Here is a 72,089-nt window from a genome sequence, read left to right on the forward strand (position 1 = left end):
TAAATTAGATATTTTTTTTATACAACTTAGAATGGCAAACAAGCTGACGGCCCACCTGATGGAAAGTGGTAACCGTCGCCTATAGACATGAGCAGTACCATGGACATAACAGAGTATACTGTTTCGCCCTTGATATTCCCCATGTGTTGCCATTCGTGAGACCTCAGGTATTATTAAATTCACTGCCATATCCCACCCTTCAAACCGAAACACATCCATGCAAACACAACTGCTTCACGGTTAAAACATGAATGGGACAGGTACCGAAGCAAACGACTTTTGTACAAAGTCTCCCGTATATCTAAGTTTATGAAATTCCGTCTTCAGCCTTTATAATAAAATTTATTAGTCAAACAAAGAATCAACTCCTCTCGTAGATTTACAATAGTATTGTTGTGTTGTGGGTATATTAATATAAAATTGTATGTTTATTATATATATATATATATATATATATATATATATATATATATATATATATATATATATATATATATATATATATATATATTTGTCATACGATCGTCGTTTCAATAACACCTATAACATGGTGTCAGGTGTATATTTAAAATTACTGGATAGTGTCTAAGATATTTATATTATTATTAATAGTGTAATACTCGTGCATAGACAATGACGAGTGAAAAGATGGGAACAAGACGCGAGGACGCTGTATTTACGGCGATACAACAACCGGCACCGATGCAACAAGATGGCAATATGGCTACCAATTGGCGAGAATGGAAAATAGCTTTCGATTGTTTTTTAATTGCCTCTGAAAAAGAATCGGCATCATCAAAGGAAAAATGTGCTCTCTTTATGCATGTTATTGAAACGAGTTATAAAATTAAATAACAATACAATTCATTAATCAATCAATTAATTGTTTCCAAGGATGCAATTAAGCAATTCATGAGAGGCGCCATTGGCAGGTACGTGGTTAATAAAAAGTTATTTAAAAAAATTCTATATCTCATGTTGAATTTTATTTCTTGAATCCTGTTAATATTATAAATACAATTTTTTTTAAATGTGGGTGAATAGCCGCCATTGTACAAAAGTCGATTGCTTGCGTACTTCTGTCCATTCGTGTTTCAACCGTGAAGCAGTTGTGTTTACGTTCCGGTTTGAAGGGTGGGATATGGCGTGAATTTACTAAGTACTGAGGAATAACACCTGAATCCTCAGGAATGGTAACGTATGGAAGGTATCATGGGCGAAACAGTATACTCTGTTATGTCCATGGTACTGCTCATGTTTATAGGCGACGGTTACCACTTTCCATCAGGTGGGCCGTCAGTTTGTTTACAATTCTAAGTTGTATAAAAAAAAATGCATTATAACCCATTAAAAAAAAACTATATTAGCAACATTTCATTAAAATCACTTGAAAAGTTTGAGCAATATTAGGATTTTCGAGGTATTTATTATTTAATCATTAATATAAAATTCGCACTTAATTGTGAGTTGTAAATGTACAGCTTATTGGTGGATTAATAAAGCCTATTAGCGTAATAAATGCGAAAGTTTGTTACGACGGATGGGTAGAGGTTAGTTAGTCTTTCATGCAAAAATTATGAAACTGGTTTGAATGAAATTTGGTAGTGAGATAGGTTATATCCTGACTTAGTAAGTAGGTGACGAGAAAAGTCACGGGATAGAGATATTAAATAAACTGTAGTTATCCTAAAAAAAAAATAACATTGATTTGCATAGTTATGTGACACTTGGGAATCATGAATTGATACTCCTCACGTCAGGGTTAAATTGAAAAACCCTCCCGTCTCAAGAGGTATATAAGGGATCGATCGATAATATTAAAATATTTATTACACTTACCCATTCCTTGTACAGTTGGTTTAACAGTCTTGGCAAAATCAAATTTACATCAGAAAATTACAACGCCGGTGACAATGTAACGAACTTGTGAACTTTCTTTGATCTTTTTAAAATTGAATTATACAGGGTGTGGCGGAAAGGGTAATTGCATCTGTGAACAATTCGAAGATACACTTCGTCATCTAATGTAATGTATAAAACAAGAAGAAAGATAATTATTTTTAATGAGATTTAATATAAACTTTGGCGTTGCATAATCTATAGTTTATAAGAGACTCAATTAATAATATACAGACAGAAATTGGATAATGTATGACAATTAGTGGGTAGAGAAAATACTTCTTAGAGAAGTGAAATATGACCTATAAACGACATTTTGATTTAATCACATTATTTATTATTAAAAACTCTAATTCCAGTGCATAGTATTATCAAAAAAGTATAAAAAATAAATAAAAATAAATAAATAAATATTAAAGAAATAAGTAAATTCAAGAAATAAAATATTATTTTATTTCTTAAGTAGTTTGGTCTTTGAAATTCTCGTAAATGTTTATAATTATTTTTTTTTACATTTTTTAAACAAAATGTTTTCGTTATTTTAATACAATCAATACATTGAGCACAAATTTGACAATCATCAAATTTGCGAGGAGCCTTTACTTCACTTTGCCCTAATTGGTCCTTGCTTGCCAGAGTAGGTATTACCAGAGAGAGGGAGACTTTGTACAAAAGTCGATTGCTTGGGTACCTCTGTCCCAATCGTGTTTCAAACGTAAAGCAGTTGTGTTTGCATGGCTGTGTTTCGGTTTGAAGGGTGGGATATGGCGTGAATTTACTGGGTACGGAGGAATAACACCTGAGTCCTCAGGAATGGCAACGCATGGGGAGTATCATGGGTGAAACAGTATACTTTGTTATGTCCATGGTACTGCTCATGTCTATAGGTGATGATTACCACTTTCCATCAGGTAGACCGTCAGGTTGTTTGCCATTCTAAATTGTATATAAAGAAAAAAGGTATCGTGCTTCAAAAATCAAATAGTATTTCCAATACCGAAAAGATTGTGCCGAAGAACATAGTTAGATCCTTTATAATTAAGAAGAAATTAACTGAACTAAAAAATATTCGGGCGTCCCTGAATTTAAAACATGAGTAAAAGTGACGTCATCGTCATATCAGCCTTTAACTGTCCACTGCTGAACATAAGCCAGGGAGGTTTAGGGGTTTTGCCTGTAGTTGCCATGCTTAGCAGGTAAATTAGCAATTGCAGTTAGGTTTTCGAGATGTTTTAAGAGGGACGCTGCTGCCCATCCCTCGCCCTCCCTTAGTCGCCTCTTACAACACTCACGGAAAGGAAGGGGTGGCCTATTCTATGCTATGACTATACGAAATACATATATCGTCATAGTCGTAGAATACCGACGGATCTGACAAACATTACATGTAAAGATCCGTCAGTATTCTACGACTATGACGATATGACATAAAGAATGACAATATTATTATTCAGCAATTTATTTCTGAGAAATTACAGCTGCATTTGTGCATAATTTAAACATTTAATATTTATAATTGCTGTGTAATACATATAAATATAAATATATTTATATTTATTTATTTATATTTATTTATAATACATATTATTAACGCGTTGAAACCGGCATACGCTTTATTGAGCGAACTCAATCAGTAATACGAATTCAGCCGGATGGTAAATTTGCAGAATTAAAAATATGGGCTGCATCGTACCATTCTGTTTCATGTGTTGAGTTTAAAACTGGCCTTTGTAATTTTCGTGTGAATTTTGCAAAAGAGATCGTAAAATTAATTACGAAGATTAACTGAAACAAAAGCCTTTCAAATTATTATTTTTTTATACTATATTTTATTTTATTTTTATTATGAAAAATAAAATAAAAAAACTGTCCTATGTAATAATTTAGTAAAGACCATAGTTTTGAAAGCTATTAGGATTTAGATACATAACTTGGAGCTTAATATCTGGGAAAAAGCGTGCTCAATAGGGGGAGCCACTTTATAAAAAAAAATTAAATGTGACGCTGTTGGTTTCTAATAAATAAATAAATAGTTTATAATTATTAATTATACTATTGTAGAAGTAATTAATAAATAGTTTAATAATAAAATTTCCATCTTATCTAAGATTAAAATAAAATATGTGTGTACGCAATTTTTAACAATATATTTTTTTTACAACACAGTGGGCAAACGAGCATATGGCTCACCTGATGGTAAGTGATTACCGCCGCCCATGGATCACCCACAACACCAGCGGCATTGCAGGTGTGCTGCCGGCCTTTTAAAAAGGAATATGCTCTTTTCTTGAAGGTTATGATGTCGTATCGGTTAAATGTACAATATTCGCAGTATTACTGTGCTCAATTAATTCTCTTGGCTCTTTATCGTTTCATTCTTTTGACAGTCATATTTTTATCGCAGCCGACCTCCTCGGTGGGGAATTAATGAACGGTTTTTTTTTTGCGTTTCTCGCAACTCCTTAAGGCATTTCGTAATTACTTTAATTGCAGCCGTGACTGTTAAAGCCCCTTTTTTGTGATTAATTTCAAAAACATTTTACACAGTAGAGGTCGTTAAAATATTTAATTTTTTTACTAAGATGTATCAGTATACAAAGTATGATATATGTTAATTTAGATTTTTTTTAAACAACTTAGAATGGCAAACAAGCTGACAGCCCACCTAATGGAAAGTGGTAACCGTCGCCTATAGACATGAGCAGTACCATGGACATAACAGAGTATACTGTTTCGCCCATGATACTTCTTTACCATTCCTGAGGACTCAAGTGTTATTCCTCTGTACCCAGTAAATTCACGCCATATCCCATCCTTCAAATCGAAACACAGCCATGCAAACACAACTTCTTCACGGTTGAAACACGAATGCGACAGAGGTACCCAAGCAATCGACATTTGTACAAAGCCTCTCTCTGGTAAATACATAATATTAAGTTTCATAGTGATTGGTTAAGCTGCTGAAGATCTGTAAAGTTACAAACAAATTCACTTTCCTATTTGTAATATTAGTAAGGGCTTTTATTTGTTCATATTTTATTAATTACTCTCATGTTAGTACTACATCGTTTACTTGATCCTAGTTCTTATCCGTCTATCCAATCCATGCTATATACCTTCCTAATCCCTGGAGGTATAAAATGTTTACGAATTCGACGAAAGTTGGTAAATTACCTAAAGAAGGTATTAAAATGGCTGGTAAAAAAGGAAAGGTGAACTATCAAGAACATTTTTTTTCTAAGAGTTGCGTTCATAAATTGTGTGGCCATGCTGAAAAAAAAATACAAAAAATTTACATAATTTAATTTCACAAAACATTTTTTGACGATAACCCGCCATTGATTAAGAGGCTACTATGGTTGTAAGAAATATCTTGACAATTGGTTAACCCATTAAGCCACCAAATGGTAACAAATAAGTAATTTCACATTTACAATAATAATAATAATAATCTATATTATTATTTACCAGAAGGAGATTTTGTACAAAAGTCGTTTGCTTGGGTACCTCTGTCCCATTCGTGTTTCTACCGTGAAGCAGTTGTGTTTGCATGGCTGTGTTTCGATTTGAAGGGTGGGATATGGCAGTGAATTTACAGGGTATAGAGGAATAACACCTGAGTCCTCAGGAATGGCAACGCATGGGGAGTATCTTGGACGAAACAGTATTTTTTTTTTTTTTTTTTTTTTTTTTTTTTTTTTTTTTTTTTACAACACAGGGGGCAAACGAGCTGCGGCTCACCTGATGGTAAGTGACTACCGCCGATACCTGTGCATGGTATTGCTCTTTTCTTGAAGGTTATGTTGTCTCATGTCTATACTCTGATATGTGCATGGTATTGCTCATGTCTATAGGTGACGGTTACCACTTCCCATAAAATAAAAATCGGTAAAAAAACTTTTAAGTTAAACGGTTTTATTTTATGTGCACTGAAAACTACAAAATAAATAAATAGTTACTTACCTATCAACCTACGTAGGTGATCTCGGTCATTAATATCTCTGATGGTAGTGGTTGTCATAACATGAACCATATTAGACTAAAATAAAAACGTGGGGCCCATTAACTATTTCTGTATTACTTTCTACTATACTAAGTGTGGATTGCATCGACTTATTATAATCGTCATCATCATCATCCTAGCAGTATCAATTTATCCCGGTCGCATCCGAAACCTCATAGCTCCGGAGTCCAGGGTCCGCTGAATCGACTTACTATAATCGTAACTGGAGGTTTTGACCATCAAAAACCAGCCGTTACGACTTCACCAGCGAACGCCGAACTCATGATCTACCAAAGTATAAGATATGCTCTGCTATAGGTATGATTTCAGAGGGGCCCCACGTTTTTATTTTAGTCTAATATGCCTAAAAGCTATTCTGCCTAGTACTAAAATATTTCTGAACTAGAAGGTCAAAATACCTACTTGTTATAGTGTGGACTGCTTAGTTTACCTACCAAGCAAACCCTGGTGTTAGTGTTCTCTCATGAACTGCCTTTCGGCCACTGACATGGTTCATGTTATGACAACCACTACCATCAGAGATATTAATGACCGAGATCACCTACGTAGGTTGATAGGTAAGTAACTATTTATTTATTTTGTAGTTTTCAGTGCACATAAAATAAAACCGTTTAACTTAAAAGTTTTTTTACCGATTTTTATTTAGTTTTACGACCGGCCACCTGCCTGACGAACTCAGCAATATAACCGTAAATATTTGTAAATATGCCTATTTGTATAAATATTATTTCTATTCCCTTCACAGCATGTTGTTTTACAGTAGACATCAACAAAACAGCAATGCATAGCCAGTGACTAAATATTAAACGAAGATCCCATTGTTTTTACATTATAAAACAACATCAGTAATTATTTAAAAGTATTAAAACGGTGAAAATAGATTTGTACTGAATTAAGGCGTCTTAATTAAAATTTCAAGATTTCGAAGTGGGAATTTCTCATTCGTACACTTTGTACGGTTGTTTGTGAGTGTAACGCAAACTGCCAAATTGTTTGTCTTTGGAATTGGATAAAACAGAAATTTTATTGTTAAAATTATACTCAAATGTAATAACTGAATCTTACTCGTTGTGTTCTACAGGATACGTTTTGGAGCGTACGTTCAAGTACGTATATTATGCAACTTAGAATGGCAAACAAACTGACGGCTCACCTGATGGAAAGTGGTAATTGTCACCTATAGATATGAGCAGTACCATGCACATAACAGAGCATACTGTTCCACCCATGATAACCGCCATGCGTTGCCATTCCTGAGAACTATGGTGTTATGCGTCTGTACCCTATAAATTGACAGCCATATTCCACCCTTTAAACTGAAACACAGCTATACAAACACAACAGTTTCACAGTAGAGACACTAATGGGATAATGGTATTCAAGCAAACGACTTTTGTACAAAGGCTCCCTTTGGTAAATCATTCGGCATCGGACGACCACATGGGAGGAGAGCCTCCATCCTTACCTCTTAGACATACTATTTATAGGCGCAAAGTACTTTATGTCTTCTTTCATTATGCGTACGGCCAAGGAGTGAAACTCTCTCGCTGTTTATGTTTTTCTATCCAAATATTTTTATTATTTCAGCCGCTAACTGTCCACTGCTGAAAATAAGCCATCCCCGTAAGGGGAGTTTTGTCAGTGTTCACATTTGCTTTAAATTGGTGCAGATTATATTTGGATGGAAATCGCTGTTGGGTCCCGACATTAAATAGGCCACCCCTTCCTTTTTTGATGTCGTACGAGTCGACTAAGGGAGGGCGAGGGATGGCCAGTAGCGTCTATATTAAAACATCTCTAAAAGCCTATCTGCGGTTGCCAATCCATCTGCTAAGCATGGCAACTATTGGTAAAACTCTCCTTATAGGTAAGGCTCAGCATTCGGCAGTTAACGGCTGAAATGATGAAACTACATTATCAGATGGTACGGTAGTTTGTCTTTAATAAAAAAAAAAAATATGAATCCGCCGAGGCGGATTGATAGCGTCACATAAATACATATTTATATACAATGTGAAACAGAAATCGTTATTTTTAGACGTGGGGAGTATTTTAAAAATAATAGCAAACATATTTCTCAAAGATAATGATCGATTGACAGAACCAAATTCGTCCAGGCTAATTTTTCAGATCAAATTTTTTTTTTCAATAAAATATCTTCCATAATATAAGCTGATAATATAACGGTTTAAGAGTATAAGAATTAATTTGAGAAAAATAATTTTAGAAAAACAAAAATCAAATCTTTCCCCTTTCTAATATTTTTGCATTTCATAATGTGGTTGATTCTAGTTATGGGTCCTATTGAGCACAGTAACTATATTGCTGGCAATGGGATCTAAAACCCCATTGCTAGCAATATAGCTTATCAGATCAACCCCCACGCGGTACCCCCTGGAAATCATTATGGTTAATGCTTGTGAAATTCATCACGATGGGCTAATTGACTTGCCTTTTCATCCGCACCTATCACCCCTCACTGGTGTCCCGCCAGCGTATACCGATAGCGTAGTCGGGGTTACCATTCCAAAAATAGTTTATTACAATATTATTCAATAATTGAAATTGTTTCATGATAGGTACCTACTAATTTTCTGTATTTATTATTATATTATTTTCTGTGTTTATTATTAATATGTATTAAATTTTATTTTCATTAATCATTATATTTATATCCATTATTTATGGCTGTTTGTATCGTTAAAATAAACAGAATAAGTATTATTGTAATTTATATATGTATCGTTCCACGTATCTCACTTCATTAAACTTTCAGTTTTATATCTAACGTAATAAGAACGTATAGGTTGTACGCCGAGCCGTGCCGAGCCATTGCGAGCCATTCTGAGCCACTCCGAGCCATTTTATTGGTCGTCTCGTTTGAATTACTGCGTCCGATCACGCATGTACTCGTACGTAAATTTTGTGCTCCTTCACGCGTTGTAATTTAATAGGAATATTAAATTACTTCGGAACGTTTTGGATCCAGTGGCGTTGTACGCTGATATGCTTTCACTATTGTTTCCTCTTTGTTCATAATATTAATATGGAATACAGATGCGATGTGTATTTGTGGTTGTTTTATACGAGCATATATTCGTACATTATATAGAAGCGCGAATACGAAATGTACGAGATAATAATTTGCAAACAGTATTTGTGTTTGGCTGAAATTGACATTATTGTAGAACTTCAAATGAGCTGCGTTTCAGTGCTGAAGGTATATTCACAATACTGGCTGTATGATGAATTATCTATATATTAATATGCAAAGCAAAAACTTTGTTTACCGTTTTAGGAAAATTGCGCGGATAGAGGAGTATGAAATTTGGCACACTTGTAGTTTATAGATTAGATTAGATTAGATTTCTTTATTTGCGAGAATATATAAAGACATTATATAAAGAAAAAGTGCAGAATGCTAATTTTTATTTTTTAATTATGCATAAAAAATACTTAAAATCAATAAAAAACAAAACATTATACACACTACTATGTATTTGACACACACACACGCATATATACTTTTGTTTATTGTTTCTGCGGTCAAATTGAGAAAAAATATTGTTTGCCTTTAATATTATTTGTCTATAGTCCTACTGAATGTCAAACATAACCGTAATGAATTAATTTATTACAATATATGTTATAGTCGAATTTCGACCACTGGGCGACCACCAGTTTATATAAATACTTAATCACGCTAAAGGTTGATTTTGTATAAAACCATTTACACGATGACCTCTGTCCCATTCGTATTTTTGCTATTCTAAATTTAAATTTAAAATGTAGAAGATCTACGACACTTTATGTCAGTAGGGAAGGTGTCTATAAAGTATTTTGTTTATCGAAATGTAAGGGTTTATGAATGAAGTCAATTTTTTACAGAGTAATATATTCTTTAGTCGTATGGTCTTGGCATAGAGTAGTCCACCCTCTTTCTTACCCGAAGGTGTCATAAGAAGCGACCAAGGACTTGAGATTGTAGGAATGATTTTCAAAATCCACCTGCAAAGCGTTTAGAACCTCTCTGGTTATTTAATTAACGGTTATATAAAGCATGAAACGAACAAAGCTTGTTGTGGCCCCTTTCTTATATCGAGTTACCACTCGTGCATGACCCCATAGCGACATTTTCATATTTCACGCCAACAAAGTCGTGATAAGTCTCAAATGTTCCCGATACAATTGATATTATTGTCGCTGCAACATTTTGTCCGTCGCGATACTTGCCAAAACAATAAGGAAATAGTTGCGATTGTTCATAAACGTCGTAATGTGAACGTTTAATATAATTTTATTGCGTTTAATGTATTACAATAATACGTTCGCGGAAATTGTTTTTTTTTTTTTGTAAAATAAGCGAGAAAATTGCTGAGAATTATATAAAAGAATTGCGACGTATCGAATCGTTTTCGACAACACATCATTTTATATATTTATTTTTATTGAGAAAAACATTAAAGATGTACAAATGTCGTTTTTTTGTCCCATTCGACCGTGAAGCTGTGTTTGCATGGCTGTGTTTTGATTTGAAGGGTAGTGTATAACAATAAATATGCACTAACAATAGAGAAAAAGAGTAAAGAGAAATGTTCAAATACAAAAATCCGATTGTACAGATGAGATCAACTTTTTTGATCCCTTGATAAAATCGTTGCCTTGTTTTCCATTCTAAGTTGTATAAAAAAAAATACTAATTTTCCTTGCATTATCCGTTTGCAATTACAATCAGAATGCTGTACTTCAGCGCTTCTCGTGACCAGTAACAAGCCGTCAAAATGTAAGCCCGCCACAATCGGAAAATGCCACGTCGTTATACTCAGCAACTCTCGTCTACATTTGGTTTGAGATACCAGATCAGTAACAGCTAGATAGAGCATATTTTAAAAAACGCTTCGATATCAAGCACATTCTGATCCGCAAAATGTTACTTCAATCTAGATAAAGTAGGTCGATAACCGCCAAAACTTTACGTGGATACATTCTGTTAAAAATATTTCAATTTAGAATGCAAAACCATGAGACTACATGCAGATTTTCAATCATAATAGATTTTTGCTATTGTTAAAAATGAAGTTTATAGGATTAATACGGAAGTGAACTCAATTGATTGTAGGAATGATTTTCAAAATCAGTTTAGAACTGGTTATTTAATTACGTTATATAGCGACAAAAACAAATTGATTCTCTTTTTGGTAGTATCTTAAAAATAAATAAACTTTTTATAAATGGCGTGCTTTACGGAGGTATAAAACCTTTAAGCCAGCCTTAAAACCATCATTTTATATATTTATTTTTATTACATTAAAATTAATTTTTTTTTGAGATCTTTGCATAATATAACAAAACAATACATCAGTGAAAAGTTCATTGACCTTTTTTAGAGACAATTTCAACATTCGACGCTATCTAGATGTGTATGATCCAAGGTTTCACTGTGTCTAGTGTTGAAATCCCAGTTTCGCTGTTCCAGAAGCGAAAGCTTTTCGAGCTAGTAAATTGGTATTATGGATTACGTGCGACAGATCTAGATACCATTTCACCCTCCGAGCTTTCGTTCGTGATGCTTTGTTCTAATGTCTAACTTTTTAACTATGTTTAAAAACGAAGCTTTTTTTTTAAGGAAAGTATAAAAGGTTGTCTGTAAGAGATTGCCCTAGCGATAAGACCGCCTTTTGTACCTTTATATGTATATTTTAATCTTCTGTTGCGGGTTGTATTGAGACGACGAGGTTTGTGGAAATGTATATTTCCAATGGCTCGGTTGTAACTGACAAAATTAAGAAATAAAAATGATCTTATAAATACAAATATATGAAATTAATACAACTAGTACGTGCAATGTTAAATTAACAATTAGGTATTAAATTTCTTAGTAAACCAACAATTTTATTGCACTGCACGCATCAACATAGATATGGTTCCATGTCTTCCTATAGAAATCCCCTTCTCCGTGGTTTACGAGTACTTTGAAAATCATGTATGAAAATCGTGCTGAATTCCTGGTGTATTCATCACGATTGGCTAACTGGCCTACATTTTAATTCCCACCTCATCCCTTGCTGGTACCCTGGCAGCGTATTAGCTAGATTGCTTTAAAAATTTGTATAAAATATAATAATAATAAAGGAGTTAGTTAACTATCTACTGAGATACAGGTTACGCCTAGTTCGGTGGCTAGTAAATCTAACTAAATGTAGATAGATAGATACTCTTTATTGTTTCCTACAAAAGATTACAACAGTAAACTTATTCTAAATATAAACAATTACAAAAAATAATCACAGTGAGAAAACAATGGGCGACCTTATCGCTAAAAGCGATCTCTTCCAGGCAACCTTTGGATGGAGAGGAGTAATTATAAACTAACTAAATGTATGTAATTTATAATTCAATAAAAACAGTTATTTTTGGTAATAATAAATGAATAGATATTATTTGAGTTTACCAGAGGGAGACTTTGTACAAAAGTCGATTGCTTGGGTACCTCTGTTCCATTCGTGTTTCAACCGTGAAGCAGTTGTGTTTGCATGGCTGTGTTTCGGTTTGAAGGGTGGGATATGGCGTGAATTTACTGGGTACAGAGGAATAACACCTGAGTCCTCAGGAATGGCAACGCATGGGGGGTATCATGGGCGAAACAGTATACTCTGTTATGTCCATGTTACTGCTCATGTCTATAGGCGACGGTTACCACTTTCCATCAGGTGGGCCGTCAGCTTGTTTGCCATTCTAAGATGTATAAAAAAAATTGAGTTTACGTCATCATTTAATATCTGTGATCACTGAAATATTAAAATCAAATATAAAAAAAAGTATTGAATTTTACTATCAAATTAATTTATTAATATTTTTGCTAGCTAAACATGGAATTAACATGGCCAGGATTAATACTAGTAGCATTAATTAATGGTTGTACAATCTTATTTCAATTTGCAAATGAAGTGTTCCCGTTATCGGGCTCGGCCACACGGCTCTGTCGGTTTATCTCGCTATTCCCCGTACATTTTGTGTAGTGATGTGAAACGTTAAGAGTTAATTAGTTCAAATTCAAATTTCGAACACGAAAGAACTGATTAAGATTTTGCTTATCAGACATTGTCTCTTGTTGAACATAAGCATCTCATGAGGGGGATTTTTCCAGTAGTTACCAAGCTTGGCAGGCGAGTTGGCAATCGCAGTTAGGCTTTTTTTTTAAGGGTGAAAATGTAATGGTAACCTCGCCTGCGCTAACGGGATACGCTGGCGCAGCACCAGTGAAGGGTGATAGATGAGAATGAAAACAGGCCAGTTAGCCCATCATGATGAATTCAACAGAAATTACCCATAATAGATTCCAGAGGCAATCGCGAGCAGGTCGACCTGGTCCCATTGCTAGCAATAGGATTCTCAGTCACCATTACTAATAATCCCTTTCCCCCCGCAGTTAGGCTTTAGTGATATTTTAATAGGGACAATGCAGCTCATCTCTTGACTATTAAGTTCCCTTAGTCGCCTTATACGACACCCACGGGAAAGGAAGGGGTAGCGTATTCTATACCGAGACCATATGGCAATAAATATATAGAAATAAGAAATAGTGGCATCAGAAAAAGTCGATTTTTATGAATGAATGAATGAGTATACTTTATTTGCATTATACAATATAGGAAATAAGCAAGGCAATTAATAAATGTAACGATACAGTTGTATAAGTACAGTAAGGCGGTCTTATTGCTGAAAGCAATCTTTTCAAGGTAACCTTAGGGGTTTTATCTTACAGGTGTGAAGTTAGCATGGGGATAAAGCTGTCATCCGGTAGAGTATGTTACATCAGAGGATCTTTGTTTATAATGAAATTAGCTTGGAAATGATTGATATTAAAGAGTTATAATATGGGATTACAGATAGAAATAATTTCCGTCAAAAATAAATTGTATATAGATTTTGAAGGCGAAAATATTGCATAAAATATACAAGGAATAATTCAGACGAATTGAAAACCTCTATTTATTTAAATTTAATTGAAAAATAATAAAATATTACAAATTAGTTACTTTACATCAAAATATAATAAATATGGATTCAATATGAATAAAAATCTTACATATATTTGCTCTTTTGAGGGCAAAACAATAAATTGAGTTGTGACCATTTTGTGTTACTATGGTACACGCATGAAAGAAAATTTGTTGCATGTTTTATATATTTTGTTTTTTTTTTCTTCTGTGTATATGCATTATTTTATTTCTTTTTACTGTGTATATCTGTTATTATATATATGCTGTAAGAAATGCAAATAAATTATCTATCTCTATTGCAAAAATATTTTCAAAAATCCATAATAATCTCTTATCGTATAATATCTAAATTATAATACTGTGGAATCCAATAAAGATATGAAATTGAATTAAAATTAGTTGGTGAAAATAGAACGTAATATGCACAACAAAAACGTAGACCAATTTGGAAAGTTTTTATTTAAGTCCTTTAATAGTTTTAAAAAATTGAATAATTCTTAACTGTGCCAGACTGAAGTTAAAAAAAAAACTTAAGAACTTAAGAGAATAATGTAACAATCAAGCATTTAAATTATTTTAATAGGTAAAAAAAATGCGATTGTTAGAAATTTATATATTTTTTTTTTTGTATTAAACAAACTTCATTTAAACTGGACGCGATATTAATGGTACTATACTTAAAAACACTTGTGTATGTGTGAGTGTGTGTGTGTGTGTGTGCATGTGCTTAGGTTATGGTGTGGTTAGGTTAGGTTAGGTATACATTACACCTTTTTTTTTTTAAATTGGAACACTTTATACTAGTTTATATTTCATAGTATTCCTGTTAGTATTCCATTTATTTTAATAACTTTATTGACCAAAAAAAATATTGTAAAAGGCGGACTTAATTCTAGTAGCATTCTCTACCTGTCTACCTTTAGGATGAACAGTGAATTTTAAACTAATTTCAGTGTGAAGCTTTTTTTTCACCAAGTTAAAATAGAACGGGGCTCTGAGTTTGACTATTTCTTTGTATACACAATGTCTTCGTATTGTAAACTGATATCCGGGATCACTTTTTAATCGAAGGAATCTACTCACATGTCTCATACTAATCTAGTTTGAATTGAAGGCTGTATTTATTTCTCGGAAAAAATAACGAAATTAGAGAGACTAGAGGGAGATTTTGTACAAAAGTCGTTTGCTTCGGCATCTCTGTCCCATTCGTGTGTCTACCATGAAGCAGTTGTGTTTCGTTTTGAAGGGTAGGATATGGCAGTGAATTTACAGGGTACAGAGGAATAACACCTGAGTTCACAGGAATGGCAACGCATGGGGGGTATCATGGGCGAAACAGTATCCTCTGTTATGTCCATGGTACTGCTCATGTCTATAGGCGTTTGTTATCACTTTCTATCAAGTGGGTCGTTAGCTTGTTTGCCATTCTAAGTGGTATAAAAAAAAGAGAATAATAAATTCATCATGTTTGGAATCTCTACAAATGACACGTATTATTCAATTCTGAGCTACTGAACTATATCAACATAATTATTCGGTCAGTTCTCAACCCTAATTTAGCCCCATCTCGGGGTTATTACTGCACACACTCGCTCGAATAATCGTATTAACCGCCTTTTAATTTAATGTTAACGGTTACAACCCCTCGTTAGGGTTGAAACAATAATGGTAATAAGGTAAACTGTTTATCATAGAATTACATATCAGTTTTTCGGTTTGAAGGGTGAGATGTGACAGTGAAATTATAAGGTATGTATGTATAAGGTACATCCCTTAGGAGTGACAACGCATGAGGAGTATCATGACGTCATAGCATATTATTTAACGTTCATGTCACTATTAATACACACACATATTCACAAACACACACGCATACATTTTTATCACAATTTCACTGAACCCATAAACTATCGTTTCTCTAAAATTATGGGCTCCCTTGTAATTTTTGTTTTCGTATTTGTTACTTCTTTGTTTCATATTGTATTGTTTCACTAAACATGTAAAACAACAACATATGGAAGAAGGCACTAACTCCTGAAACACAGGTTTTTTCATACCTACCTCGGGAGTTAGGGACTTCAAACTATATTGTATCAAAGAGTGAAATAAAGATTATTTATATATTTATTTATTTATATATCATTTGTTTTATAGGTGATAGTTAACATAACCACTTTACATGTGCCATTAGCTAATTTGCCATTAAATTTTTTTTTAACAACACACGGGACAAACTAGCATGCGGCTTACTTGATGGTACATGACTATCGCCGCCCATGATCACTCACAACACCAACAGCATTGCAGGTGTGCTGCCGGCCTTTTAAAAAGGACAATGCTCTTTTCTTGAAGGTTACGATGTCATATCGATTCATGAGAGAAATACTGCTGTATTTTACAAGTAGGTATTTTGACCTTCTAGTTGAAATATTTTATTGCAGAATAGCTTTTGTATCTAAAATAAAAACGTGGGGCCCATTAACTATTTCTGTATTCCTACTATACTAAGTGTGGATTGCATCGACTTATTATAATCGTCATATCATCATCCTAGCGGTTTATCCCGGTCGCATCCGAAACCTCATAGGAGTCCAGGGTCCGCTGAATCGACTTACTATAATCGTAACTGGAGGTTTTGACCATCAATAACCAGCCGTTACGGCTTCACCAGCGAACGCCGACATCTACCAAAGTATAAGATATGCTCTGCTATAGGTATGATTTGCCCCACGTTTTTATTTTAGGCCTAAAAGCTATTCTGCCTAGTACTAAAATATTTCTGAACTAGAAGGTCAAAATACCTACTTGTTATAGTGTGGGCTGCTTAGTTTACCTACCAAGCAAACCCTGGTGTTAGTGTTCTCTCATGAACTGCCTTTCGGCCGCTGACATGGTTCATGTTATGACAACCACTACCATCAGAGATATTAATGACCGAGATCACCTACGTAGGTTGATAGGTAAGTAACTATTTATTTATTTTGTAGTTTTCAGTGCACATAAAATAAAACCGTTTAACTTAAAAGTTTTTTTACCGATTTTTATTTTCTTGTTTTTAGTATTTAGTGAAATTGTTTACCGAATATTCCTCATTCTATTTAATTCATTCAGTGCAGCATTATTACATGGTTTCTTACCTGATAATTTAATACAATCTAATTCCTCAATACATAGCCCTTCCAGAGACTTGACTCGACTTAGAGCCACGTATGCTTGTCCTTCCTCAAACCATTTTGAGCCCAAATATACTACTGCATGGTCGACGGTACATGCATTTTATGGACGGTGAATGCCCATGACAAAACTAAGGGCAACATCCTTTTTTCAGCCGTACCATAATTGAATTTTGCTGGAAACTGTATGGCTTTAGGGTAAATAACGTGCATGCCGTCTGTGCCAAAGTCAATTAAAACTGATGATATATCTGTTTCGTACATTTGGGTTCGACGGAACTGAGGCCAAAAAATTTCTGTAATGTGGCCTATAGCGTCATTTACCAATCCTTTTGTAACGTCAATATTGGACCGCAACAACTTTTGCACCTACAAATATTTCAAGTACTGATGGTAAGCCTCCAGTCTTATTTATATTTGTTGGTATTTTTTGTTTATTGTTACCATGTTGTTCCCACGATTAAGGGGCATTTTGACGGTCGACGCCCCCCCCCCCCCGCAGTCCAGTAAAGGGGCAAGACTTAATATACAACAAGATGCGCCCAATCTTGAGGGGGAAGCGCTTACGACATTACATTTTTATCCACCCTAATGCCATACATCTTGCTTGCTTAAATTCCAATTTCTAATTTTGACCCAAATAAATAAATACCGTACAGGTCGAGCTAAATAAAACCGTGTAATAATAAAACCGTTTAAAAAAAAAAATCACAACTAATTTAAAGCAATTGTGAATACTATTTTTTATTCTAAGACCACATCATCACCATCCATCTGGTGAGATGTGTGTCTAGTGTCTGAGTGTCTTGTGTCTGAGTGTCTAGTGTTTAGTGTCTGAGTGTCGAGTGTCGAGTGTTGAGTGTCCGAGTGTCTAGTGTCTGGGTGTCTGAGAGTCTAGTGTCTGAGTGTCTTGTATCCGAGTGTCTAGTGCCTGTTTGTCTAGTGTCTGGGTGTCTGATTGTCTAGTGTCTGAGTGAGTGTCTGAGTGTCTAGTGTCTGAGTGTCTGAGTGTCTGAATGTCTGAGTGTCTAGTGTAGTGTCTGAGTGTCTATGAAGAAAGTGTTGTAGTGTCTAAGTGTCGAGTGTCAGTGTCGAGTGAAAAGTGTCGAGTGTAGTCGAGTGTTAAGTGTCGAGTGTATGTCGAGTGTGATTAAGTCTCATGTCTAACGTCTTGTCTGAGATTCAAATGTCTGAGAGTCTAGTGTCTGAGTGTCTTGTTCCATTCGTCTATTTCTGTCTGGGTGTCTGAGTGCAAAGTGTCGAGTGTCGAGTGTGTCGAGTGTCGAGTGTCGAGTGTTGTCGAGTGTCGAGTGTCGAGTGTCAAGTATCGACAGAAGACTGAAGAGAATACACAGTGAAGTCTCTGAGTGTCACGTGTCTGGGTGTCAGAGTGTCAAGTGTCTAAGTGTCTGAGTGTCTTATATCTGAGTGTCGGAGTGTCTAGTGTCTAGTGTTTAGGAATGGTCAGTGTCGAGTGCCTAGTGTCTGAGTGTCGAGGGAGTGTCTAGTGTCTATGGGTCGAGTGTCAGTAGTGTAGTGTCGAGTGTCGAGTGTCGAGTGTGTGTAGTGTCGAGTGTCATCGTGATACTGTCTGGTGTTTAGTGTCTGAGTGTCGAGTGTCAAGTGTCGAGTGTCAAGTGTCGAGTGTCTAGTGTCTGAGTGTCTAGTGTTCGAGTGTCTAGTGTCTGAGTGTCTTGTATTCGAGTGTCTAGTGTCTGTGTGTCTAGGGTCTGGGTGTCTGAGTGTCTAGTGTCTGAGGGTCTAGCGTCTGAGTGTCTAGTGTCAGAGTGTCTAGTGTCTGGGTGGCTATTATTTGACCCATATTGTGGTGGTTGTGGAAAAACCTAGTCCGCCATATTGGAACGGCGTCCATCTTGAATTTTAAATTTTGACATAATCATCGTGTTTTTGATACCCATATTGCGGGGGTTAGGGAAAAATATGTAATCCGCCATTTTGTATCGGCGGCCATCTTAGATTTATAATGTTATTGATTTTATTATATTGTATTGTCATCTAAATTAAATGTGTGTACCAAATTTCAGATCTCTCTGTGACCCAAATAAATAAATACCGTACAGGTTGAGCTAAATAAAACCGTTTAATAAAACCGTTTAATAAAACCGTTTAAAAAGGACAATGCTCTTTTCTTGAAGGTTACGATGTCATATCGATTCGGAAATACTGCTGTATTTTACTGCTGTATTGCATTGTATCAGCCATTACTGTCCACTGCTGAACACAGCCTTCCCCATAAGAGGGGGGGGGGGGGGGAGGGAGATTTCAGTAGTCGACACACTTATCAGGTGAGTTGGCAACCACAATTTGGCTTTTTGGTGATGTCTTAAGAGGGACACTTCTGCCCATCCCTCGATACTTGAGTTTTCTTAATCGCCTCTTACGACACCCACGGGAAAGGAAGGGGTGGCCTATTCCAGGAACTACATGTCGGGCACACATTTCATATAAATTGTGTCATTACGCAAATGTGAAAACGATTCATGGCTTAACATAGATATAAATTTGATTATGTATTGACTGTAATTCACCTGTATGTTTCCCAAAAAATAAATAAATAAAAAATATAAATCACATAGTGTAGCACATTTTTATTCTGTTTTACATAATGATGTTTATGAAATGATGTTTTATGTTGTTTTATCGAACCAAACTAGCTGTGAGAGTTTTAGTTTCCTCCCATGGGAATAAGAAAGTTTTACATAGTGAAAAGTATAGTTTATGTTGATTAAGATATTAAGTTTACTTGGGCACTTCTGTTCCATTCGTATTTCTACCGCAAAGAAGTTGTGTTCGTATAGCTGTTTTTCGGTTTAAAGGGTGGGATATGGCAGTGAATTTAAAGGGTACAGAGGAATAACACCTGAGTCCTCAGGAACGGCAACGCATGGAGGGTATCATGGGCGAAACAGTATACTCTGTTATGTCCATGGTACTGCTAATGTCTATAGGCGACGGTTACCACTTTCCATCAGGTGTTTGTGTCTGACTTACGCCATCTACCTTTCTCTCTGTACTATTTACGCCAGGTTCTCTGTAAGCGATCGCTTTTAGCGATGAGGCCGCCTTTTGTATATGCATATTCTGTATAAATACTCCTTGTATACATCTCTATTGTGCGCAATAAAGAGTTTATTATTATTACTATTGTCAACAAAATTCACGCCTTCCCTTTACATCTCCATATTTAGAAGTAATAGGATCTTCATCATGTCTCCGAGCAAACTGTTTATAATTACTCCTCTCCACCCAAAGGTTGCCTGGAAGAGATCGCTTTTAGCGATAAGGTCGCCCATTGTTTTCTCACGGTGATTATTTCTTGTAATTGTTTATATTTATAAAAAGTTTACTATTGTAATCTTATGAAGAAAACAATAGTGTTGGCAATCGAAATACCGCGTGCCGATAGCAGAACAAGAAACAACGGCGGCCCTGTTGTTGGATCCATAAGTTGGGCTCCGATAATGGCGAGATGTTTAAACTACAGAAGCAATGACACGTAGTGTTCCTTCTACGTATTTCTTACGATTCGTTTGTTTATAATAATTACGTCCCGTGTGAAATTTGTGATCATTGTAGCTCCTTTGTTTTAGAGATTTAGGTCATTCCTTGATTGAACCGTGTAATGAACACTCGTGCTTATCGGAGTGATTATGAAATATAGAATTGTAATTCAATTAAGGACTAAATCATCTAATTCAGTGTTTTAATCATGTAGAATTGTTATTTAGTTAATAAATTACTTTTTAAAAGACTCTTATATCTATTAATAGAGTATCTATCTATTTCAATTATTATTATAATAATCGTTTCATTCCGGTCACAGAGTATATCCCGGTCACGAGTCACGACAAAGTCACGGGCACAGCTTGTACTATACAAAAACACGTATCTTCAGTCTTGTCCCTTACGTGTTCACTTAACTTTTGTCACAAACACTAAAACGGATAAATCTTAGCCAACTTTCATCTAGATATGTATTTTTGCTAAACTCATAGATAATATTTCATAGTTACATGACAGTTCGGTTGTTATTGGGCTTGTTCGATACTGATAAAATAGAGTTATTGTAAAACTAATTTGCACACGTATATTGGATTAAAAAGTATCATCATCATCATCATCATATCAGCCTTTAGCTGTCCACTGCTGAACATAAGGCTCCCTCTAGGGGTATTTTGTCAGTAGTTGCGGATTGGTAACCACAGTTAGGTTTTAGAGATGTTTAAGAGGGGCGTTGCTGTCCATCTCTCGCCCTCTCTTAGTTGCCTCTTACGACAACCACGGGAAAGGATTTGATGACCTATTCTATGCCGGGACAACACGGCCAATTAAAAATATGCTATATATTAATTCGGGAAATAGCCTATTCATATTATTGTATAGAGGCAACAATAAGATAGCACGTCCGTCCAAAATCCAAAGATTTAAAAATGTGTGAGTAAAAATATTTACAAGGTTTCGACCAAGGAATATTATACTCCTCTGGCCGGACCACTACTGAAAACGTCTCCTCACGAACACAAACAGAGTAGCACGTCTGTTTCTGATCACATACACTGAAGTGAAAATTTGAAGGGACGTGCCATGTTAACGTCGACAATCTGTACCCATTTTAATTCCAGTAAATATTCAGACATTGAGGAAGAATGTTATTCCAAGGCGTAGTGGAGGCCCCCCACTATGGAGGGAGTAAAGCAGACTATTAGTCCCACGTGGTCTCTCTTGGAAACCGTCGTGCTGAGTTCCAGGTGTCTTCATCACGATGGGCTAACTGGCTACGCCTTCATCCTCACTTATCACCCCTCACTGTTGCCTCGCCAGTGTATACCGGCGCAGGAGGGGTTACCATTCCATTATCATCCATTAAAAAAGTCCCCTTCTCACTAGATAGAGTGATGACCTCAAATGCATTGCAGGGAGTCAGTGGATGCAGGTGGCTCAGGGTCATTCCTATGAAACTGGAGATGAAGGTCTTTGTTCAGCAGTGGACTATAAGGCTTGAATGGCTTATAAGGTGATAATGATGATATTCAGGCATTGAAGGTGAACAAATGGCCTGTAACGCCCATACACCTCTCATGCATTGCCATTTCTATTTACTTCATGCTTTGTTCATAACTTGGTTTGTAGTTCAATTCTGAAATACCATACAATATTATTCAACTGTGAAGCAGTTGTTTGCATGGCTGTGTTTTGGTTTGAAGGGTGGGATATGGCGTGAATTTATAGGGTACAGAGGAATAACACCTGAGTCCTCAGGAATGGCAATATATGAGGGGTATCATGGGCGAAACAGTATACTCTGTTATGTCCATGGTACTGCTCATGTCTATAGGCGATGGTTACCACTTTCTATCAGGTGGGCCGTCAGCTTGTTTGCCATTCTAAGTTGTATAAAAAAAAATTTTATTATGTATAGAAACCTCGATTTATGAGTCCAACTTGCACTCGACCAGCGGGTCCACCATGAAATGAAATTCCGAAATTTCGGACTTAATTTCGTGTTTTTGTTCATATCAAAATCTGCCCAGTAAATGGAACTTAAAATTTAGTTTGTCATAAGTCCTACTGTAATAGTCCGAAGCAACGATGTTTTAACATTTTTAATATTTCGAAACAGTATATATTTTGTAATTTTAACATCAAATTTGTGTTTCGTTCGATCCCGAATTTTCGGAAAATAATTCATGGTAGACCTTCAGGTTTTTTTCCTTTGTTGACAATTGGTTACAATACATAGTTGTTAAAATGAACATAGAAAGTACATTTGCTTACTTGCATTAACTACATTTTTAGATTAAAAAACCTATTGTAACTTATAAATTTAATTAATGAATTTCTATGTTTAATTAAATTCATTAACACATTTTGATGTTTTAAATCAAAATTACTTAGTGCTAATTAAGGAATACCTTAAAAAATCCTTTAAAAAGGATGCCGTCGTCTAACGTTTGGAGATAGTACCAATTCTTTTTCACTTTCATATCAAATTAATTTATGTACGTTGAATTTGACATAAAAGATCTCCAATATTTGAAAAAAAAACCTTTAATGTATTCACAAAAGGTCCTAATTTTGTTTGAAAACGTCTGAATAAACAGGCCGATTTAAATTCCTGTGATGTGCAATACGAATAAAAACGTTTACTAATTTATAGCTGAGACCGTTATTCTTCAATAACGAAAACATGAATAATACTAGCTCTGTCATGCAGGTTCGCTCGTGGTTGTATCATACTCTTGAAAAGCCTTCAATAAATGACCTATCTATCATCACATATATTTTTATTTTCGTTTCTGTAGAATGACTCCTTTCCCACTAGATGGAGTGACGACTTCAAATGCATTGCACGGAGTCAGTGGTTGCAGGTGGCTCAGGACCGTTCCTTATGGCGGTCTATGGGGGAGGCGAAAGAAGAAAGCTTCCATTATTCCCATAGGTGTCGTAAGAGGCGACTAAGGGAGGGCGAGGGATGAGCAGCAGCGTCCCTCTTAAAACATCTCTAGACTCTAACTGCGGTTGCCAATCCGCCTGCCAAACTACTGGCAAAACTCCCCTAGAGGGAGGCTTATGTTCAGCAGTGGACAGTAAGAGGCTGATATTATGATGACGTTGACAGTGATGATGATGATGAATGAACCCACCACTGTGTCCTAGTAGTCGACAATTAGCGACAACTTTTTTTTATTAGTTTTAAATGTTTTAAGGGTTTTACCTTCTTTAGGTTTACCAACCCTTTTTTGTACGTCAGGAAAAATGCATCATGCAGACCCACACAGCTTAGGGACCGTGTGGGTACTGCCGGACTCCTACCGGCTAAATAACCTGACGATATACCTCCCATCTCATAATAGCGACGGTGCCGCGGGTTCCCGCTTTGAAGTCTATCGGGACACCGCCAGAGACCCATCGAAGGGTGACTCCCTATAGGCGCGCAGGGTACATGCTCTCCCACTCTTGGTCTCCATTCCTCCCGTGATGGGCTTTAGATGTAGGTTTACCAACCCTAATGCTAAGTCCATTATTATACAGTAAATTAACAAAGACATTCAAATCTAGTAATAGACTTTACAAAAATACTGCAAATGAAGTAGGCCACATAAGTTCGTTAGTTTATCTCACGGCGGCATCCAGTGCCCACCTGTGTTCAGACATAAGTGCTTTTGTATTGGAGTATTTTTGTTTTAATCCCCAGCTCACAGTAGGGTTGTCAATATTGAATTTTGTAACCAACAACTCGAAACTTTATAATTTTTTATGAGCGTATCTTTAATTAAAATAAATCATAAATAACAGAAACAATGGACTACTTAATTTATCTATTAACGCACAATATGTTTTGTACAGAGATGTCTTAATAAAATCTATTATGTAATATAATTTTCAGAATTAGGAAAGGATTTCTCGAAATACTCGGTAAGAAATTAATGGGCGAAATCGCGGATAATAGCTAACGTGAAGGATTCGTTGGATAGAACAATAAAATAGAAAATACTGAATAAATATATATTATATATTCCCTAGTACAATAATAGTGATATTTAAAAGTGACGTTCTCCAATAACAAAATATTCATTGACAGAAAAAAAAAACTATTTTTAAAAGTAATATAAATAAAAACTCAACAACTGAAGATATTAATGGATAATTGTGATTTATACTCTACTTTATTTTATTTATACAACTTAGAATGGCAAACAAGCTGACGGCCCACCTGATGGAGAGTGGTAACCGTCGCCTAAAGACATGAGCAGTACCATAGACTTAACAGAGTATACTGTTTCGCCCATGATACCCCCCAATCGTTTCCATTCCTGAAAACTCAGGTGTTATTCCTTTGTACTAATTCACGCCATTCCCTTCAAACCGAAACACAGCCATGCAAACAACTGCTTCACGGTAGAAACACGAATAGGACAGAGGTACCCAAGCAATCGACTTTTGTACAAAGTCTGCCTCTGGTAAAATAACTCATAGTTGTTAGTATGTACATATCACTTCCCTCCAAGAATAAAATAGTGAAAATACGACATATCACCTTCATCCATTCATGTCTTCATCAGTTAAATTACAAAAGAAACAATAGGAATGGAAGATAAAAAATACTAATGCGTGAATTCTCTGAAAACAAATGAGTTCAAGTTGATATCGTACCCAAAGTTTGAGCTGATGTATTGCCTGTCAGTTGACTTGATAGTAAAGAAAAAAAAAAACAAAATATCGAAAGTTTTTTTCTAAATATCAGTGTAGACGGATAAATAGATACTGTTGTTAAATAAATATGTGTAAACATATCTATATTGGGCTATCAGTTTTTTTTTATAAGTTTGTTTTGAAAAGTATTTAAAGAGATCCACTTCTTTATGTACTTTTTATTATAACACATTGTGATAAATAATTAAAAATGAATTTGACATATGTATATAATATTACTATGAAATTGACACTGTTTATTGCAGAATTTATTTATTATAATTTATTGTTATTATTACAGTTTGGGTGGTTGTAATATTCAAGTTAATGTAATGATTTTTGTATGTTTATCCCTTAATTCAGACACAATGTACATTGTTTTTTTGAATAAATGACTAATGACTAATGCCTAATGTTAATCTTTGTCGGGTGCCCACGCTACAGGTTCGCCTAGTGTGGGACCCATTAAATAATAATAAAAGTCAAATAAATATTTCTAAAAAAAAAAAACTAAATTACATACAAATTATTTCAATGAGTCGCTACGACACAATGGTGAATTAAGAAATAAGAAATTATAACAAAAGTAAATTAACTTATTAAAACTATCTAGGCCACATGTGAGCTTAAAAGTATTTGTTGAAAAAAAAAAAAATTGGCAACCCTATCTTGCTATAATATCGCGAGTGTATCGTCCATTAGCGTAACAAGGTGTACAGACATCTTCATTTAATTGCCGCTTAAATAAAATAAGCTACTTACAGTTTATTGAGGACTATTATAATAAGGTCTATGTCAAGCAATGGATAACGACTGGTATGACGACAAAATATTTATTAAATTTATAAATTGTTTTTGCTAAATAAATTTTTCACGCACCACTATTTGCTCTCTCTTTGTTTAGCGTAACGGTTGACTGGTAGAGAATGCTGTCAGGCATTAAGTCCGCCCTGTACACACCCCCCATGCGTTGCCATTACTGAGGACTCAGGTGTTATTCCTCTGTACCCAGTGGTACAATAAAAAGTAAACATATAAATAAAATCTAATAATTCATTAAAAAAAAATCTTCTTTTTTAATGAATTTCACAACATACGTCATCAAAAAATGTTTTATTACGTCATGAATTTATTAAAGTTTAATTATTAATTCTAGAAGAAAGATTTCCTATTTTCTTATTTCGCAACTTAAAATAAGTGGAAAAAAGAAAGAATCTGTTATGACGTGATTTTTATTAAAATGTAATCATTAACACTACAAGGCCATTATATTTAATAAGAAAGGAAATAAAGTCCTTAATTCCAGCAGATCGTTAAAAGACTATAAATAAGATGTAAACTGCTGTATCGCGAACAAACGGACATAATAGCAGCTACAACATTTGGTTGGAATAGGGCGGCCGTAATTACAGAAGATAATGTGAAATGAAATGTAGCCGGGGAATTGTTTTAAATAGCTCCCGCGTCGCAATATTGCTTATGTTTTTATTAAGGTTCACTTATTTAGGTGAAATAGCTGTTGATAATTCATTATAATATTTATTTATTTATTTAACTCTTTATTGCACCATAAACAAAAATACACAATGACAATTGAACAATTCAAGTAAAATACAGTAACATAAATACAGATTGAAATATACACATAAAGGTACAAAAGGCGGTCTTGTCGCTAGGGCAATCTCTTACAGACAACCTTTGGTAAAAGGAGAACAGATAGAAGTGGGTAGGTGGCGCAAGAGTGAATTAATATTTTTTTATTTTTAAACGGTTTTATTTTATTATTAAGCATGACCTGCATGATTGTAAGCGTTTACCGCAATAATATTGGGGTAAATGTGTACATTTTTATATGAGTTAAAAAAATATGGCATTCTTATTTCGCCATTATTTTTACCAGTTTTCAACTTACATGTTTTTGTATATGAGTTTATTTAAGTTAAATTTGTAAGCTGCATTAGAACTCTTTCCTTCTAATCAATTTGGCATACACCTTTAGTTCTGGTAACAATGCAATATTCAATAATATTAAAAATTAATAATATACATACATACATATCTGTCACGCCTGTCTCCAATTAGGGTAGGCAGAAACAATAGAACGCCAAATGCTTCGATTCAAACAAACCTCTTTTGCTTTTTCCACATTTATTAATCTTTTCATACACGCTCGTCGGTTACGGGTACTTTTAATTTGGCCTTTCTTCAGCACGTCGCCTATTTATCTTATATTTGCTTCTATCTTATATTTCTTTTGTGTTTCCCCCTGCCTTATATCATCAGTTCATAGATCCTATGTGTTACTCTAACGATATCCCGCGGTTTAAGATATCTGTAGTCCCCTGTCTCTGGATAAGCCGTTCCCAGTAGACTTATACGCATGCTTGCCAACGAATCGCAGTTGCACATCAAGTGTTCCATGGATTCCGATTTCTCACCGCACAGTCTGCACAGTGTGTCCAAAGATCGCCTATTTGGTCGACATATATCCATCTAGAGCGACCTATAATTATATTATTAACAATTATATACATACATACATACATATCTGTCACGCCTGTCTCCCATTAGGGTAGGCAGAAACAATGGAACGCCAAATGCATTATATTAATAATATAAATATTGTTTATTCAAATAAATTTAATTGCAGGTATACTTGAATAGTAATTCTTTATAATTCTACCGTCCTATCGAAACTTAAATATATTTACCAACAGCCGCTATCTCGAGATGGCAGATGGTGTATATTTTCTCCACCCCATAATTAATTATGGGTATCAAATGAAAGAGCTTTAAAGTAGGTAACGACAATATAAATGACATCTTTTAAAAATGGCCGTATCCACAAGATGGCGGTTCATATTACAAAATTTGGTTTTTATTTTTTTTTTTTTTATTTAAGTTGACGCGTAATACGTGATAATGTTTTCTCGGATCTAGTCAAATTTTTTAATCGAAAAATTATTATTTCATGTTGGTTTCATACTGATTACTAGAGGGAGATTTTGTACAAAAGTCGTTTGCTTAGAGGTACCCACATCTGTCCCATTCTTGTTTCAACCGTGAAGCAGTTGTGTTTGCATGACTGTGTTTCGGTTTGAAGGGTGGGATATGGCAGTGAATTTACAGGGTACAGAGGAATAACACCTGAGTCCTCAGGAATGGTAGCATGGGGTTATCATGGGCGAAACAGTATACTCTGTTATGTCCACGGTATTGCTCATGTCTATATGCAACGGTTATCACTTTCCATCAGGTGGGCCGTCAGTTTGTTTGCCATTCTAAGTTGTATAAAAAAAAACCTGCCTTCAACTGTCCACTGCTGAACATAAGCCTTCCCCTTGGGGGGTTTTTGCCAATAGTTGCCACCATGGCAGGTGTGTTGGCAACCACAGTCTGGCTTTAGAGATGTTTTAAGAAGGACGCTGCTGCCCATCCCTCGCCATTCCTTAGTCGCTTCTTACGAATACAACACGAAAAGAAGGGGTAGTCTTTTCTATGCCGGGTCCTACACGATCATGATATAACAGTAAAATTACAGGGTACGGAGGCACAACACCAAAAGCTACATCAGTAATGATAACGCGTGAGGAGTGCCTTCGACATCATAGTGTGTTTTGTGACGTGATACTGTTCATATAATATTTATAGGCGACAGTTGCCATTTTCTAACAGGTGGGTCGTCAAATTATTGCTATATCTATGTTCCATAAAAACTCCTAGTTAATTTCGTAAATAAAAAACGTGCAAATGTGAGCCGAGGCAAAGCCTAGGCACACACACGTGAGTCCATCAATGCCTAGTTGTGGCCAAGGCTTGTATAGTACTTTTCTCAAACAATGCGCGGAAATCAAAAACGCAATTTTATTTTTTATGTTCAATGACGAATAACGAACAATAATAATTTTTCACGCGCCATAATATTCTTTTTTTTTTTTCAATAATCAGTTTTTTGTTTGCAAGCCAGTTCGAAATTTAAATAAAACATATTATTAGTTACCTCCTTGGTAGCCATGCTTCGAAGTAAAAGACGATTCCATTTTTTAATTACAGGACAGATATGAGTTTTACATAGTAATTTATCTGGCCGCAAAACACGACAGATATGGATTTTCATACAACTTTTGCCGGCCGCTGCCCGCAGGTATCTGGACAGTACGGCATTTTTGATTTATCTCTAAGAAGATTGTTAAAATAATGTTCACATTTCTAAGCACGTTTGAGAAAAATAAATAAAAACAAAAGGTTGGAAACATTCTAAACAGCTCTAGACGTTAGTTAGTTAAGCATTTTTTCTTCGAAACTAGATTAAACTGATTGACTTCTTTATTATTCGACAAACTTTTAGAGTCTGGAATTTTGAGAAATTAAAAAACTTTAACAATAAATCACCTCAGCACAATTATCTAGTTGAATTACTTAATTCAACGAAGCAAGACTTATAAGAATTAAAATGAGCTGGATGGAGTGAAACAGTGATTCCCAAAGTGTTCGCAAAGCTCTCTCGTACGCGTTAGAGATCTACAGGGAGGCGGTAAATAGTACAGAGAAAATGGGGAGTTAGTTAAAGTTTTGTTACTAGTGATTACCCGAGATTTCGTTCACGTGATCGGAATATATTTCTTTATAAGGTAGAGGTAAGGTAAGCAAGAGGTAACAAATAAAAAAATAAACGTACTTTTACATTTATAATATTTTTAGAATAAAATTGTACATAGATCCTTTCTCTATTATGAATCTTAAAGGATAAATTTAAACTTAAACACTGATTTAAAGTTAAAACGCAATATTTAAAGTTTCGCCATATGATCCCGGCATAGAATAGGCCATCTCTTTCATCCCCGTGGGTGTCGTAAGAGTCGACTAAGGTAGGGCAAGGGATGGGCATCAGCGTTTCTCTTAAAACACTACCAAAAGCCTAACTGCGGTTGCCAATCCGTCTGCCAAGCATGACAAATACTGGAAAAACTTCCCTTATGGGGAAGGCTTATGTTCAACAGTGGACAGTTAACGGCCGAAATAATAAGTTAAAGTTTCTAATAATGATATGGCGAATTATGATTTTTAAGATAAATTTGAAGATAAAATAGTAGACATGACCTTAATTTTTATTTTTTATACAACTTAGAATGGCAAATAAGCTGACAGTCCACCCGATGGAAAGTGGTAACCGTCGCCTATAGACATGAGCAGTACCATGGACATAACAGAGTATACTGTTTCGCCCATGATTAATAATGATCTATTTTCAAAGTGGGCGGCACACGATACAAGTTTGAGAAGCTCTGAAGTGGAATAAGGCAAGTTAGATTAACAAACTCACTATAATCAAGACAAGTTATAATTTAATATACGTAAATGAATGTTCGCATGTGGCGTACTACATAAACTTCGAGAGCAGATAATGAAAGGTGCCGGTACGAGTGGATCATAATTGAGCATGGTGATGTAACTTAGTTTGTAGATGGTGAGAGGGAGACACCGTTATAACGGGGTAAGGTTGCAAATTTATTGAAATTTCCACCGAAAAGCTATCTATAACACAGTATATATATATATATATATATATATATATATATATATATATATATATATATATATATATATATATACCACCTCTTCCTCTCCGTAAGTAAGAGGTAAATGTCGTAAGAGGCGGTTAAAAGAGGGCGAGGAATGGACAGCAACGTCCCTCTTAAAACATCTGTAAATCTTGTTGGCAGGTTGGCATCTGTGGTTACCAACCCGCCTGCCAAGCGTGGCAACAATTGGCAAAACTCTCCTTAAGGGGAAGGCTTATGTTCAGTCCTATTTCTTTAATACCTCTCTCTCTTAATTTAAGAGTTTCGTCTTGTACATGTAACTAATTCATAGATTTGTTCCAGCCAGCGCTATCCCAGGCCATACCTTTGACCTTCCTACACGACATGACACGTAGTGTTTTCTTTATCCTATCCCATGTAGTTATTCCTCGGTCTTTTTCTTCTTTTTTTGCCCTTTATTTTTTCTCCTTAAAAAGTCATCATGTATAAGATGGCCCAGCATTTTGCCTCTTCTATTCTCTATTGTTTTATTAACGTTCTTTTCTCATTTATCCTTTTTAGTACTTCCTCATTTGTTACTTTTTCCAGCTTATCTTGTCCAGCTTATCTTTTCCATTCCCCTCCATGTCCATGTTCATCATCAATCATCATTAAATTAACCTTTCCCTCTAGTGAGGAGGGGAGGGGTTGCCAGTAGTTGCCAAGCTTGAAAGGCGAATTAGCAACTGAAATTAGGTTTTAGAGATATTTTAAGAGGAACGTTAATGCTCATACATCGTCCTCTCTTAGTCGCCTCTTATGACGTCCACTGGAAAAGAAGGAGTGGCTTATTCTATGCCGGGACCACACGGATGTATAATTAAGACCAATATTGTTACAACATGTAATAGCAATAAATAAATGATTGATTGATTGATTGATTGATTCTTAAATCATATAAAATAACTGAATGGACTGAAGACTCCCATACCCTTAATATTCAGTCATCTCATAATCTCCTCCTCATCACCCCGTCACATCATTCCGGATTTATGTTCAATTCTTTTACTGTCACCGCTATCAGCCTTTGGAATAAAACCTCTGTAGATCTACGCAGAACATCAAGTAAAGATATTTTTAAAAGAAGACTTTTTAATTATTTGTTGAGTCAACAAAACCAGCTCTAGTTACAGGTCACTCAATAGTTATTATATCTCATAATGCTTATCGTTGTTTTAATTTATGTATATGTATGTATATATATATATTTCATATGTATTAGTTTATCCATATATATTAAAAGTAATGTTTATGTATTATATGTGCATTTCTTATGTGTATATTATATTTATATTGTGTATTGCCTTAATGTGTTACTATAATTGTCACGTATTTTTCACCACATCTGCCCTTCATACGCTATCTGTTTATACCCAATGGTTAGCTGGTAGAGAATACCATATGGCATTAAGCTCGCCATTTGTACAAAATTTTACTGTGCAATAAAGAATAAGTAAATAAATAAATAAATGGACGGCTGACTTCATACACAAATAAATAAACTACAAGTTTATTTTCTGTTATTCCAAAACTAGATGTGTGAATAAAAATAGCCAATTAACTAAAAATCCTCGATGCCCATAGTGCTGTTTTCCCTATTTTTACATAAACCACAAAAACGCCTGAAGCTCTACTCAGGTCTGTGGTTGAAATCCATGACTTATATTTTTTTTCTTTTCGTGTAACAATACAAACTTTCACGGCAAAATCAGTGTTTTGTAAGTCTCTAACAACTAGTGAATTTGTTTCACAAAGGAATATAAAGCAGTTATTGTAATAATATTTTCATATACATTTATTTTCCCTAGATATAGTAAAAATATATAAGTTTGCTAGATTTTTGTACAAGTTTTGTATATTATGATAAAACCATCGAATTTATAATTGACTCAACAATTGAAAAGATTTATGGAGTCTATGAGATTGCTATAGAATCGATTTTTATATTTACTTCAATCAATTTATTTTCTTTCTGAATTATCTAAATTAATTAATAATTAAATTAATAAAATGTCCTTAGAGGAGGAGAATTTCTTCAGAGTCGGCAACGCGCACGTGACTCTCCTAGTGTTGCAGGCGTCCATAGGCTACAGTGATGTTTTACCATCAGACGGGCTGTATGTGTATTTGCCACTGTCATGGTATAAAAAAAAAGCAATCAGATTTTTATTTGTATTTTTATATGACACAGAATGGCAAAACGTTTTTACTTTCATTTTTATATTTCATCGCTCGGATGTAAATAGTAAATATCTTCATCGTGTTTCTAATCAAACTGTTTATAATTACTCCTCTCCATCCAAAGGTTGCCTGGAAGAGATCGCTTTTAGCGATAAGGTCGCCCATTGTTTTTGTCATTGTGATTATTTCTTGTAATTGTTTATATTTATAATAGGTTTACTATTGTAATCTTTTGGAGGAAACAATAAAGAGCATCTATCTATATATCTATAAATACTACATATTTTTCTCCTCTTTGTGTATAATATACTATGTCATATTCGTATATATGTATAAGTATATGTGGATTTTAGTATGTATGTATATCAATAGAACTATTGAGGACAGAAGGGGAAAAATGTTAGGATACTTGATACGACACGACGAACTTATGAACATTATAATAGAAGGTAAGATAGAAGGAAGAAGGGGGAGAGGGAGACCGAGACATAGTTACATCAGGCAGATCAAGGAAGGAGTTGGTGTCGTGTCGTATCAAGAGGTGAAGAGACTCGCTGAAAATCGTAGTGAGTGGCAAGAGCTCCACCGACAAGAGCGCAGCTCTTAAATGGATAGATAGATAGATAATATATCAATAATTACTAGTAACGCATTCGAATATTCTGACACTTTCTTATGGTTGACCGGGAGTATGTACTTAAGAATAAATAAATAAATGACAAATAAGATACCGGATACAAAAAAAAAAATACAAAAAAAATTACTTAACTAATTTTAACAATTCTTTCACCAATAGAAAGCTACATTATTATCAAGTAACATGGACTGTATTTTATTAAAAAAAACCGAACAAAACCGGAGCGGGTCATTAGTGATGAATATAATTTTTGACTTTTCAATCTAGGCGGGTTAACAATTGCAATCAATTTTAAAGTTCAAAACAAGAGCGAAGAAGAAGCCACTAAAATAATAAGACACCACGCCGGCATACACAGACCACCAGTGTAGGCCGGCTGAAGAACCCAGTGACCCGGAGGTCGTCGCCTCCGGAGTTGAAGCCGGAGTAGAGGGGTTTACCCCGAGGCCCCTACCTCACCCGCCTACACAACAAGCGGACTAATGAGACGACCATTGATAATGATGATGAAGATTTTTTTTTGTATTCTATTAACGCAGTGTAAGATGACCCCTCACTAGATGGAGTGACGACCTCAAATGCATTGCAGGGAGTCAGTAGATGCAGGCGGCTCAGGACCGTTCCTTATAGCAGTCTATGGGAGAGGCCTATATTCAGCAGTGGACGAATTATGGCCGAGATGATGATGATGATATTGCATTATAATTTATTTACATCGAATTTACTCTCGTATTAACGACTATCAAAACGTTTATTAAATTGTCCATTAAACAAACATTTATACACAATAGGAGCCACAGACAGCTCTCTATGTCGAGGCTGTTTCGACGCCGAAGTAACACCTAATCACGTAATCCTGGAATGTGAAGCTGTCGCCCATCAACGTTTTGAAATCCTCGAAATGCTGAGGTTGCTCCGTGAGGCATGTGAAGATCCCAGGAAGCTTTTGTGCTTCTGGGCGGAGCTAGGTTGGCTGTACTAGCCACAACTCATACGCACAACGGCCCAAATGAGAGGCTAAGCGCGGAAAAGAGAGTCCAATCTACATTACATTATTCTCGTATTAACTCTCCAGTAGTTTCAGATTCTAAATATCTTTTTTTTTTTATTTATTCTTTATTGGCCACATTACCAAAAAAAAAATGTCTGGTACAAAAGGTGGACTTAATACTGTATAGCATTCTCTCGCAGTCAACCTTTGGCTAAACAGACATTTTATTATGTGGTGAAAAAAATTACAACACATACAATAGAGAACTATTACACATTATGATTATATATATATACACATACATGAATACATTAAACAAATATTACATAAATATACAAATATGTAATAAAAATACATACATACAAATATAGATATACATATATAAATATACCTACATACTTATAGATTATCTTATCATTGTGTTCGAACATCACATTCCGGAAAGTGAACATTTGAATAAAACCTATAGAAATTACATAAACATCATAATGGATAAAAGCTAGATAAATTCTAGCTGTGTAACTAAGACATTACCGACCGCAAATCAGAGCAGCCGAAACAAGTTGAGGGGAACGTGTTCAAGCATTAATGGCGGTAGTCTGCGTCTCAGCGGGTATCGATTAGGAACCTGTAGAGTAGACGGCAGATTCCTGCGTACTGTCGCGATTTAAGCATTATTTTAAGATCTCACCTCAAGTCATGAACGGAAGCGTTTACTGCAAGAGGATTTTTTTTAATGGATAATAATGTAATCGCAGACTCTCCTGTGATAACGGTATACATTGACGGGGTAAAGTGAGGGATGACAGGTGAGAATGAAAAGACAAGTCAGTTAGTCCATCATGAAAAAGTAGGATTCAGCACTATGGTTTCCAAGGAGATCACGTGGAAGTTGCTTTGACAGGATATATTGCTGGCAAAAGGACTAATAGTCCGTTTTACTAACAACCCCTTTCGCCTACTGCAAGAGGATCAAATATGATAAGGAAATAGAACCACATTTAAAGAATGAGACTTTTACGCAAGAAACACTGACCAAATATTGATTAAGCTATTGGTATAATAAATTAAGCAATATGTATGTACGGCGCTCGCTAGTATGAGTAATCTACTGCCACCCATAAGCGCTAGCAACACTACAGGAATTACAGGTAATCAGCCTTTTAAAATGGAACGTGCTCTTTTCATGAAAGTTACGTTGTCGTCTCGGTCCAGAAATACTGCTGTTGAAAGTTGATTCCAAAGCGTGGTTGTGCGTGGAAGAAAGTGTCTTGAAATGTGGTGGACGGTGAAAGACCACCACTCATTTAAATCTGTCCTCACCAAATAACCTAACCAGCGTAACATCCTTTCTAACTTTGAGATAAATATTTTTTAATTACAAAATAAATAAAATAAAAATTGAATACAATATTCACACGCTGCGCTTATGTCTCGTTCCACAAATGCCACAAGAAGTTATCAGGTGAGCACGACCGTTCGACTCCCGAACGTGACCCCGCCGTAATCGATCCAATGTTGCAACAAATACCTACATTATTAATTTTTTTTTTTTTATATATAAAGAGAATAGTAATTCAATTATCAAAGAAACACTGTATAAATGCCGTCTGCATATTATCATATTCGTGATTCGGCTGCCAAGCTGTGTTTGTAGCTATTTCAATTTAAAAGAACATGCATATTTTTTTTATACAACTTAGAATGGCAAACAAGCTGACGGCCCATCTGATGGAAAGTGGTAACCGTCGCCTATAGACATGAGCAGTACCATGGGCATAACAGAGTATACTGTTTCGTCCATGATACCCACATGCGTTGCCATTGCTAAGGATTTAGGTGTTATACCGCTGTACCTTGTAAATCCACTGCCATATCCCATCCTTTAAACCATGCACACACAACTGCTTCACGGTAGGAAAACGAATGGGACAGCGGTGTCTGGTTATTAAATATTATATGATCGGCAGCACCTGCGCAACCATGAATAGGATTCTTGTCGAGTTTAAAACCAGTCGGGTGTCTCAGAATTCAAATTTCTATAAAACAGACATAAATAATTTCAACATTATACGTGTTTACATGCCTTCCTATGCCGGGACCATACGACACCCTTGAATGGCGAAATAGGCTATCTCTTCCTTTCACGTCATAAGAGCCGACTAAGTGAAGTTAATAATGGTGAATAAGAGATGAGCAGCAATGTCCTTCTTAAAACAACGCCTTAAGCCTAACTGAGGTTGCCAACCTGCCTGCCAAGTAAGGCAATTTATGGCATAACCTCTAAAGGCCTATTTTTAGCAGTGGACAGTTAAAAGCAGTTACAATTGGAATCTATTCGTCACACACTACATATACTGGTTTATAACTCAGCTCATGCATACACTACTTCATGGACTTCCCATAATAAAATAACTCGCACATATATCAAAACTTAAACGTTCCCAAAACTACACTGTTTCTATTCCGATTCACTGTAGCCCACAGTTTATCAGGACGCGACGGTTCGCTGCGAACTATTTTCTAGTTAATCACCGAGCTAACGGAGTGTTGCTTAACTTGTTATTTGTTGTTCATAACCGCCAGTAACAGTTGGGGACCAACTTTTCAATGGTTACAGTTTATTTTTGTTCACGACAATACGACTGTTATCTATGTGGGGGAACTGTTAATTGCTCAGGAAAGTTGCTGATAAATTACAACTAGTTGTGTCGCTCGATTTATCGTTGTCTTCCACCGTGCGTTTCTCAAGCCACTTTCTTCCACGCACAACTACTCTTTGGAATCGACTACCAGCAGCGGTATTTCCGAACCGATACGACATCATAACCTTCAAGAAAAGAGCGTATTCCTTTTTAAAAGGTCGGATTTCACACATTGATCGGATTGCACACCTGCAATGCCGTTGATGTTGTGAGTGATCATGGGCGGCGGTAGTCACTTACTATCAGGTGTCCTGCATGCTCGTTTGCCTCCTGTGTTGTAAAATTTAGCTTCCATGAATCAGATCATAAACTATTCTATACGTTAAGGACCTATCCGTACAAATTTCAGCAAATTTCATTCAAATCCGTACAGTAGTTTTTACGTTAAAAAACATCAAATATCAATCCATTTTAGCATCCATTTGCTTTTATAATTGTAATAGGATATACCACATTTTCTCATTAACTTGCTAACTGTATACCTGCATGAGTCAGGGTTAACAGTATCCTAGATATTAATCCAGGATAGAGTTTAATCTGTTTACAAATTTCCATTCAAATCCTCTCAGCTGTTACAACGTAGTTTAAGCAATATGTCCAATTATAAATGTATTATTATTATATCAGATTTTACCAGTCTGCTGCTGAACATAACCCTCCCTCATAAAGGGGAGTTTTTGTCAGTATTTGCCATGCTTGGCAGGCGGTTTGGTAACCGCAGTTAGACTATGGTGATTTTTAAAGAGGGATCAATCATAAAGAGGTTTTGATGATTCTTCTTCGAATAAATAGAGTTGAAGCCCAGCATCATGGGCTATATTTATTGTTTGTGTCAGGTTCCATGACGTTGTTTTCTTATATGATCTTTATCCATACATGTGAAGCCGGGGTGAATTGCTTGTCAAAATAAGTTGTGCAAACTGTTCATAGAATACTTCCGTAATAAAATATTTAAATAATAACGAAGTTGGTATAAAATCCATCGCGTTAACTATACAAAGAAGAAGTAAGCTGACAAACAGACGCAATGTAATGTAATGTAAATTGGACTCTCTTTTTTGCGCTTAGCCTCTCATTTGGGATATTGTGTGTATAAGTCGTAGTCGTAGCCAGCTCAGCTCCGCTCTGAAGCACAGAAACTTCCTGGGATCTTCACAGGCCTCACGGAGTGACCTCACTATTCCGAGGATTTCTAAATGTTGATGGGCCACAGCTTCACATTCCAGGATTACGTGAGCAGCCGTTTCTTCGGCGTCAAAACAACCTCGACATAGAGGGCTGTCTGTGACTCCTATTGTGTATAAATGTTTGTTTAATGCGCAATGGCCCGTTATTGTTCCTATCATTGTTTTAAACTCGCACGCGGAGATATACTTTGTTTTGAATCTATAAATCATTTGTTGCCAACTTGACGTTATGAATGACAACTCTTACCTATTCTGTAATTGTGGTTTTGATTTAGTCGCCGCAATACATTCGTGCCCGTGTGGTCCTGGCATAGGATAGCCACCCCTTCCTTACCGTAAGTGTCGTAAGAGACAACTAAGGGTGGTCGAGGGATGCTCAGCAACGTTCCTATTAAAACATTTCCAAAGCCTAACTGCGATTGCAAATCTGCCTGCCAAGCGTAGCAATTACTAGCAAAACTCCCCAAGGGTGAGGTTAATGTTCAGCAGTGAACAGTTATAGTGATTTGATGATGATGATGATGAATATATAGTTGCTTAGCAACGTGCTAAACATTACAATCGACAAGCGATTGTCTATACAAATATCACAGGAACAAGACGACAAGTTGTTGCGAGAAGGACAGAACGAGTAACACCGCTAACCAATGGACGTCGGTCGGAAAGAAACGATTTCTACATTTTGGATTAACCCGAATAAATTCCCGAACTTATTTGTTTTATTTACTTGTTTGTTTATTTTATTATTTTTTATTTATTTTAATTATTTGCTTTTTTAAAAAAATATATAGTGATTACTTTTGTAAATGATGCAATAAAAAGTAAATAAAAAATATTCATAATTTTTTCAATGTCCTCTATCCAAAGGTTGTCTGAAAGAGATTGCTTAGCGATAAGGCCGCCTTTTGTATGACTTCTCATTAATATTTACTGTATTTATTATTTTTAATTGCTACAATAAATTGTAAATAAATAAATAATTTGTTATAAAAAGAAAAACATATAAAAATACTAAAACAGTAAAATAACATAGAAATATGTTGTCGTAAAAAACATAACGACAGTAAAGTTAAAATTTAAAAAAAGAACTCCTATCCAGACTTTAATATACACATTTTTGTGTGTTTTTGAAGGAATGTTAATTTTTGTATTTATTTCTTCATCCGTGTGATTTATGGGATAGCATTAGCTGTCCCTCGGGATAGCGCGGGCTTCATCGCTCATTGTGTCCAAAAGCAAGGGTTTATTTTTATTTTCGACTACCGCGAAGGAAAGGAGTTATGATTTATGAAATAAACAATGATATATGTACATAGAATCTACGTCTGTACTAATATTATGAAGAGAAGAGATTTGACTGTTTATTTGCAATGGATAAACCCAAAAAATATTTAACTGATTTTGAAAACTCTTTCACATATAGTAAGCATGTAGCTTCGGCTAGTAATATTTATATTATTTTAAAAAATTTTATCTACCTGTACGAAGTCGAGCCAGGCCCTATAGACAAGTGGTAAGCGAATTCGTCGATGGAATTGACATCGCTAGCGAGTCCGTGAGACAAAATGAGATAGCAACATCGGATGCTTAATCTCACGGACTCGGTAGCGATGTCGATTCCATCGACGAATTCGGTTGCCACTTGTCTAGAGGCCCAGATCTCTAATAACATATAAATAGTATTTAAATAGGAGTTTTTTCTACATACCTTACTTTTTACCTTGAAACCTCCGTACACCTGAATTTTGGACGTACCTAACCAATCTTAGGTAATGAATAAAGTTAAAACTCGCGATACAGCTAGTTATACATAACATACTTTTACAAGAGGCAAGGGATTGTTAGTAATGAGATCTAATAGGGTAATTTCTAGCAATATATCCTAACAGGTCGACCTTCACGAAGTGCTCCCTGGAAATACTCATAATTATATTATCATACCAGCCTTTAACTGTCCACTGCTGAACATAAGCCTTGGGGAGTTTTGCCGGTAATTGCCAGGTTTGTCAGGCAGATTGGCAACCGCAGTTAGGCTTTGGAGATGTTTTAAGAGGAACACTGCCCATCCCTTGCTCTCTCTTAGTCGCCTCTTACGGCACCTACGAGAAAGGAAGGGGTGGCCTATTCTATGCTGGGACCACACGGCAGCTTCCTGGAAGCAATCGTGGTTAATTTTTGATGAACTTTTTTATTTTATTTTACACAACTTAGAATGCCAAACAAGCTGACGGTCCACCTGATGGAAAGTGGTAACCGTCGCCTTTAGACATGAGTAGTACCATGGACATAACAGAGTATATAGTTTCGCCTATGATACCTCCCATGCGGTGCCATTCCTGAGGACTCAGATGTTCTTCCTCTGTACCCAGTAAATTCACGTCATAGGGTCAAGGGTGGGACCCTTTAAACCGAAACACAGCCATGTAAACACAGCTGCTTCACGGTTGAAATACGAATGGGACAGAGGTAGCCAAGCAATCAACTTTTGTACAAAGTCTCCCTCTGGTAATTATCAAAATAAGCCAAATGAGCTTTTTCATTCTCACCTATCATCCCTCACTGGTACCTCACCAGCGTATACCGATAGTGCAAGCAGAGTCAGAGGGTGTCCATGGTACTGCTCATGTCTATAGGCGACGGTTACCACTTTCCATCAGGTGGGCCGTCAGCTTGTTTGCCATTCTAAGTTTTATATAAAAAAAATAAAGTTACTATTCCATTTTCATATCCATAAAAGAAAATATTTTTACACATAATTCGTATTGAAGTTTCTGCTAAAACAGCATAAATGGAGGAACGCACCAAATAAATTCCTATCACACATTCAATCCATATTGCGATGATAAAGTGGCCATCGCTGAGGTAAATGACGACGTGCTGACTCCACACCTGCCTATGTAAACATAGTTATTTATTCCTAAGTAGTCCCAACCACGTCGGCTAGTTTTATCTCTTTCTAAATGTAATAATATTTCTCTTTTAGAAGATTATTTGATACGTTTATACACGTGCTATAAACTCTATTATGACACTCTTTACAGTAAATAATATAATATTATTAATATAATAATATTATAGAGATGCATGCAGTACAGTATAAGTGAATAATCTAAGTTAAATTTTTATACATATAAAATATGTATAAAAGACGTGTATATCTAAGTAGTACTATAAATAGTCTGATCGCCGAATGGTCAATATTTTTTAATGGGTGATAATGGAATGGTAACCCCACCCGCGCTATCGGTATACACCGGCGGGGCACCAGTGAACTATGATAGGTGAGGATGAAGCAGGTCAGTTAGACCATCGTGACGAATTCAACAAGAATTGTTCACGATGGTTTCCAGGGGGAATCACGTGGAGGTCGACCTAATAGCAATATGCCTGCTAGCAATAGGGCTGTCAACCTCCATTGCTAACAATCCCTTTCCCCCCGATCGGTCAATATTAGGACGCTCATCTGAGTATTAATTTGCCTAAAGATTCCTCATTCAGAAGTAAAACACGGAAAGGAAGGATTGGCTCATTCTATGCCGGGAGCATATGACGGTATACATTATATTATATTATATATATATGTGTATTAATATTTTTTTTTCTCTTTTTTTTTATTTATAACAATTAAAAGTAATCTCCCAACGCATCACACCGAGGCAGCGTACCCAAGATACTGGCAGCATTACCTCTTTGGATTGCCAAACTTATCTTTTGGGCAAAGTAGCTACCAGCTCTTGGGTCACCAGTAACCTCGATGAGGCGCGCTGCGATCGTCCGAAATTTAATATAATAATTTAAGTGTATTAATATTATATAACTATTTATATGTATAAATGTTAATTCAAGCTAGAGGGTACATCTACTATGTCTAAATCAATAAACTAGACTGAGAGCATTATGTACATACAATGTCTTTGATGCGTATTCGTATGTTACCCTGTATAAATAAATAACATACCGATAACTACTTAGTGTACATACAGGTTATTTATTTATTTATTTACTAGCTATATCCTGGGGCTTTACTCGCGTGAATCAGTGTAGAAAGTATCCTATGTGCTAAGTTAGGATATAACCTAACCTACCTAAAAATGGGTATAGGTGACCCGCACAAGTGCTAAAGTTAAATGAGTTAAGGGGCCGCCTGAAAATCAGCGCTATATAGGTACATCTCGATGGAGATGTGCATATATAGCAGCCGCTGAGGCGGCTCTAGCAACCAGCAAAATGAACTGAAGACTCAGGTGTTATTCCTCTGTACATTGTAAATTCACGCCGAAATACAGCCATACAAACACAACTGCTTTACGGTTGAAACACGAAAGGGGCAGAGGTACCCAAGCAAACGACTTTTATACTTATTTATTTATTTTACACTTACTGATAGCACCAAGTAAAAAAATAAAAAGTACAGTAAATAATAATGAAATGTGATACAAAAAGCGGCCTTATCGCTAAGCAATCTCTTCCAGACAACCTTTGGGTAGAGGACATTGAGGAGAGTGATTGCAGTGTGTAGAGTAAACCTAGATAATAATAGTGACAGTGTGAGGGTATTCGAAGAAAATGCGCGGGCTACCAGACGAAGACGTCGCTCGCTTCAGTCCTGTCGTGACCACGACGCGGTGCAATCCACGTCGAAACGTCGGCAATAAAGAAGCAGTTATGTAGGTACTATTTACGTGCAAAATGTTTTTCATCGCGTTAAGTTCCGATAGTATTTTTTTTTATATAACTTAGAATTGCAAACAAGCTGACGGCCCACCTGATGTAAAGTGGTAACCGTCGCCTATAGACATGAGCAGTACCATGTACATAACAGAGTATACTGTTTCGCCCATGATACCCCCCCTGCATTTCCATTCCTGAGGACTCAGGTGTTATTCCTCTGTATTCAGTAAATTCACAGCTAGTAAATATTATGAAAGGGTGAAAATGTATAACCACGCTCGGATGTTTGTCACTTAATCACGCTTAAACAGTTGAACGGAATTAAATGGAAGTTGCAGATAAATATTCCGGATTAAAACTTAGGTTATTTTACCTATTAATCGTGTGAGTAATGATGCGAGATAAAGCGAGTTCTCTATAAGGCAGGGGTTCTTAAACTTTTAAGATAATAGAATGCCCCTGTTATTTAAATAAAAATAAAAGCTTTTATTAGAAATGTTTTCATCATTCATTACATCCCAACCATTTAGACGATTGGCGGTCCTCCACAATGCGTTTTTCAAGGCACTTTCTCCCACGCACAACCACTCTTTGGAATCAACTTCCAGCAGCAGTATTTCCGAACCGATACGACAACATAACCTTCTAGAAAAGAGCATATTCCTTTTTAAAAGTCCGGCGGCACACCTGCAATGCCGTTGGTGTTGTGGGTGATCATGGAGGCAGTTGTCACTTATCATCAGGTGAGTCGCATGCTAGTCTGCACCCTGTGTTGTACAAAAAGAATTAAAAGTATAATACTTATAGTCTCTTTTAATTTTTAATGTCAAGAATGAAAATGTTTCACTGTATAAATAATTTCGCGGAATTCTAGTGACTTTTCTACGGAACCCCCATGGTTCCGAGGAAGCCACTTTAGGAATCGCTGCTATAAGATTTTAGTTTCACTATTTGTTATATTAGCCATTAACTGTCCACTGTTGAACATAGACTCCCACTATTGGGAGGCTTTGCCAGTAGTTTCCATGCTTTACAGGCAGGCTAGCAATCGCAGAATAAAATTATTTCACTGTATAAATAATTTCGCGGAATTCTAATGCCTTTTCTACGGAACCTCCATGGTTCCGAGGAAGTCAGCTTACAGGCAGTATAGCCCTAGCTTTTGATGATTTAAGAGGGACACTGCTTTTTTTTTATAGGTGGTAATGGTATGGTAACCCCGTTTGCGCTATCGGTATACACTGGCGGGGCACCAATGATATATAACTGATGAGGATGAAAGCAAGTCAGTTAGCCCATTCTGACGAATTCAACTAGAATTGGCCAGGATGGTTTGAAACAGAACGACGTGGAGCTCAACCTGACAGGGTATATTGCTAGTAATGGGGCTATTTGACTCCATTACTAACAATCCCTTTCCCCCTAGAGGGACGCTGCTGTTCATCCTTCCACTATAAGCTTCCTTAGTCGCCTCTTACGACATCTACGGGAAAGAAAGTGGTGGCTTATCCTATGCCTTGATCTACACGACTTTTCATATACGGTGGGTAGACACAGTTTTATTTGTAAGTACATAAACAATATTTTACTATATAAATCTTGGAAATATTTACATTTTCCTTCTGCAATCATATTATTGTATTGTTCAAGTAAACAATTTTGCAGTGAATTCACAATATTTCAGTTACAATATTTATTCTCTAAAAGGGGCATCAGTTTACGTTTGGAATAAAATATTAAATAAACTAAGGTTATACACTGAGTAAGTGCCTTTTAGTTATGGTATTATATATTTTCACTCTTTTGTCTATTTCATGTCTGTATTCGGTAACAATATTTTTGTAAATTGTAAGAAAACACAGCGGTCGTAAAGAATTAACCAAGATGTTTTCCATGGGGAACCACGTGAGGTCGACCTGACAGGATATAAAGGTCCGCAATTAGGGTTTCTTAATTTAGGTGTATTAATGGTGTAATAAATATAAGTGTATTTTTTTATACAACTTAGACTGGCAAACAAGCTGACGGCCCATCTGATGGAAAGTCGTAACTGTCGTCTATAGACATAACCGTTACCATGGACATAACAGAGTATACTGTTTCGCCCATGATACCCCCTATGTGTAGCCATTCCTAAAATTCAGGTGTTATTTATCTGTACCTTGTGATTTCACTGTCTTATCCCACCCTTCAAACCGTTCAAACTTCATATCTATAGGCGACGGTTACCACATTCCATCAGGTGGGCCGTCAGCTTGTTTGCCATTCTAATTTGTATAAAAAAAATAGCTCACTCTTTTGACTAAAAAAAAACATCTATACAAGTAAAGCTACCGGATCCGCAATGAGAGATAAGAATGAAAGTAGGTCAATTAGCTCATTGCGACGAGGTCATAAAGTATTAACCAAGATGTTTTCCATGGGGAACCATGTGAGGTCTACTTGACAGGATATAAAGGTATAGGTACTATTAGACACCTTAAAAATGAATAGACATTTTACAAAGATAAGAGTAACTTGCATACTTCATTATTGGTGTTTTTTTTTTATAAGTTATAACGAAATAGTAAGCCTACATACGCTATTGGGGGGAAAGGGATTGTTAGTAATGGAGACTGAGAGTCCCATTGCTAGCAATATACCCAACCAGGTCGACCTCCTCGCGGTTCTCCCTGGAAACTATCATGGTTAATTCCTGATGAATTCATCATGATGGGCTAACTGACCTGTTTTCATTCTCATCTATCACCCTTCACTGGTGCTCCGCCAGCGTATCCCGTTAGCGCAGGCTGGGTTACCATACCATTTTCACCCATCAAAAAAAAGAAAACATACGCTATCAGTGTACACCGACGGAGTGGGTGGGGATGAAAGCAGGTCAGTTGGCCTATCTTGATGATTTCAACAAGAATTAACCTTGATGATTTTCAGAGCAAACTGCGTGGAGATCGGCCTTATAGGGTACAATCTATCTAGTTTTCTTTAATCAAAGGTTGTCTGTAAGAGATTGCCCCAGCGATAAGACCGCCTCTTATACCTTTATATGTATATTTTAATCTGTACTTTATGCAGCTGTATTTTAATTGAATTTACTAAATTTCATTGTATATTTTTATGTTTTTGATGATTACTAACAATTCTTTCCCTCTTTATAAGTAAGTAGTATGATACTCGTAGTTTTTAAATTTCTAAATTACCTTTATTTTTGCCTGGGGTGAATATTCACCCCCGTAGCCGTTAAGGGCTTTTTTATGCAACTTAGAATGGCAAACAAGCTGACGGCCTACCTGATAGAAAGTGGTACCCATCGCCTATAGACATGAACAGTACCATGGACATAACAGAGTATACTGTTTCGCCCATGATGCCCCATGATGCGTTGCCATTCTTAGAGATTCAGGTGTTATTACCCTGTACCTTCAAACCGAAACACAGCCATGCAAACACGACAGCTTCACGGTTAAAACACGAATGGGACAGAGGTGCCCAAGCAAACTACTTTTGTACAAAGTCTCTCTCTGGTTAAAAAGATACAAACGATTTTGGTTTCAACCTTTATAATACAGAACCCTGACTAAATAAAATATTGTGTTTCTTCACTGTGCCTTTATATATCGTTCAAAATTGCTATCAACACTCAATATATCTCCACATTCGGCATAATACGAACGTATGTGTTATGTTCTATAAATACTGGGGATATCTAACTCAATTGACTCGACGCCTTTGTTTCCGAGCAACCAAGCTTACATCAAAGGATGGCATTCCGGGCATTTCTTGCACGAATCTCGGAAATAGCTTATAACGTTGAAAATCGCTTTATATTTGGAAATACGGGATAACATGTAAGGTGTGTTATTGGTTTCTTTTGAGCTGTTCTTTCGCACGGCTCGAATTTCTACTTATATTGCTATTAGATACGTTTCAGAATGACGAGTGCAGCAATTGAGTTTTCAATAAATGGTAGGTGCCTTTTTTTTTACTTTTTAGAGTTACGTACTTAAATGGTACAAAGGAATTGTTACGGTGCATCCTTGTTCTTTTTTTTATGTCACAGTCAATAAATATATTTTTTATCACAGTTAATATTATAATGCTGTTAATTTTAACATTTGAAATAGTTCTAGATATTGTTGGCTAATGTTGTAAAAAAAATAATTGTTTTTTCTTTTAATTTTAAATGTATACTGCCTATAAATATCTTAACCTATCTAAAATAATTAAATTTATAAATTATTTTTTAAATTTATTTAAATAAATAACAACAATTAAAATTATTTAAAAATATATAAACATTTAAGAAAACATTTACAACTACTACAGTATTTGAGGAATTATCAAAAAACCTCCAAAATCAAACTCAATTTCGTCAGTTTCAAAAGTAACTCATGAAGTCGACTACTTCTAGATTACGTGTCATAGTGAAACACACACCACAACTTAAATTAGACCTTCAGCAGCGCAACTATAGAAACGTCGTCATCCAATATGATGCAGTAATTTTTCCGTGACACTGAAATAAACATACAGATAAACAGACAGGCAAAAAGCCACCTCCAATTTGATTTTTCCTAAATATCTACTATATACAGACATCGTTTACCATACCAGCCCGCTTGTCAAGCGTGGCAACTACTGGCAAAACCCTTCTTATGCGAGAGACTATTTACAGTAGCGGAGAGTTTATGGCTAATACAATAACAATAGATACTATATAGTTACAATGTTATATTACATTTATATTACATAGATAGATATATAATTTATTTGCATTACTTACAGCACACAAATAACAACAAACATATACAGTAGAAAGAGATAAAAGAATGTATATACGCAGAAAAACCAAAATATATAAAGTAAGTAACAGTTCTCTTCCTTAATGCGTTAACCATTGTAACACAAAACGGTCACAACTCACTTTATTGTTTTGCCATCAAAAGAGAAAAAAACTGATATTCTCTTGTGGCCAAGAGCCAGTCGCGAAATCTATACTTATAATAAATCTGTAGAAAATTCTGTATATGAAATATATTGTCCAAAATTATATATAATTAGTGATCGATACTGATGCCAAAAAATGCAATCAGTAAAATTTTTGACTGTCTGTCTGTATGTTCGTTATAGAAACAAAAACTACTCGACGGATTCCAACGAAACTTGGTACAAATATTCTTCATACTCCTGGGCAGGTTATTGTATTTTTCATCGTGCTACGATCAATAGGAGCAGAGCAGTGAAGGGAAATGTTGTTACTCCATTTTTAATTCCGTCGCGTTACAGTTCAATGTATTTTTTAAATGTAAAAATGTTCACCCGTGCGAAGCCGGGACGGGTCGCTAGTTCCTTAATAAAAATAATAATAAAAAAAAAGAAATATGAATAAAATACATTGTGTATGTCCATTATATTCGTTATCATTTAATATTTTATTATAAATAAATAAATAACAGATACCATAATAAGAGGAGTAGTCAGAGATCACTCTCTGTCACATTTAAGCACTCGAGTAATAAATATTTCCACTACACACCTATTAGGTATACCAATTTTTTGTTTGTTAATTAAAGATATTTTTATATATATTCTTTATTGCACTTGTAAGTTACATATAAAATAATCTATTTATAAATGTTGTGAGCAAGGGTGGACTTATCTCTGACAGAGATCTCTTCCAGTCAACCCAGTACAGTGAGAAAGCATTTCGTTAGCGGGCAGCTGAAGTGCTACAACTATTAATACATAAACAAATATACAGTTAAATAAAATATTAAATATATATAATAAAATATTACATAAATACATACACTATAAATACATATAATACCTACCTACTTATATAATAAATGTTAAAATAAATGAAATATACTACTTACATTAGATGTTTAGTTTACATATATGTTTAGTTTTAGACAATATTATTGGCAACGGTATATTATTCCAGCGTTTCGTAGCTTTATAGCGTAAACTTCCCTCAAACGCCACAGTGCTATGAGGGCGCCCTGTTAATAAGTAACGCATACGTCTTAAAGATTACCTAACTAACAGTCATTTGTAGTTATTCACAGTTGTGTTTTTTTAAGTATCAATTACTAAGATTAGTAATATATCGTTTGTGCGAAGAGCTTGTATTTGTTCCTATAACCATATTGACTTTCACCCTAACGATACCAGTTTGTATTGCTTTGATCCTGTCTGATTTAAATTGACATAAGTACCAGAAGACGACACCAATTGCTTGGTAACCAAGCATTGTGTTATTGGAAACCAGATTTACTTAAACAACCAACAATTCACTGATGAAGTGATAGTTTGTTACAATGATTTATGGACTTGTCAAGTTTATAAATTGTTTTCATATTTTGATCGATATTGTCTGAAAAAATGTTTAATTTAGTAGTATACTATTTCGTTCATGATACCCCCATGTGTTGTCATTCCTGAGGATAAGGTGTTATTCCTCTGTACCTTGTAAATTCACTGCAATATCCCACCCTTCAAAATAAAAACATAGCCATGCAAAAATAACTGCTTTACGGTTGAAATACGAATTGGACTAAACAAACGACTTTTGTACAAAGTGTGTCCAGATATAAATTTACACACCTACTTTTAAGGAATTTAATTAGGCCCCTTAAAATTAAAGTCATACTTAAATAATTAACTTATGGGCTATAATTCCCAAAATTACCTCATATCAGCAAATTTTCCTTTTATAATTTCTATATTTTCTGTTTACATTCTAAAGCATAGTGATCAACTTAATATATTTATAGGATCTAGATATAAAATGCGTTTAATTTTTCGTTTTCCATTTCGTTCCAAACAATCCACTCAAATGCTCTTGCAAATATCCGGCTTCTCTAATTTTTTTTTATACAACTTAGAATGGCAAACAAGCTGATGGCCCACCTGATGGAAAGTGGTAACCGTCGCCTATAGACATGAGCAGTACCATGGACATAACAGAGTATACTGTTTCGCCCATGATACCCCCATGCGTTGTCATTCCTGAGGACTCAGGTGTTATTCCTCTGTACCTAGTAAATTCACGCCGTTCAATTTGTACCGTGCGAGTCGTTATAGTAGGGCTTCCGTTTTTGAAGAATATAAAATCTCTAATTTCCTTTACACCTCGCGTCAAGTGCATGCAGCCTTTTCGTGTCGCAGTTCGCAATCTGAGATTTTATTTTGCAACCAGATGATTTTTGGTATGCAAAGAAAAATTATTGTTCCAGTCGTTACAATACTAATATGAAACCAATGTGGTAATAATCTGTTTTGATTGCAAAATGAATTACCATAATCGGTCCTAAATATAAGGTCGAAATAAACTTTATTTAAGTAGACTTATATAAAAGTACTTGAATGAAGATATCGCGTAATAGATATACAGAAAAAATGTGGCAGTGTATTTACAGGCTGCAGAAGAATAACACCTGAACCCTCAGGAATGTCAACGCATGGGAGGTATCATGGGCGAAACAGTATATACTCTGTTATGTCCATGGTACTGCTCATGTCTATAGGCGACGGTTACCACTTTCCATCAAGTGGGCCGTCAGCTTGTTAGCCATTCTAAGTTGCATAGAAAAAAAAAACTTTAGGACTCCTAATTTTGTTTTCTATCTAATATTAACCGATACATAGATAGTGTTAAATATTATAGCGATGGCAGTTTGTCTTAGCCTGTTCCTTTCAATAGAGTTCATCACAATTACGATCTGGGTCGACGACCAAACTGCAGCGTACAACACTAAGTGGCTCCCATTGTGAATTCTGTACTATAACTGAACTGGTGTTTGACGTAGCGCTTTGTGCTCACTGCCCGGTGTATCTTTGTGCTCGAGACTTTATTCTAGAAGTTGCTATTATCCGTGTCTGAGATATGTGCTGACTCGTAAGTTATGTTTCTCGACGACTTTATTAGAGTAATAGAGTATCTTCACACACTGGATATATAATGAATGACTTGATTTTATTTATTTATACTTTATTGCGTCATAGAGGAATAACACCTGAGTCCTCAGGAATCATGGGGGTATCATCACACATGTCTATGGTACTGCTCATGTCTATAGGCGACTTACCACTTTCCGTCAGCTTGTTTGCCATTCTAAGTTGTATAAAAAAAAAGTCATATGTGTCATATATGCCATATATTATTGTTTTAGAATATAATTGATATACGATAAACCAAATATGATTATTTAAAAAAGGGACACTAGATAATATATATAAAGATGCCGTGTTACGAAATTTCTTCTCAGTAATCTCCCAATTTGCTCAAGCGAATTCAGTAAAAAAATTGTAAATGTGTATAGCTTTCTTCAATTTGGGAGATACGAGAGTTTTTATTCTGATAACAAAAACGGATCCGATAGGTAGCAGTAAGAAGCAAAAAAAAACTTTATGATATTCGTATATTCAAAGCAAAAAAAAAAATCATCTTAGAAATAAACAATCAAATGATTATATCGATTGAAACTATATTAGATCGATTGAAACTTGGAATTAATGAAATAAATCAATCAATTAAATAATTTATAATATATGTTTATTTTGAACAAATAAAATAGATTAATTCCATAAGTGCTAATTGCATATATTTAAAGGCACAACTATGTTGTGCTTGACATACCATGCACTCTTGTATTGTGCCTCCGTGTCCTTTGATTTCATTACCATATCCCAACCGATACAGAGCCATGAAAGCACGGCTATTTCTCGACAGAAATCGAGATAGTTTAGAGGTACCTTTACAAACCTCTATTGTATAAAGTTTCCATTGTTTTTTTTTCTTCTCAAATATACTGTGATATTAAGTATCTCTGTAAATGGTACGAGTAACATTTCACTTATTTTTACCTTAAAATGGCAATGTCACGATGTTATCTCGAAACGAGTAGTCTAAATCTAACACATTTTTTTATAGTCCCACAAATAATGTTACGCTACCTATTTATATGATTACACTGTTCTTATCGATCTTTACCCTTCGGAGTATTCCTCAAAGCCAGCGATGCGTGAAGGGTATCATAAGCAGCACGAGTACATATAACAATATGTCATATGTTTTACCTTAGATTAAATAGATTTTTTGAGATACTTTTTCCTACAATTTTGTGTGATAAATAGTTATGAGTGTTTTCTTTATAACTTTTATTTTATTTTGTTTATTTATTTATTTATATTTAATACTTTATTGTACACATTAGTTATAAAAATATGACAGAGGTAAACAAAAGTACAAAGGCGAGCTTAACTCTGATAGAGTTTTCTTCCAGCAAACCCAAAGTGTTTTGTTTTATGATTTTTTTTTTGTATCTTTTTAATGCGTGAAATTTTGTTTTATATATTAAATAGTTAAATATAAATACGTCAAGATACTATATGTGTTTAAGTATAGAACACTAATAAAAAAAACAAATCAGCTAATTTGTCAATTAGCTGACAAAAAGTTGACCCGTTTTCGAGACTCGATGCTCTATCTATATAATTTAAGCATTTCATTTATTCTTAAAATATCTCGGAGATTAGCAAACACAGGAGTAAAAAAGAAGATAAAATTAAATCAAATTTGTGTAATTTGAAGCCAAGTTTCTTTTTAAAGTTACTGTTAATTATTTGATTTCTGTGTGGAGAAACCCTTCAGGTATACCTTCATTATGCGATTTCTTTTCAAATTTTTCCTTGGAAAATAAATTTTTAACAGCAATAGTAAGTTTCAAGTTATTGAATCGAGAATTCAATAGACGGATTCATTCTCAATACAATCTTGGATTCATACTTTATTTAAAAAACTTTAAAGTCGGAAAATACGACCAATTATATTACTGCAATAAATTAATTAAGAAACCCAGTCTATATTGTTTTCTAACGTAAAAAGAAGAAAAATTTTAGCTTCTAGGAAGAAAGTAATTCAGGAATAAACTCTATATATTGTGAATAGAATTATCAAAATCGGTCTAGAACTGACTATTCTTGTGTTATTCTTGCTTTTTTCTATTCTCTTTTATATTATTATCTAAGACCTTCTGACTGATTTGTCAAAATTCTAAAAGAATCGCCATTTACATTTAAAAAATGTACCATATATCAAATAAGTCAAAATCACTAGCTAAGAAATTTTTAATTTTAATAATAATTACGGTTTGAGTCAGTACAGTGATTCGTGTCGAATGACGCGGTGCGAACTTAAGTTCGTCGTTCGCGGTTGACGGGGTCGTTGCGCAATGGTCCGTGTATTTACCTGTGCTACTTCAAAAATAGTGCAAATTAGATAATACAAGCGACTTTATATTATTAATCCTCATTGTTTTTTTGTTTAAGATGTAAATTATAATTTGTTGAAAATTCGTGTCGAATGACGCAGCGCAAACTCAAGTTCGTCATCCACGGCAGATGCGTTCGTTTTGCAATGGTCTGTGTGATTTTCCGTGCTACTTTTAAAACAGTGAAATATAAAAAATACAAACAAAATTATAGTTCCTATTGTTGATATGATAATTTGCATGTTTTATCATAAGATCTAAGTCTCTGAACCAGTAAAATGTGAATTATAATTAGGTTGTGAGTTAGTATAGTAATTCGTGTCGAATGACGCGGCGCGAACTCAAGTTCGTCATTTGCGGCCGATGGGTTCGGTGCGCAATGGTCCGTGTGATTACTCGCGCTGCTTTCAAAATAGTGTAAAAGACAAGATTAAAGCGATATTGTAATTCTTTTTTACGTAACTTGTTATGGTAAATAAACTGTTGATACGACTGATGGTGATAGTAAATATTGCTTTGTCAACACAATTGAAATGACAGAATATACAAAACAGCCCACAGCATTAAATTTTCCTGACCACTAGAATGTTAATTGCTATCCAAAGTATTTGACTATTGACTATATTTTTCTCATAAAAATGTAAGTTTTCAAAATGTTTGACCAAGATAAACTTACTTTGTTTTTAATTTCTACGTAAGTATTACAATTTATACTGATATAATAAAATGAGTTTGAATCGGATTATTCGTTATATTTGATAATCACGTTCTATTTAAGATGCAAAAGGACATAAGTCACATTTTATTTTGATAGACAAATATTGTATTTTATTGTATCAGCCATTAACTGTACATTGCTGAACATAGCTTCCCCCCTAAGTGAAGTTTTGTCAGTAGTTGCCATACTTGACTGGCGGATTGGCAACCGCAGTTTGGCTTTTGGTTATGTTTTAAGAGGGACGCTGCCGCTCATCCCTCCACCATAAGCTCCCTTAGTCACCTCTTACGACACCCACGAGAAAGGAAGGGGTGGCGTATTCTATGTAGGGACTACACGATAAAATTTCACATACTATTATTATCATATCAGTCTATAACTATCCACTGCTGAACATAAGTCGGGGAGTTTTATGGGGGTTTTGCTAGTAGTTGCCACGTTTGTCAGGAGGGGTGGCCTATTCTATGCCTGCACGACTACAGTAGCCAAATATATGGAGTATATTCCGGTTAAAGTCGCAAGTAAAAACTAGTATAATTATATTAAATAAAATAATCATTCTTAACCGCTTAATCTTTCAAACTGGGCCAACCGTGCTCACAAACCGTGGAGTTCATGTCAATCATTCGTGATGCTCGTAGCATTTATTGATGATCTATCGTGGACATGATCAATGCTCGTGCTCGTTTAGTTAATTTTAACTGTCAATCTTAACTCGCAAACTTGTATCAACCGGTAAGTAAATTAGTTTAAATATTCAACATTCTAACTTTACTGCACGAAATGATTAGAAAGCTGAGGAAATTAGTTTGTAAGGTAAGTAGATTCTGTAGGTAACAGAACAGGTAATGTAATTAGACGGTAATAGATAAAGGTAGGTACTCTGTTTAATTGTATAGAGTCGCAATACGAATAGTCAAGTATATATTAGTGATTAACAATCGTAAGTAGATATGCTTTGTACTACAGTTAGTGCCAAATAATTACAGAATTAACCAATTTTGATAAGTGGCAGACACATCTACTGATAATGTCCTTATCGATAACGAAACTATGAGGTAGAAAGAGACGGTGACGACAAGCATCTTGATATTTATCGCGAGCGCTACCTGAAGCGTTTCTATTGATAGATATATGTGCCACTTATCAAAGGTTACTAAAGAAAATCTTTACAACTAGAGATACATACGTAGTGAATTTACCGAATTTGGAGCAGGTCAAATTTAAATCATCTTTATTTGAAAATACTTGTTTTTTTATCTACTGCAGGGTACGAAAAGTTGTTATCTGTTAAGAAGAGTCCGCGAAAATTCTTTTAAATTTCTGTTAACATTATGTGTATTTATTTAAATGTACTATATCAAAAATTACATGGTCGTTAAAAGCACGTGCATGATCGACTAACATCATGCACATTTGTTATTCAAATAATCGTTGAGTGTGTATTTTAATTTAATACCCATTCTCATAAAAGACATATTAACTTTTTCTAAACGATACTCAGGAACAGCAAGTTTATATTTGTATCTGGTTTTTGTTTTTTTTTTATACCACTGAAGTGGCAAACACGCATACGGCTCACCTTATGGTAAGTGATAACCGTAGCCTATAAACACATGCAATACCAGAGGTATTACGCGTGCGTTGCCGACCCTGAAGAAACCTCTTTACCCCCCTTTTGAAGAACCCCATGCTGTAGTTGAGATGTTAAGATTGTTAAGATCGCTATTTTTAAGAAACAATTGAAGATTCCTGCGTATACGAGTACACAATGTTTGCGTATATGTACTGTGAAACTATGGTAACAATATTTGCTTGTTTAAATTTTTCTCTTAAGTATTCACGCATTTCCATATAATAAATCGCACGAATGGCACGCTTTTGTAATACAAATATGCTTTGGATATCCATCAGTATCTATATCCAATACTATTTTAATCCAATTGATAAAAAACTTGAGACAAAAAATCCAGGGTTTTCTTCTGGGAAAAAAATTTAAAGCTGTGCTCCTTCATATTACCCTAATATAGTGCGGAGGCGAAGGAAATTATCAATTCATTCAGAAATTATATATCATTAATTCAACTAATTTTCTTATAACAACACTGAAGTAAGTAAGTAATAGTTAAAAAGGAAGCGCGTAAAAGACTCAAGACAATGCCGATTTAAATATTAAATATCCCGTTAAGAACATAAAAAACCACTTACCTGCAGGCATTCCCTTAAGACGGTTATATTCGATAAAAGTATGTACAGTCGGCTTCGATTATAAGTACACCATCTATTATTGGCTGCATTGCACAGTTCGACCTATGGCTGTAATCTATTGTTACAATGTGGCGGTTCAAAAGATCCTTTTTTATTTAAAGATAACAGCAATTAAGCATTCATACCAGTTACCTTATTAACTGGTATGAATGTAATAAATAAATAAATGTAATAAATAAATAAAGTTAAAAGCAAGCGGGAGTCTAGACATTCGTAATGTCTAGACTGCCGCTTGCTTTTTTTATACAACTTAGAATGGCAAACAAGCTGACGGTCCACCTGATGGAAAGTGGTAACCGTCGCCTATAGTCATGAGCAGTACCATCGACATAACAGAGTATACTGTTTCGCCCATGATACCCCCCATGCGTTGCCATTCCTGAGGACTTAGGTGTTATTCCTCTGTACCCTGTAAATTCACGCCATATCCCACCCTTCAAACTGAAACACAGCCATGCAAACACAACTGCTTCACGGTAGAAACACTAATGGGACAGAGGTACCCAAGCAATCGACTTTTGTACAAAGTCTCCCTCTGCTACATTATCTTATCTTATTTTCGCATACGGGGTCAGCTAAGTCGTTGCACGTCGACCCATACGGATCTTTTGTGCTTCCGCCTGTCTTATACCATCATTTCATAGGTCCTTTATGTTAACCTAACGATATCCCGCGGTTTAAGATATCTGTATTGTACAAATGTATTGTAATATTTTTCGCTGACTGTACGTGTATTTAGCAGTAAAGGGGAGAACGCCGGATTTCCATGTATTTTACATACAATTATGTGAACGGAGAACAAATTTAGACCGTGGTTCGAGCAGGTGGCGCGCGGCCAGGTAACAACTCCCTCTCCCCCCCCATCGGAATAATAGATGAAGTTTCAGCATTATTACAACATAATTACATACAGATTTTTCATAATTGATATATATGTTAAAAAAATTCTCTTCCTATTTGGGCTAGCCGGACATAGGCTTTAAAGAGAAACCTTAAGAGATATAGCATAAATTTATTATATATATATATATATATATATATATATATATATATATATATATATATATATAAGAGGTGAAGAGACTAGCTGAAAATAGTGAGTGGTAGTAATAGTAGTGAGTGGCAAGAGCTCTACCGACAAGAGTGCAGTTCTTAAATAGGATAAATAGATATACATACATATTAATTACAGATAACGAACATACGTACAGTACTATTAAATATTTATTACTTACATATATTAGACTATATTCTAATAAATATATATAAAAACATTTTTAGATACAAAATTTAAAGATTTAATATTACATCCCAACCATCTGGACGAGTGGCGGTCTTCCACCGTGCGTTTTACAAGGCACTTTCTCCCATGCACACAACTACTCTTTGGAATCGACTTCCAGCAGCAGTATTTCCGAACCAATACGACAACATAACCTTCAAGAAAAGAGCATATTCCTTTTTAAAAGGCCGGCAGCACACCTGCAATGCCGCTGGTGTTATAAAAAAAAAATGGTGGTGGTATAAAAAAAAAATACAAAGTAATTAAACAATTTCCTCCGAAGCCCCAGTATGAATCCTCACAAATATATCTCGGTGTCTCCGGGGGCTGTTAATTTTATTAAACAATTAAAGACGCGAGAACAACGGCACAAGATGAAAAAGAGAATCCATATTAGAGTTATAAAAAGTAAATCTATTTAGACTTTTTTACAAGTAAAAAATTTGTTATAACAAACAAACTGACGGCCAACTTGATGGAATTATGACTGTTTAAAAAACAAAATTAAAAAGAAAAAGTAACATCATTCAAAACTCTGTCAAAAATCAAATCAGTCAAAACTCTTAACCAGTTAAAAGTACTATTGACTAGCAAAATCAGTCAAAAGTACTTTTGACCGTATGCTGTCCTAAAATAACAGTTAAAAGTAGCTAACCTAACCTAACCGCAAATTTGCGGGGGGAAAGGGATTGTTAGCAATGGAGTTTGACAGCTCCATTGCTAGCAATACGCCTTATTAGGTCGACCTCCACGTGGTTCCCCCTGGAAACCACCGCGAACAAGTCTTGTTGAATTAGTCACGATGGGCTAACTGACCTGCTTCATTCTCACCTATCATCTTTCACTGGTGCCCCGCCGGTGTATACCGATAGCGCGCGTGGGGTTACCATTCCATTATCATTAATTAAAAAAAAACCGCAAATTTGTAGTCAAAAGTACCAATAACCTTTTACTACATAAAAGTACTAAGATTTTGTTAGCCAATAGTATTTTTGACTGGTTAAGAGTTTTGCCTGCAACATATAGATAGATACTCTTTATTGTTTCCTTCATAAGATTACAATAGTAAAGTTATTATAGATACAAACAATTACAAGAAAATATTACACTGAGAAAACAATGGGCGGCCTTATCGCTAAGAGCGATCTCTTCCAGGTAACCTTTGGATGGAGATATGATGTTTTAATAGTGAAAACAGTTGAGACTGGTATATTTGCAATTTTTATGCCTATTGGTCATTGTCGACAAAATGTGTGTAAATCAATTCAGTTGTTTTCAGAATTAGAAATAAATGACTGTGTCATTTCTTTTGATTTATGACTTTTGATTGATCAACATCATCATTATTCCAGTCATCCACATAAGCCTTCTCAATAAGGAGAGTTTTGTTAATAGTTGCCACGCTTGGCAGGCGGATTGGCAACTGCAGTTAAGCTTTGTCGATATTTTAAAAGGGCCGCTACTGATTAATACCTGATACCTAATTCCAAAACTCTATTCGGCTGTTTTTTTTTTATGTTTGTTACCTCATAACTCCGTCAGTTTTGGACCGATTTGAAAAATTCCTTTTTATCTGAAAGAATATACTTACAGATTGGTTCCATAAAATTTTGTTTCGAAATCAGTTCAATAGTTTAATTTTAGACGGAAATAACTGGTTTTGTCACAATTAAAGTCTGTTTTCTTTTTGGGAACCATCTTTTTAATTATTAAATTTATTTATTTTTATATATATACATATTTTTGGTAAGCTTTATAGATTTACCAATGCACTCACCAAAAATTAAAAATAGAACATTATAATAATACAATTATAAAATAATAATAATTAGAATGACAAATAAGTTGACACCTCATGACGACCGCAAAGTGGTAACCGTCGCCTATAGACATGAGAAATACCATGGACACAACAGTATACTGTTTCACTCATGATATCCCTCGTGCGTTCCCGTTCCTGAGGACTCAGATGTTATTCCTCTGTACCCTGTAAATTCATTACCATATCCCACCCTTTAAACCAAAACACAGCCATGCAAACACAACTGCTTCACGGTAGAAACACTAATGGGACAGAGGTGTGCAAACAAATTACTTTTGTACAAAGTCTCCCTCTGGTAATTCCGTGATCGTAGTAAATCTAAATATCGTAAATGATCTAACCTTTAAAATTTATTTTTAAACGACCCCTCCTCATCTACAGTACGTTAATTTAAAAAAAAGAAAAAACTTTTTCTTCTTTCTTTCCCTTTCTTTCTTAATCTATGCGCGCAGTGAATTATTTCTGATCACAATATACGTACAAACTTTTCGAGTATCGATTGTGTTTGACAAAATTCATCCGAAACAACGCTCTCGTACGACATAGAAATTAATTAGACGTTTCGAATACAAGAAATCTAATACAACTTTTAGTTTAGCTTTATGAGACAAGTTTCTGTAAACTCATGTGAATATTTATTTATAAATAGACTCGGCAAACGTAGTTTTACTATATACATTATTTCGAAAAATATACATGAAAATTTATTCTACTAAAATTATTATATTCGATTGCCATCTTACAACCTTATTGCGGTATATAAAATTGCGATTAAAAAACAGGGGTTAATAAGGGGGTAAAAGTGTGAAAATTTATATATGTATGTATTTTTTAATGCTAAATCATAATAAACTAAAAATAAAAAAAAAATGTTACAAAAAAAATATTTAGGGGTAGGTCACCTTTATCATGTGGGGTATAAAAAATAGATGTTGGCCGATTTTTTTTTATACAACTTATAATGGCAAATAAGCTGACAGTCTACCAGATGGAAAGTGGTAACCGTCGCCTATAGACATGAGCAGTACCATGGACATAACAGAACATACTGTTTCACCAATGATGCCCCCCATGCTAATATAGTAACTAACAATAGTAAGACGTCTAAACATGTACTAAACACCTGTCTATCGTAGATTTAACTCATTTGTTGTAAAACAGATGTTTTTTTTTTTGTAATTTTCAAAAAAAGGAGTTTTATTTTATTTTTTGTTTGTATTTTCCTTGTTATACTGAGAAATATCGTCATATGTATATACTGCACCGAATCAGTTATATCTTTTTGTAATTGATACGCTTGTTGATCGTATTCTGACATATTGAAAATGGATGTGTTTTCGCGCATAACCTTTCACCCAGTCCTTCCATCTTTTTTTATTCATCCTTCCCTCTTGTATTTTTAAAACAATTTACACATATTTAGATTAATATATGCACATATTAAAATATATGCATTAAATGACTATACAATTATTTTGTATCTAATCGTAATTTCTAAATTTATAAATAACTAGCTAAATAAAGGACCAAAACATTTGTCTTGTTTGTCAATAAATATTTTTTTTATACAACTTAGAATGGCAAACAAGCTAATGGCCCACCTGATGGAAAGTGGTAACCGTCGCCTATAGAAATGAGCAGTACCATGGACATAACAGAGTATAGTGTTTCGCCCATGATACTCCCCATGCGTTGCCATTCCTGAGGACTCAGGTGTTATTCCTCTGTACCCTGAAAATTCACAGCCATATACCACCCTTCAAATCGAAACACAGCCATGCAGACACAACTGCTTCACGGTAGAAACACGAATGGGATAGAGGTACCCAAGCAAACGACTTTTGTACAAGTCTCCCTCTGGTAAATTGTTATATTATACAATATTATTCTGATAATTTCTGTTCATGAATCATAAAAAAATCATCAGCATATTATATCAGCCTTTAATTGTCCACTGCTGGACGTAAGCATCTTCTTAGGGTTTTTTTTTCTAGAAGTTGCCGTGCTGTGCTGGCGGATTGGTAACCGCAGTTAGGCTTATAGAGGGACGCCACTCGCCTTTCCTTAGTCGCCTCTTACGACACCCACGCGAAAGGAAGGGGTGGCCCATTCTATGCCGGGGCTATTGGCGTGTGGCCAATATATAAATAATATGTAGAATATAAAAAAAAAAAATATTAGAATCAAATTCAAATTCAAAACATCTTTTTTCGAATAAACTTTTAAATCGTATTTTTTTTATGAATGTATAATAATTACAATAGGTAACAGTAGATATATTTGGAAAACAACCTGTAGGCTCGCCTAAAGGAATAGTTTTTTTTTTGATTGATGTAAATGGATTGGTAACCTTACCTGTGCTATTGGTTTACGCTAGTGCGGTATCAGTGAAGGGTTATATGTGGGGAAGAGGTTATATCAGTTGGCCCAGCGTGATAAATTGGTCAGAAATTAATCATGTTGATTTCCAAAGGTAGTTAGAATCCCTTCGATATAACAGGATATATTATTAATAGCAATAAGGAATCATAAAGGGCATTTAAGGGCTAATATAGGACAATAAAATTTACGACGACGGTTATCTCTTTCCATCAGTGGGCAGTCAATTTATTTACCGTTCTAAATTGCTTACAAGAAAAAAAAAACAATGTTTATCAGTGACCTTTAAGTTATCTAACTTCTGTGGAAATAAAAATTACTTTTTATTATGATATTAGGTCTTCTTTCACTCGGAAGGGACATCTTTTTGTTAGGAATTATCCACATAAACAACGAGGTAACGACAGATCCAAGCGACCACAGTGTAATATATGCAGTAAAACAAAACAAAAAAATTAGATTCTATAAAAACTGTAACATTTAAAAAACAGCATATTTTCAGAGGGAGATTTTGTACAAAAGTCTTTGTAAAAAAGATTGCTTGGGTACCTCTGTCCCATTCGTGTTTCAACCGTGAAGCAGTTGTGTTTGCATGGCTGTGTTTCAGTTTAAAGGGTGGGATATGGCGTGAATTTATTGGATACATAGGAATAACATCTGAGGCCTCAGGAATGGCAATGCATGAGGGGTATCATATATCTGTTATGTCCATGGTACTGCTCATGTCTATAGGCGACGATTACCACTTTCCATCAGGTGGGCCGTCAGCTTGTTTGCCATTCTAAGTTGCATAAAGAAAAAAAAATTAGAAAAAAAAATGTGTACTTTTCTTTTTATATATAGATATTCAATGACTTATTGGCATTTTCTAATAATATAGAATAGAATAGAATAGAAGTAATTTTTATTCAAATAGATTTATTTTTACAGGCTCTTTAAATTGTCAATTCCTATTAAGATTGGAAAACTTAAAGACAGTATTTAGTTCATATATCTATCTCTCTCCAACTGTACTAGACCAGTAATAGTGTATATAGTATTCCAGTGCCTCTAGAGTAGACAGTCTGGCTTCTCTGCAATTATCTTCAGAATGTTATTAGCACCGCCGCAGATCTTATGCCACGAAGACGCAATTCTTTTCTCATTATGGTCTAAAAATGCAAACATCTCTGAAGCGTATACAACCGTGAAAGATCCATTAGCATCCTTAAAGTATTATTGTACCAAACGCGAAGAGCGTTGTAGGCCTTTCGCGTATAATGGCTAATCAATAGTGATTAAGAATTTAATGTATCACTACTCTATTTAGTCTCCAGGATGTCGTGACAGTCGAATAAGGAAACAAAGCACAATACAGCTATCCGTGTCTGGAACTCCTTACCTCTTTCTATTAGATCAGCACAATTTCTTGCCTCGTTCAAAAGGCAGGTAAAATCTCATTACCTATCTCTCTAATTTGCTTTGACGTTAGTAAACTACGTTTATTTACCTTGATCTGTTTAGTATATTTATATTATATACGTATGTATATGTATTGTAATTTTATTTTTATATAAATAACATTTAGAATATTTTGCATTTTGTTTGATTTCTTTCTTGTATTTACTGTGTCTAATTTGCGCCATCTACTATTCTCTCTGTACTTATCTACTATTTACGCCAGGTTGCCTGTAAGAGATTGCTTTTAGCGATAAGGCCGCCTTTTGTATGTGCACATTATATATAAATACTCCTTGTATACATCACTATTGTACACAATAAATTTATTATTATTATTAGAGTAAGATCAGGAAAACTCGAAATTAAGGTTTTATATAAAACCGTTGTTGGCGACAGACCTCCTTTCATACAAGTTTACCTTTTTTAGATTTATATTTTTATATTATGAATATGTCTTTGATACTAATTTTGTTTTTTCTACTTGATTGACATATATTGTTGTATTGTGTGCTTGTCTTAAGAAAATATATTGGTAAGCCTCTCTCTCAATATTATTTTATTATTGTCGCTGCCCTCCTCTTCAACCAGCGCCGCTTTTAACCGTGATAATACTCGTATGAAGCTAATATCTTCCTTTTATGAGGAAAATCCCTTGCTTATTAGTTGGACGTTAACTAATGGGTTATTATGATGATTAAGTTACAGACTTATATGCAGTTAGTTATGTTAGGTTAGGTTAAATAGATAGAAGATTACCAGAGGGAGATTTTGTACGAAAGTCGTTTGCTTGGGCACCTCTGTTCCATTCGTGTTTCTACCGTGAAGCAATTGTGTTTGGATGACTGTGTTTCGGTTTAAAGGGTGGGATATGGCGGTGAATTTACAAGGTACAGAGGAATAACACCATGCGTTGCCATTCCTGAGAATGGCAACGCATGGGGGGTATCATGGGCGAAACAGTATACTTTGTTATATCCATGGTACTGCTCAAGTTTATAGGCGATGGTTTGCACTTTTCATGTTCACAGATGGACTGTCAGCTTGTTTGCCATTCTAAATTGCATAAAAACAAAATTAAATCCCAAAGATTTTTTAAATTATTTATTGTATAGGTACATACATAATACAACAGTATTATTATTAATAAGTTAACAAATATTGATTAACATAATATAGGTATATTTATATCATTTACATATGAAATATTAGTAATTTTTTGATTAGTGTACTCATTTAATAATTTATACTGTGACGCGTTCACCTCTCGAGCGACACAATAGACGAAACAAAGGCGCTTTGTTCCCTATTGTTCGTTATGCCACGTCGCGTCGCAACATGTTGTAAATGTATTTTTTACAAAAACAACATGTCGGTATAGCCATCATATTTTGATGGAATTGTTTGACGTATATTAAAAATAAACAGGTCATTTGATATTGACATCGCAAAAAGGGGAATGATAAAGGCGGGATCTATCTGATATTTCATCACAGAAGTAGATTTTGTTTCGTAACAAAATGGCGATGGAGTATCGTGACAAAATTAATGATAAATTGTTATCTTATATTAAATGAACTAAATGCGTGGATAAACATTTAAGTGTTTTGTAGATCAATAGGTACAATAGGTAGATCAATAGGTACAATAGGTAGATCAGTAGGTACAATAGGTAGATCAATAGGTACAATAGGTAGATCAATAGGTACAATAGGTAGATCAATAGGTACAATAGGTACAATAGGTAGATCAATAGGTACAATAAATACCTTAGACTTAAAACAGTCTCATTACAAAATATATTCAAAACACTGTTTATTTAAACAATTATTAACAAAACTCTAAGTGATTCAATTTTATTTAACCAATGTCTATTTTTAATTGTATGTGGCTAAATTAATAATATAATAATAAAATGTATCAATTTAAATACTTTTTTTTAATGATTAATAACATTATATTTTCTTTTGTTTAGAAAAAATAGATGTTAAACATGTTTTTGTCGTATGACGTTATAAAATGTGTTGAATGCTCATCCATCGTAAGTTTATTTTGTGGAAATCTATATTACTGTTTTTTTTTTTTTAATATTATATAACTGAATATAGGTCTTCTCTGTAAGGGGAATTTTGGCAGTAGTCGCTACGCATGGCAGGCGGGTTAACAACCGCAGTTTTTTTTTGATGGATGAAAGTGGTATGGCGGGGCACCAGTGAAAGGTGATTGATGAGAATGAAAACAGGCCAGTTAGCCCATCATGATGAATTCATCAGGAATTAACCATGATAGTTTCCAGGGGGAAACGCGAGGAGGTCGACTTGGTTGGGTATATTGCTAGTAATGGGATTCTCAGTCTCCATTACTAATAATCCCTTTCCCCCCTAACAACCGCAGTTAGGCTTTACAGTTGTTTTAAGAAGTACGCTGCTATCCGTTTTTCGCCTTACGTTATTCGCCTCTTACGACACCTACGGGAAATGAGGTGACCTATTCTACGCTGGGACCACACGGCAAACTGACTAAAGAATAATCACTTAGACAGACTTTACTTAAGCCCTGGTTAGATCATCATCATTATCAGCCTTTAACTGTCCACTGCTGAACATATATCATACCTACTTGTACAACAATTAGTCCATCACCCTAAGGTTGTCTTGAAAACATTGCTCTCAGCAATAAGACCGCCTTACTGTACTTATACAACTGTATCGTTACATTTATTAATTGTCTTGCTTATTTCCTATATTATACAATATAGGAAATAAAATAGAATGCAAATAAAGGATACTTATTCATTCATTCATTCATAAGCCTCCCCTTTGCCCCCCAAGGGGGGATTATATTTGCTTAGATATTTTGTCTTAAATATATTTTTTAATAAGATCGTTAAAATCTAAAGTATGTATTGGTTTATAAAATATTTTATCGTTCAATTAACCAAAAATTAATATGTTAAATAATTACTTAAGTGTTAAAACATCAAAATTTGTAATATAAATATTATGAAAAAAAAATACAGTTTGAAAACATTAGTCAAACAACAATCTGCTAATTAAGGTTTTAGAAACGGTAACAAGACTCTAGTTTAACGCAATCAAAAGAAGTTTCTAAAATAGCTTTAATACATTTTCCACTAAAATAATACGCTTTAATGGAAGAATTATAATAGGAAAATTCAATTCATTAGTATTAAAATTAACTTCATTAATATTTGAGCTGTTAATTTGGTCCACGGTCGTCTTACGGGTATATTATAATGACCTTGCTCTAATTTTATACAATTTGATAAAGGAGGGGTTCTTATTTCGCCCATTTGTTGTTTACATATATATATTACTAGCTTAATCCTGTGGTTTTGCTCGAGGAAACTGTATATAAAGGAATAAGAGATCGCTTTTAGCGATAAGGCCACCCATTGTTTTCTCACTGCAATTGTTTGTATCTATAATAAGTTTACTATTGTAATCTTTTAGAGAAAATAATAAAAAGTATCTATCTATCTATAAAACATCCTGTGTTCTGAGATACAGAGTAATATATAGATACAATATCTATATATTTCAGTTACAATACCTATATACATGTCCAATAACGAATACGTTCAAAGTCTGTTATCTAAAAAATAATATTGGACAATAAACTTTCGAAAATAGATATTCGATCGATATGGGCCATATTAAAATGGGTTATTTAACCTTTTTTCCGCAAGCAATGTGCAGAGGCACTCAATATATATGTAGATATTAAATCAGTATCTATATTAACTATGTTTAACGTGTACCAAATTTCATTTAAATACATTCAATAGTTTTTGTGTGAAATAGTAAAAGAACTCCATTCATCCTCACAATCCTTCACATTTAATCCTATTAGGATTATCCGAACTGATGTTGAAATTAATTAATAAATTAAATCATTTGAAACGTAATTTTGTATTATTCTAAAAATAATTTGGCAAATTTAATGAAATAACGTATCACAGAATACATTTGATGATAAATGGTAAACGGTCGCTGTAGCTTACAAATACATAATTGCATTATTTTGCAAAATTACTGGCTTTTTTTCCAGCAAGAAATTGTAACTAGATTAAATATAATAATAATAAACTCTTTATTGCGCACAGTAGAGACGTATACAAGGAGTATTTATACGAAATGTGTATATACAAAAGGCGGCCTTATCGCTGAAAGCAATCTCTTACAGACAACCTGGCAATATACGACATCTTTCATAATTCTATGATAATCCTAGATATTTCGTGAAACGCTCAATATTCTTATTTCATTGAAATATTATAATTATATCTTAAAAAGAAGAAACAAATATAGAAGAAAAAAAGGAACGACAATAACAGACTTCTATATCTGGCAAATTTATAAGACAAAAGGTAACGTTACGAATTACTTTACAAAGATAATGTCACGTCACGCACGTGTATAGTCTAGTTGGCAATAAAATAGGTCTTGAAATTTTTTTTTTTTTTGAAACGAGCATTATTTGACTTATGATCACCCACAACACCAGCGGCAATAAAAAACTCTTTTCTTGAAGGTTATTCGTTGAAATTATTTGATTATGTAATAAAAAACAGTTAGACCACCTACAGATGTTCCAGAAATATTTCAAGTTTTTAGAATCGTATGTCTTTATGTAAACATATATCATTTATTTATTACATCAACTGTACGAGTATGAGCTTTACAAAACTCCCAATACGCTCACCTAGGAAAGCATCAGTACAATAACATAAATGTACGTGTAGTTCTGAGGAGCCAGAAATAAAATTCCTCCTTTATATTTTTTATTTTATCTTTATTTGGTCTCCTAGCAATTGTTACACTGATAAGATTTAATATTAAAATTACTGTCTATTTATACTTAGTGTACAATCATTTTAAAGGGAACACAGCGTGCTAATTAACAAATAAACAATAATATGGTATAACAATCTCTTGAGGTATTTCACATAGGTTCAGTTGACATAGTTTTTTTAGATTCAATAGATGATTGCTTCACATAAGTTTTATTAGCTATTCAAATTAACTGCAATGCTTTCCTATAGAAATCTCCTTCTATAGGAAACCATTGCGGTTTATACAAGCGATTTAACCTTAACAAAATTGCAAAACAAAACCCAATCGTAAAAATAAGTCGTAAGAGCACATCTTTATATTTCTTCCCCCCCCCCGTTCCTCTCTTCACTCAACATTAGTACTTTTCAATCCTCGTATTCCAATATATGCATACAACATTCACTCTTAACATACGTTCCGTTTCATACCAATCCCACACATATATAAAAAAGAAATAATATTAAAAAGATTTAACTTAACTAGAAATAACATTGGAGCTTAAAGCTCTAAACACAAACACTCTGTGGTCATCTGACGAAACTCCAGCAAGTTGGAGGCAAATACTGGACGTATTGCGGATACTGGCACAAAATATCATTGAGTAGTTTCAATGTTTGCTTAGCCAACTCTGTTCTTCTTATTACAACGAGTCTATGTTGTTATTTCTCTTATTAAAATCTTAATGTGAAAGTGATTGTAAGCGACAAAAGAAACCAGAATTGGAAATTGGAAATATATGAATATTGGTCAAAGGAACTCAGAAGACTAGGCCCGTGAAGGGAAGCCAAAAGTAAACGATAGAGATGCGTGTTAATTTCGAATTTGATAAATAATAATATAAAGCTATTAAAAATATATTTGGCCTGTACTCCACAATTATTCTTTCTTTTTGTTTTGACTAAACCAATCGTCAAGAAATTATGTAGTCAGGAATCAAAAGTGCATCGCATCATACCATCCTTATCTTTACTAAATACTGTAAAGAAGTAAAGTTTGGACTGATCCCATTTTGAAAATTCTATTATTGTTAGAAATGTTTATAATTCCTGAGTAGTATAGACTACTTTTTATTTTGATAAATATGTAATTTCAATAATTAATCGCAATGAATGTATTTCAGTTTTTTTTTCCTTCAATGGCAATCGGTCTTTATATTTATGACCATTTCTGCCAGCGTCAAGTATTTTACTTTTAGGTTCATTTTTCAGAATATCGCCAAGTTTTTCTTACCAGAAGGAGATTTTGTACAAAAGTCGTTTGCTTGTGCACCTCTGTCTCATTCGTGTTTCTACCGTGAATCAATTGTGTTTGCATGTGTTTGGTTTGAAGGGTATAGCCTGTAAATTCAATGTCGTGATTTTACAGGGAACAGAGGAATAACACCTGAGTCTTCAGGAATGGCAACGCATGGGGGGTATCATGGGCGAAACAGTATACTCTTTTGTATATATATATATATATATATATAGTCCATGGTACTGCTCATGTATATAGGCGATGGTTACAACTTTCCATCAGGTAGCTCATCAGCTTGTTTGCCATTCTAAGACACATTAAAAAAAAGTCTAACGTTTCCCGCCTTTTTCGATCACCATGTTATGCATTCAACGATTACAGTATTAAATTGATTTGAATTAAAGGAATAAAATCTATAGTAAAAATATTTATTACTTTTAGATTTACAAAATATAAATTAATATAATATTACTAAATAGGTCATTCTATTTAAAATCTCAGAGAATATTAATGCTGTAGTTTCACACGTTCCAAAGTTTAACTTTACTAAAATGTGTTGGACAGTTTTAAAGTTGCAGAAACAAATATTATACCCGTACAAAGCCGGGGTGATTCGCTAGTTAATATTATAAATATAAAAATGGATTTATTTGTTTGTTACTTTATAGAGCTTTAACGGATAAGGCAGTGATTATAAAATTTGGTATATATGTACATACCATATGGCATGGAGAAGGATTTACTTTATGTCCCGGTCAGTAAATACATCTTGATCACGCGGGAAAAGTCACGGCTAAAAGTAACATTTTTTCATTGCAAACGACGCTCAAAATACAGCGAACCAATCTCGTACTCTTTTACAATAATCGAATTCGAATTTCATATCTGATCTTGTCCTGAATCAATCGGGTTTAGCATATACATAGAAAATAGAGAGAAAACTGGAACAATAAACAATGTAATATCTAAGAAATGGCGGTCGTGGGATTACAAAGATTGTCTTTTGATACAGTTACTATACGACTGTGTTGCTTTAGATAAGGGATGCATAATAATAGATAGATAGATACACTGTATTTAACTTTATATATATCCTTATTCATTCTTCTACACACACATGCCTACGCACGCACGCATGCACGCACGCATGCACGCGTACACACACACACATACACACATACACACACACACACACACACACACACACACACACATTCATACATGTATATAAACACCTACACAAACACATAAAAATATATAAATACATATCTAGTAACATAGATAAATCACAACGTTATAAATTTTTAGATATCTGAAGAAATAAGTATGTTTTTTTATGCAACTTAGAATGGCAAACAAGCTGACGGCCCACCTGATGGTAAGTGGTAACCGACGCCTATAGACTTGAGCAGTACCATGAATATTACAGAGTATACTGTTTCGTTCATGATACCCCCCATGCGTCGCCATTCCTGAGGACTCAGGTGTTATTTTTCTGTACCCTGTAAATTCAGTGCCATATCCCACCTTTCAAACCAAAACATAGCCATGCAAACACAACTGCTTCACGGTAGAAAAACAAATAGGACAGAGGTGCTCAAGCAAACGACTTTTGTACAGTCTCCTCTGATCTTTTATCATATATTGCCTGGAATAGTACTGGTTGGAAGAAAATGCCTGAATTAGTTGCAATGACAAGAGGAAACTCTTAAATGAAAAGAAGATGTTTATACATGGCTTAATAGCTAGAATATAATCTATTTATTGAGATACCATTATCCAGCATATAGTTTTATATGCTAGATAGCATTCTCTTTTAGCCAAACATGAAAAAAGTGGTGATTTTTATGTTTTTATTAAGATACAAAAAAATGTTAAAAGTTATATGTAAATTCTATTACCAATATTTGCATGCTATATGATGTCGTGAAACATAATGGACGTCGTCTTATAAACAATATTTCTAGTCAATAAATTTTAATTTAATAAACATACAAATATCCCATTATTTTTACAATCTTCCATATTAGTAAGATTAAGCTTTAAAACAGATGACTTTGGTGCATTACATTGTTTCTGTGAAAAACAATAAAATTTACACTTCACCTAGGATTGTATTATAACCCGCTGCTCTATTCTTCTCTTGAAAGCTAGTTTTTTAACTGGCTGAATGCCTCCCACACTTTCACGTCGCAATCCAAGGAAAATTCTCAGCTATAACAATAATATTGCATCGCACGAACACACCGACCGCTTTATTCTTGAGCTAGTGTATCCTATGTTATAAAAAGTCACTTGGGAACCTGAAATAATCAATTTAGAATTTAGAATTTTTACTTTAAATGGTCCGTATGGTAATCGAATCCGGAACTTTATTTATTTAAAGCAACGTAAGCAAACAATGCACCGCGGAGGTCGACTATGTTCATAGTTATAGTTAGTATTTCTAAATTCTCAAATCAAAGCCAAAATTGAAAATAAGTTTAAAAATATACAATAAATAAAAAAAAAAAAAAAAACTTTATATAATCCTACATTTTGTGTGGGGCC

This window comes from Galleria mellonella, unplaced genomic scaffold, assembly GCF_026898425.1.
Source record: "Galleria mellonella isolate WM207_F2 unplaced genomic scaffold, CSIRO_AGI_GalMel_v1 utg37, whole genome shotgun sequence".
NCBI classification, from domain to species: Eukaryota; Metazoa; Arthropoda; class Insecta; order Lepidoptera; family Pyralidae; genus Galleria; species Galleria mellonella.